The 72,089-nt window shown below is 40.1% G+C and overlaps 1 protein-coding gene, 1 non-coding gene and 1 pseudogene across 2 annotated transcripts; 2 read left to right on the top strand and 1 right to left on the bottom strand.

Moving 5' to 3' along the window:
- The first annotated feature begins 3,535 nt into the window (after positions 1 to 3,535).
- LOC148702244 (uncharacterized) lies at positions 3,536 to 12,278 on the top strand (annotated as a pseudogene).
- A 16,574-nt stretch (positions 12,279 to 28,852) lies between these two features.
- LOC149752686 (uncharacterized) lies at positions 28,853 to 34,983 on the top strand. Its single transcript, XM_089925692.1, has 4 exons — positions 28,853 to 30,953; positions 31,150 to 31,153; positions 31,324 to 31,572; positions 32,020 to 34,983. The coding sequence occupies exons 1-4, from the start codon at positions 29,389 to 29,391 to the stop codon at positions 33,640 to 33,642; spliced, it is 3,441 nt and encodes a 1,146-aa protein (XP_089781818.1). The 5' UTR covers positions 28,853 to 29,388; the 3' UTR covers positions 33,643 to 34,983.
- Positions 34,984 to 58,655: 23,672 nt separating this feature from the next.
- LOC120112970 (small nucleolar RNA R71) lies at positions 58,656 to 58,762 on the bottom strand. The gene has a single exon (XR_005514620.3). It is a non-coding gene; the product is annotated as a small nucleolar RNA R71 (small nucleolar RNA).
- Positions 58,763 to 72,089: the final 13,327 nt, after the last annotated feature.

The raw sequence follows: 72,089 nt of genomic DNA on the forward strand, positions 1-72,089 counted from the left end.
CTTTAGATTTATCTAATTTCTAGATCCTTTTGGATTCTATGGTATTCACTGTTTGCTCAGATACATTCACAGGTACATCTAAATATAAGTGATAGAAACGGTCAATCATAAAACCATATGCATCCAATTTATTTCTCAAACAATTTGAACAATAGTCTTATAAAAATCTTCCTGTGCTAAACAAGATACAGAAATCAAATTCTGCTAGCAATAGGTAACAGTCCCTAAGTGTCGTGAGCATATCTGACATACCTTCTGAAGGTGTGTCACCCTTCTTGCTCTTTATGCTTCCCATGTATATAGGACAGTTCCTCTTTTAATGATCGTCCATGATGCAATGGAAACACTTTCCCTTGCAATCGGCTTTTTTCTTGGAACTTCCTTACTTGGCCTTTTTTCGGTCTTCTGCTTCTTCGCAGGCTTCTTCTTCTTCCAGGTAGACTCTCTCTTGGAAGTAGAAACCAACTCGACAGCGAGAACGATGCCCCTTGAACTCTTCAAGGTCCCTAAGGTAGTTACCAATTTATTTAACAATTCTATTTTTGGTGCATACAATCTTGTTCATATGGTAATCTACTATAAACTATTCATATGAATCTGGAAGGGATTGCGAGATCAAATCCATTTGCAATTTCTTTGTGCATAGTCATGCCGAGCTTCTCAAGCTTCTCTAAATCCTATATCATGGTCAAACCATGATCCTGGATAGACTGCCCATCGCGCATCTTGGCCTTGAAGAGCCTCTTGGACACTTCAAACCGAGCTGCACGACTCTTAGCACTATACAACTCTTGCAGGTGATTTAACGTATCCCTGGCAGTCTTCATGTTCTCATGCTGGCACTTTAATTTATTGGACATGGATGCCATTATGTAGCACCTAACTTTATCGTCATCGTTCGTCTACTTAGCATGTGTCTCATGCTGATCAGTGATCAGACGGACTGGTAACACGAGAATTTCATGGTCTAGCACATACCCTAATTTCTCACAATTCAAAACTATTTTGTAATTGCAGAGCCAGTCGTTATAATTGGGTTTGGTCAAACGATTGTTCTATAGGATATGAGTTAAAAGTTGAGAAGCTGAATTTCTAATCCTCAGAGAGTAAAGATTCTAATTAGAATTTTGTACTGGAACTCTATTTATTTTAGCGCCTTTTAAAACAAATATACCTCACACTATTTTCTTGAATCTCGCACACTCCTCAGGTAGAGAAACAGAAACCTTGCGACTCTAGGTTTCAAGTGGGGTGCTACGGTCCCACCAATTTACATGCCACCTCACCTAACAGTTATTGGTGACACATAAACGATGAGTGTACAACTCTTGTACAATGCTTCTCAAGCAAGTTGCAGCGCTATCCGGTCTCTAAGTAATGAAGATCTCACCTAACAGTTATTGGCCCCATTCCTTAGTTAAGTCAGACCCACCGTATAACTGCAGAAGCAAAGCCGTCATTGGATCCCTCACCTAACAGTTATTGGGCCCAATCCCATCTTTACCCCTACAACATCTCATGCCTAATAGAGAGGTCCAGTCCCCCGATGCAACTTGCCCACTATATCTAGCCGAGACAAATCAACGCCGGAAAGACCTTAGCAGCTCTACTACGGTGGAAGACCGCTAGACTTAATATTTTCGAGGAGATTTAATTTAGATCTCTTTCATTTAATTATCTACATCTAATGCAAATAATTATAGACTTAGAAAGAATTGGTAAGGTGGCTTATAGACTTGCCTTGCCGCCTTCTCTGGCTGGTGTACACGATGTTTTCCATGTCTCAATGTTGAAGAAATATATACCAGACCCAAGTAGTGTCACGGAGCTTGAGCCGTTACAAGTTAGAGAAGATCTATCATATAAGGAGCATCCAGTGCGGATAGTGGACAGAAAAGATCAAGTTTTGAGACACCGTGTTATACCGTATGTCAAGGTGCAGTGGAGCCATCATACAGAAAGAGAAGCTACCTGGGAACTGGAAGATGAGATGAAGCAGAAATATCCTCAATTTTTTTGAAACTACAGGTACGGAAATTTCGGGGACGAAATTTTCTTTTTAGGAGGGTGGGATGTAAGAACCCGGAATTGGGCCCGGTCCACTCGACCGGCCCAGTCCTAAACCTTGGCCTCACGTGCAACGCATGTGAGGCAGCGGGATGGATCCTCCATCCCGAAGAAGAAGGAGGAGCCTTGTTTTAGGGCTTCCTTCCCCTTCCTCTCCTCCTTTGAGCCAACCGAAAGAGAGAGCCGCCGCACGCAGGGGGGTTCTTCTTCGTGTTGCCACCGAGAGAGAGGGAGAGAGAGAGAGAGAAAAAAACCATGGCACCGGGTGGTCTTCTTCTTCCTTGCCGCCGGAGAAGAGAGGCGCCGGATCTTCGTCGGGGCTAAGGTAAACTTCTCCTTCTCCTTGTTTGGTGATTAGCCATGGTGAGTGGTGATTTTGAGCCGGCCGATCGTCGAATTTTGGCCCAAAAAAAAAAAAGGGATGCTTTACTTCGGCTTGATGCATTAGCCGCCGGCGTGCTCGCCGCCGCTTGCCGCCGGGGGTGGTCGGGCTTGTTCCGCCGCCTCCTGCCGCCGTCGGGGTCGACCACCATGGCCGCCCCGGAGTTCGACTGAGAGGGAAAAAGAAGAAGAAGGGGGGGGGTCACGGGACCCCCTGTTTCACCGAAGGAGAAGAGGGGGAGTCGGGAGAGAAAAGAAGAAAGGAAAGAAAAAAAAAAGAAAAGAAGAAAAAAGAAAAAGAAAAGAAGAAAAAGAAAAAAAAATGAATAAGAGAGGGGGGTGGTTTACGGGTATGAACCCGCACTCGGGGTGCTAGGCACTGCTGCAGGGCCACCCATGGGAGGATATTAAAAATTTAAGTCTTTGTATATATATATTGTGATGAATTTTAAAAGAAGAAAATGGTTTTTGAATATTAGGTTCTGCGAGGGATTTGCGAAATTAATTAGATTTTTGGTGGATCGCGTTCACAAGGTAAGTGATGTAACCTCTTTACTAGAGTTATCGGCAAACTAAATATCTGTTTTACGAATCGAATTATTTATGATTTCGAATTTGATGCATAGATTATATGAATATTTTTTTAGAATATTGTATGACTCTGATTGAACGTATTTGCTTTAGATTTGAATTGTATTTACTTGCTCTGACATTGTACTCTTTGGCTTGAAACACTGAACATAATAAAGAAAAGATAATGACCTAAAATAGATTCAGACTTGCAGTCAGGCTATGTTGAGGACCCTGCCAATGGGGGCTAATACATTGGTACCGCAAGAAGAATAGTCGGTGATATGACCCTGCCATAGGGAACATGTGGTCATAGTTCCTGGTTGTTGAGTTGAATCTAATATATTGAAAGAAATTAAGATATGAACGGTATTTGATTTTGACATTGCATGTTTTCACAGCTGAAATATGAAATAGAGAACTAATTAAACTTCGGGTTGAGGACCCCGCCAATGGGGGCAGATACGTTGGCAATTGTCTGTCCTGAAGGACTCATCGCAAGAAGATTAGCCGGTGTTGATGACCTTGCCACAGGAAACATGTGGTCATAGTCCAGGATCGACAAGATGAATTGAATATGTGAAAGAATCTTGAAACCGCGAAAAGAATCTTATGAATTTAAGAAATATTTGACTTATACTTTGGAACTGCATATTTATTTATTTTCCACTTATTATTGCTTGATTTATCTAGCTAGAGTGTTCATTACTTACTGGGCTGTCTAGCTCATTATACCATCTCTTGTTGGTTTACAGATTTCGAGAACTAGTCTATTGGGGATTCAAAATGGGAGAGCGACTGGAAGGATTGTGGCACAAGTTATCTTAGATTAGGATTATTTAAGTTGATTTGTTATTATGGACATTTATTATGATTGGTGGACTTTTGTTATTTTAAGAACTAGGTTTCTGCATGTTGGTAAATGATTATTCCGCTGCATATTTAGACTTGTGAGACCTTATGACTTGAGTTAGTCAATGGAATAAGATTGCATTTATTCAGCTAAATTATTTTAGAATTTCATAATTGAGGTGTTTTAGTTTAGATGCCTTGCATGCTCGTGGGGAGAGTTTCCTACGGGTGTGCGGCGGTTTGCGCGACCCCCGGCTCGCGATCTCGGGCTAGGGGCGTGACAACTTAAGTGGTATCAGAGCGGACTTGGATAGAATCTAAGACAAAGAATCATACTCGATATGAGTATAGGTGGGTAGACACTAGGGACATTGGGACATTAGGTGTGAAGAATGTGATGATTATTCTTATATATATAAAAAAATTAATTTAATTCGGTGAGCTTTCTTTTTATGAGTCTACTGTTATTTGATGCATATAGGTCAGGATGCCTCAACGTCGGGTGAAAAAGACTACTGTTAGTGCTGCAGATGCGACACCGAACCGGCATGCTGACAGCACAACCCAACGGGTTGGGAGTATCCCTCAGCAGTAGGGAGTCATGAGCCCTCAAACGGGACAGGAATCGGGCTTAAGCCAGGTTATGCAGACCATGGTGGGCCTCATGCAAATGCAAAAGCAGGTGCAACAGCAATTGCTCCAACAACAAGCGCAGTTGCTCCAGACACAACCACAGCAAGGACGAGGGGAACAGTGTGAACATCGTAGCAGCATAGCTAAATTTAAGAGGCTGGCTCCTCCAGCTTTTCAGGGGACTACAGAATCTTTGGAAGCAGACAATTGGCTTACAGAGATGGAAAAAGCATTTGCTGTCTTAATGACACGAACGAAGGGATTACAAAGCGAATCCCAACAACGTGCGGCTCGGTCTATCAAAGATAACCGATCAGCCTTCCTGGCGTGGGTATCTAGTCTCTATGACTTAGGTCACGCCTAACAACAATAATGCAGCGAAACACAACACCAGAAAACACCACGAAGGAGAAGAAGAAATGTAGGGGAAGAGAACTTTATTGAATAACCACTCAACTGATTACAATAAGCTCTCTTGGCCTCTCCAGCTCTCCCAGATACCAATCCCTCCCCTTTGAGGGTCCTCTTATAGAGGAACAACCTCCAGTTACAAGTCCCTCACGAACTCAACTTCCCATGCACAAGATAAGGATGAATTCTAGATAAGATAGGAAAACCTCGATTCCCGCAGGATTCTGCGCAATCAGATAAAACAGCCAAGTTCGTGCCTCAAACGAACTCCGATTACCATGAAACTAGATTCGTTGGATTCAGGACGAAGAATCCTTCCAGATGGCACCTTTTCTACTTTGAACGGACTTCTGTAGAGTTCCCAAAATGCCCCTCAAAGTGAAAGCGCGTGGAAACAGCGTTTCAGCCACGTCTTCTAACCAGACACGTTTTCAGTTATAAAAACGTGTTAAAACGTGTCCCTTGCCTTCTGGAGACTTATGCCACGTTCCTCCATCAGTGGCACACATTTCCATGCATCCCAATTTTCCGAATTCAGTCCATGCTTCGAGATAAGCCCACAACGCTGAATCAGTCTCGTTGCAGCAGCTTTCCTCCTAATGATGAACCAGCATGTATTCTCAACAATACACGCCTTGGAGCACGTGCCCACGGCCCCATGCTCTTGGGTATTCCACCTACATCTTGCACACGTTTCCCTAGGTGATCCTAGGGCCCAGATTTGGTCTCCAAGTTGCCCAAATCTCTAGAGAGCACCGTCAGACCTCGAACCCGTCCAGCGACCTGATCTGGTTTATACCTTGATCCACGTCCGGTCCAGCCCCGATTCGAGGAGCCGTGACACCCTCCCCCACCTAAGCCGAAGTCGCCCCTGACGAGGCTAGGCGGTACTCGTTGATGATGTCTTCAAACTGCCATAGTTCGTCACCATATTCCCAGCTTGCTTCTGTATCTGATAATCCTTTCCATCGGACTAAGTATTGCACACGGTTACCCTTTTTCCTGTCCGCCTTGATTTCAGAAACCTTCTTGGTGTAATGAACTCGTACGGCCACTGGAGCTCGCCCGCTTCGAGCCCGAGAAGGGTCAGTTGTGTCCTCTTTGAATGGTTTCAACAAGGACACGTGGAACACCGGGTGCACTTTCAGCTTGGAAGGCAGCGACAATCGGTATGCTGTCTCTCCAATTCGATGTGTGATGATGAAGGGACCTTCATACCTCCTCACAAGTGCTTTGTGGTAGCCCGACTTCAATTTCATGTGATGATAAAGCTTCACCAATACCCGATCACCAACCTGAAATTCAGCTGCCCGCCGCTTTATGTCAGCCCACTTCTTCATTCGTTTGGTCGCCTTCCACAAGGAGACCTGAACCAAATCTGTATCCTCCTTCAGATCCCTCACGAACCTGTAGGCGGTCGGACTACGTCCCATGTAGTCTGCTGCGATACTTTCCGAAGTGTCTGGTTGCAGCCCTGTAATCACCTCGAATGGTGATTTACCTGTCGACTCCGATCGCTGTAAGTTGTAGCTGAATTGGGCTTGGTCCAAGAGTCGCACCCAATCCCGCTGGTTGGCACTCACATAGTGCCTCAAATACATCTCCAATAATGCATTGGTTCGCTCTGTTTGGCCATCGGTCTGAGGGTGGAAGGCCGTGGACATCTTCAACTCCGTTCCAAGCATCCGAAATAACTCCGTCCAGAACCTCCCCGTGAAGCGAGCATCGCGATCAGAAACGATACTCCGTGGTATTCCCCAATATTTCACCACATATGTAAAGAACAACCGCGCCACGTCCTCTGCATGGCAAGTAGTAGGTGCTGCAATGAAGACTCCGTACTTCAAGAAGCGATCCACCACTACCATGATAGAGCTGTTCCCATCCGCCAGAGGTAGTCCTATGATGAAGTCCATGGAGACACTCTCCCACGGACGCTCTGGTATAGGTAATGGCTCCAACAACCCCGCAGGCCGTCGATGTTCAATCTTGTCTTGTTGGCATAGTAGACAAGTGCGAACATACTCCTCGATATCATCCCGCATCTTCAGCCAATAGTAGTTATGTTCTATGAGAGCTTGGGTCCGATGCACCCCCTGGTGTCCCGCCCACATAGAATCATGGTGTTCTCGCAACACCTCGCGCCTCAGCCCTCCACCTGAAGGCACATAGACACGTCGCCCTCGAGTCAAAATCAGCCCTCCTTCGGTCCAGAAACGGCGCGCCTTGCCGTCTTTGATGAGTTCACCCATGGAAGTGGCCCATTGATCCTTCTCCATCTCGGTCTTGACCCTCTCCATTAGGTTACTTGCTGGTCCGGAAAAGGAAGAGACTGTAGCCAGCTGTGCCTTTCTACTCAAAGCATCAGGGACTGAATTTGTTCGGCCCGGCTTGTACTCGATGTCGAAATCAAATTCAGCCAGAAACTGCTGCCATCTCGCCTGCTTGGGGGTGAGTTTTGGTTGGGTCTGAAAGTAGCTTGTGGCCACGTTATCCGTGCGCACCACAAACTTAGATCCGAGGAGGTAATGACGCCAGGTTCGAAGACAGTGCACAATTGCAGTCATCTCCTTTTCATGAACCGTATACCTGCGCTCGGTGTCATTCAACTTCCGACTCTCGTAGGCCACTGGGTGCCCTTCCTGCATGAGCACCCCTCCAATGGCAAAATCTGATGCGTCGGTGTGGACTTCAAAAGAAATAGAAAAGTCCGGTAGCACGAGGACCGGCTCCGCCATGACCGCCTGCTTGAGACAATCAAATGCCTCCTGACATTGGTTTGACCACCGCCATGGTCGATCCTTCTTTAACAAATCCGTCAGTGGGGCGCATAACTTCGAATATCCGATGATGAACCTCCTATAGTAATTTGCCAAGCCAAGAAAAGAGCGTAAGTGTGTAACAGTGTAGGTACCTCCCACTCGGCTATGGCTGAAATTTTTGAGGGATCCATCTTGAGCCTTCCATCCCCAATGATGTGCCCGAGGAACGGCACCCTCTGCTGCGCAAACACACACTTCTCCCTCTTCACAAAGAGTTGGTGCTGCCGTAGGGTAGAGAAGACTTGCCTCAGGTGTGCCATATGCTCATCCAATGTCCGGCTGTATACAACAATGTCATCCAAGTATACTACCACGAATTTATCGATGAAGTCGTGGAGTACACGCTGCATCAAAGCACAGAAAGTTGCTGGTGCGTTGGTGAGGCCGAAAGGCATGACAAGGTACTCAAAGCTCCCGTACCTTGTCACACATGCAGTCTTCTCAATGTCCTCCTCCGCCACGCGAACCTGATAGTACCCGCTGCGAAGATCCAACTTGGAAATCCATCGTGCCTTGCCAAGTTGATCGAACAAATCATCAATCCGAGGAATGGGGTACTTGTTCTTCACCGTGAGCTTGTTGAGGGCCCTGTAGTCGATGCAGAGTCTCAACGAACCATCGTGCTTCTTCTGAAAAAGTATCGGTGCTCCATACGGACTCTTCGAAGGTCGAATGAACCCGCTGTCCACCAACTCCGTTAGCTGCCTCCTCAGCTCCTGGAGTTCAGGTGGGGCCATCCTATATGGTGCTTGAGCTGGTGGACGTGCTCCATGCACCAAATCAATCCGATGATCGATTTCTCTTTTTGGCGGCAATTGCTTGGGTAACTCGGGGGGCATCACATCCCTGAATTCAGTGAGAACACCCTCGATGGGCGCTGGAATCTCCTCTCCTTCCAGTAGTTCTTCCTCCTGAAGAGATGCAATATATGTTGGAAGTCCCCTTGTCAGCCGCTTAGCAAGTTGCATCGCCGATAGGACTCGCTGCGGAGTCCCTTTAACTCGCTTCCCTGGAACTACGCAAGCTCCACTCGGATTCAGGACCACTACCACATCTGAATCCGGCTTTATCGTGGCTTGTAGCTGGGTAAGCAAAGACATGCCGATGACCACCTCGTAGTCGTCGATCGGGGCGACCACCGCTGTCACCCGTCCGGTCCATGCGCCGAATTGGATCTCAACATCCTTCGACATTCCGCTGGTAGCCACTTCTGCGGAATTGACCGCCTTGAACGTGTGTTCATCATGTTTAATCTTCAGATTTAACCTCTTTGCCGTAGCTAGATCCACGAAGAAGTCAGTGGCACCCGTATCAATGAGTGCCTGGAAGATGTGACCACCAATGCAGATAGGTGCATAGAGCAGACCTCGTGGCCCCTTGGCCTTCAGGGCATTGAGACTGAGTGAGCCCATCCTTTGGTCGGTCTCTTGCTTCTCCTCCACCGCCATAGATGCTATCTTGCCCCTCAATGGACAGTCCTTCACCTTGTGCGGTCCATTGCAAATATAGCATGAGATGGTGCTGGTACCTTGCGCCACCCCTTTGCCCTTCGCTTGGGAAGCCCCTCCACTCGAGGAGCTCGGATTCGAGCCCTTTGTACCTCCTTTGTGACCTGATTTCGCTCCCCCACCTTTGCCCTGTTTCGATGCTTGGGCTTTGGGAGCTGTGGATTGAGTCTTGAACTCGATGAGAGCCTCCGCTTGAGCTATCGCCTCGTTCAAACTCTGGACTCCTCTTCGCTGCAACTCCATCTTTGCCCACGGTTTGAGCCCGTCAAGAAAAGTGAAGAGAGAGTCCTCGTTGCTGAGGTCTGGTACCTCCAACAACAATTCGCTGAACTCTCGCACATACTCACGCACATCGCCCTTTTGCGTGAGCCGCCGTAGTCGTGCTCGAGCATCATCCTTAGCGAACGCGGGGAAGAATTGCTTTCGAAGTTCAGTTTGGAACTGTACCCAAGTGGTGATTGGAACAGCCCCTCGCTTCACATCGTCGGCCCGACGTCGCCACCAAAGCATCGCCACATCCCTCAAGAACATGGCCGCCGTGCTCACCTTCATGGCTTCCTCCCTCACGCCGGTAACCTGCAAGTATTGCTCCACGGCGAAAAGAAAGTTATCCACCTCCTTCGCGGACCGTCGTCCGCAGAACTCTTGTGGCTTGGGAACATCAAGCTTGTGCAGGGGGCGCGTAGCCTCTCTTGCGACCTCCATTGTCAATGGAGAAGAGGATACGCCTGTGGTGGTACTCTCCTTTAAAAGGCCAACCACCTGATTTTGGAGAGCCTTCACCATGATCTCCAACTCCTCGTTACGCCGCAGCACTTCCTTATAGCGCCGCTCCATATCGAAGGAAATCTGGTTCAGCTGAGCGGCGATTTCACCTCGAAGGGTTGCGTCCCTACCCTCAAGGTCCTCCATCCGTCCTTCAACCTCAGCTATTTGGGCCTCGCACCTCCGTAATCGATTGTCGGCGAAGATAACCGAAGATGCAATACGTAACCCATACAGAGATTCATCAACTGGATGCGCTCCACCCATCGCCGTGCCTCCTCCTGAGGCTGGATTGGGATCCATGGTCGAGGATGATGCGTCCGCCATTCCCACCATGGAAGTTACCGTAGAGGTCGTCTCCTTCATTTCTGGTATGGCTCTGATACCAAGTGACACGAACGAAGGGATTACAAAGCGAATCCCAACAACGTGCGGCTCGGTCTATCAAAGATAACCGATCAGCCTTCCTGGCGTGGGTACCTAGTCTCTATGACTTAGGTCACGCCTAACAACAATAATGCAGCGAAACACAACACCAGAAAACACCACGAAGGAGAAGAAGAAATGTACGGGAAGAGAACTTTATTGAATAACCACTCAACTGATTACAATAAGCTCTCTTGGCCTCTCCAGCTCTCCCAGATATCAATCCCTCCCCTTTGAGGGTCCTCTTATAGAGGAACAACCTCCAGTTACAAGTCCCTCACGAACTCAACTTCCCATGCACAAGATAAGGATGAATTCTAGATAAGATAGGAAAACCCCGATTCCCGCAGGATTCTGCGCAATCAGATAAAACAGCCAAGTTCGTGCCTCAAACGAACTCCGATTACCATAAAACTAGATTTGTTGGATTCAGGACGAAGAATCCTTCTAGATGGCACCTTTTTCACTTTGAACGGACTTCTGTAGAGTTCCCAAAATGCCCCTTAAAGTGAAAGCGCGTGGAAACAGCGTTTCAGCCACGTCTTCTAACCATACACATTTTCAGTTATAAAAATGTGTTAAAACGTGTCCGTTGCCTTCTGGAGACTTATGCCACGTTCCTCCATCAGTGGCACACATTTTCATGCATCCCAATTTTCCGGATTCAGTCCATGCTTCGAGATAAGCCCACAACGCTGAATCAGTCTCGTTGCAGCAGCTTTCCTCCCAATGATGAACCAGCATGTATTCTCAACAATACACGCCTTGGAGCACGTGCCCACGGCCCCATGCTCTTGGGTATTCCACCTACATCTTGCACACGTTTCCCTAGGTGATCCTAGGGCCCAGATATGGTCTCCAAGTTGCCCAAATCTCTAGAGAGCACCGTCAGACCTCGAACCCGTCCAGCGACCTGATCTGGTTTATACCTTGATCCACGTCCGGTCCAGCCCCGATTCGAGGAGCTGTGACATTAAGATGCCGGAACGATGAAAAACTTCTGTTTGCATCATACATGTTGCAAGGAGAAGCATTTAATTGGTGGCAGATGTTGGAGCATAAATTTGAGCATGATGGGGAACCTCTCACTTGGGATAAATTTTGAAAAGCATTCTATGATAAATATTTTTCTCGGAGTGTAAGGACACAGAAGGAACAAGAATTTATCCATTTGAAGCAAAGGGGCATGACAGTGGCCAAATATGAAGCCAAATTTACAGAACTAGCCAAATTTATTCCAAAATTGGTAGAGGATGAGCAAGGCCGAGTGCACAAGTTTGAGATGGGATTGAAGACTGAAATTAGGAAGCAAGTGGTAACCTATGAGTTGACTACCTATGCAGCTGTGGTCAATAAAGCTTTAATCATTGAAAGGGAAGTCAACGAAGCTTTTGCTGAAAGGAAAAGAAACCAAAAGAAAAGAAACAGACCTGCTGAATTTAAAGGGGGAAACAAGAATTTCAAGAATCCAGCTCAGAAGCCAAATCAAGATAGAAATCTCAAAAATGAGAGTGGGAAGTGTTCAAGATGTGGTGGTAATCATGAATTTGCAAATTGTCCTTGGGTTACAGGTTCTTGTTTTCATTGCGGACAGAAAGGTCATAAAATTGCAGACTGCCCACAAAGAAACGAGAATAAATCTATGCAGGCAATGGAAGGAAGCCAGAGGCCAAAGACTCAAGGAAGGGTATTTGCACTTACACAGCAAGATGTACAAGCTTTTAATGCAGTGGTGACAGGTACTATTCCTGTATCTGATATTTATGCTTATGTCTTATTTGATCCTGGTGCCACACATTCATTCATATCCTCAAACTTTGTCAAAACACGACATATTGTGTGAATCCATGACCACTAAGTTCTATGTGGAGACACCAGTAGGCGGTATGTTGAGCACTGATGTTATATGCAAGTCATGTAAAATTGAAATAATAGCTAGGGAGTTACCTGTGGATCTGATTGTACTTGATATGCAGGATTTTGATGTCATTCTGGGGATGAATTGGCTTGCTACTTATCATGCCTCAGTAGACTGTCATAGCAAGAGGGTAAACTTCCAAATTCCGGAGGAACCGGCATTCAGTTTCTGTGGGAACCAGGAAACTGCTTTTCCTCATATTATCTCGGCTTTGCAAGCTGGACGAATGTTAAGGAAAGGATGCACAGGTTATCTGGCCTCAGTAATTGATATACAATAAGATGAAATAAAGATAAAGGATATTCCTATAGTGAATGAATTTTCGGACGTCTTTTCCGAGGAGTTATCAGGATTGCCACCGGACAGAGAAATTGAAGTCACTATTGATCTTGTACCTGGTTCAGGTCCGATTTCTAAAGCTCCTTATCGAATGGCCCCAGCTGAATTAAAAGAATTGAAAGATCAGTTGCAAGATTTACTGGACAAAGGTTTTATACGACCTAGTGTGTCACCTTGGGGAGCTCCAGTGTTCTTTGTGAAAAAGAAAGATGGAAGCATGAGACTCTGCATTGACTATAGAGAATTGAATAAAGTCACTATAAAGAACAAGTACCCTTTGCCTCGAATAGATGATTTATTTGACCAGTTGCAAGGTGCACATGCTTTCTCTAAGATTGATCTCCGCACAGGATATCATCAGCTAAAGATCAAAGTGGAAGATGTACCCAAGACTGCATTCAGAACTCGTTATGGACATTATGAATTCTTGGTGATGCCTTTTGGATTGACGAATGCCCCAGCAGCTTTTATGGACTTAATGAACAGAATATTTAAATCCTTTCTAGATCGATTTATGGTGGTGTTCATTGATGACATTTTAATTTATTCAAAAGGGAAAGAAGAACATGAGGAACATCTATGAAGTGTACTTCAACTCTTAAGGAGGGAGAAGCTCTATGCTAAATTTAAGAAATGTGAGTTTTAGTTGAATGAGATATCGTTTTTGGGGCATATCATATCCGAAAATGGGATTTCTGTGGATCCAGCAAAAGTGGAAGCTATAGTGCAATGGAACAGGCCAACTAATGTTTCTGAGATTCGCAGCTTTCTAGGAATGGCAGGCTATTACAGATGATTTATGGAAGGATTTTCCTCTATAGCTATACCTTTGACTCGCTTAACTCAAAAAGGAGTTAAGTTTGAATGGACTGAAGATTGTGAACCAGGCTTTCAGGAATTAAAGAGGCGATTGGTTACAGCACCTATTCTTACTATACCTACAGGTGATGATGGATTCACAATTTATAGTGATGCTTCAAGGAAGGGACTTGGCTGTGTTTTGATGCAGCACGGTAAAGTAGTAGCCTATGCCTCTAGACAATTAAAATCTTATGAGCAAAATTATCCTACTCATGATTTGGAGTTAGCAGCTGTGATTTTTGCTCTCAAGATTTGGAGACATCATCTTTACGGAGTATGATGCGAGGTGTTTACAGATCACCAGAGTTTGAAATATATATTTACCCAGAAGGAACTGAATTTGAGACAAAGAAGATGGCTGGAATTGTTGAAGGACAATGATCTAACGATTAATTATCACCCTGGAAAAGCTAATGTTGTTGCAGATGCTTTAAGCAGAAAGTCAATAGTAAATATGGCCACTTTGATTTCTAGCCAACGACATATTTTGGAAGATGTGAGGAAACTTGAATTAGAGATTTGAGTACTTGGCTCGGGGACTCAATTGGCTTATATGCAGGTTCAGCCGACACTCATAGAGAGGATCAAGACAGCTCAGCGTAATGACCAGCAGTTATTGAAGATTCGGGAGTCAGTAGAAGTAGGAGATATATCTGAATTCGGGATACATGAGGATGGATCTTTGAGGTATCGGAATAGAATTTGTGTACCTATGGATTTGAAAATTAAACAGGAAATTCTTAAAGAAGCTCATCAGTCTGGATATACAGTGCACCCGGGAGGAACTAAGATGTATAGAGATTTAAAGGAATTGTATTGGTGGAACAACATGAAAAGGGAAATTGCTCAATTCGTGGCACAATGTCTAGTATGTTAGTAGGTTAAGGCCGAACACCAAAGACCAGCAGGGCTGCTTCAACCTCTTGACATTCCACTATGGAAGTGGGAACAAAATTCCATGGACTTTGTAATAGGACTGCCAAAGACTCCTAGTTCTAACGATGCCATGTGGGTGATAGTGGATAGGCTAACCAAATCGGCACACTTTTTACCTATCAAAGTTGGGTTCGGTCTGGAAAGGCTAGCTAAATTATACATTAAAGAGATTGTGAGACTGCACGGTATTCCAGTATCCATTGTGTCTGATCGAGATACTAGATTTGTATCACAATTTTGGAAAAGCTTGCATAAGACTTTGGGAACAAAGTTATGTTTTAGTACTGCCTTTCACCCTCAGACCGATGGCCAGTCTGAGAGGACCATTCAGATACTCGAGGATATGTTGAGAGCTTGCGTCATAGATATGAAGGGTTCTTGGGATGAGCATCTATCTCTGATAGAATTTGCATATAATAACAGTTATCAGAGTAGCATACAGATGTCGCCTTATGAAGCTTTATACGGAAGAAAATGTCGTTCGCCAATTTGTTGGGATGATATTGGTGAACGAAGATTGTTGTGCCCTGAACTTGTACAACAGACAGTTAAGAAAATTCAGCTAATCAGAGATCGCCTTCGGACTGCACAAAGTAGACAGAAGAGTTATGCGGATAATAGAAGACGAGAATTAGAATTTCAAGTTGGTGACCATGTATTTCTTAAAATATCACCTACAAAGGGAGTTGCAAGATTCGATATTCGAAAAAAATTGAATCCCAGATTTGTTGGTCCGTTCGAGATCTTAGAAAGAATTGGTAAGGTGGCTTATAGACTTGCCTTGCCGCCTTCTCTGGCTGGTGTATACGATGTTTTCCATGTCTCAATGTTGAAGAAATATATACCAGATGATATGATCCAGCTCAAGGACTTTGACAAGGACAAAGAAGATGCTCAAGATGATGTGGAGATTCCAATTGGGCCAATCACAAGAGCTCGGGCCAAGAAACTTCAAGAAGCTGTCCAAAGTTTATTAACTCAAGCCCAAGGAGAAGGTTCTAGTCCACATGAAGATTTGGACTTGAAGATGGTTAATATGTGGCAAGTCCATTTCGACAATATCCAGCGCAATTAATTATTTAAACATGGAAAAGAAGAGTCTAATCCTTTCAAATTTGGACTCCTCTTTATGGTGCATTTATCATAGGCTTTTGGAAGGCTGAAGGACATTTTTGAGGCTTGCAAATGAAGGATGAACCTAGTCAAAATGGTTGGGAGTTTTGCTGCAACTTTCCAAGCTTAATTAATTGCTGCCAAGACTTTAAGTAGTATTCCTTTCATCTTCACCAACTTTCATTTAATGTTTTTTCTAGTTGGTTCAATGCACCCAAGGCTTGTTTTGCCTATAAATACTTGGTGTTTTCACTTGTAATCAAGCAATTCCGAAATATAATCTTTTTGTGAGAATTTTCTCTCTATTGTTCTTGTGTAGAACTTACGGTAGTTTCAAGTACAACCACTTGAACCTCCAACCCTTGATAATATTGGTTTCTGACTCTCTATAGTCACGGGGTCAATATTCCTAATCCTTTGATAATATAGGTTTCTTGCTCTTTATAGCAACGGGGTCTATATTCCTTTCCTTTTAACCTTTTTGGACGATCTGGGAATTGATTTTCCAAACTTTTGTTGTTGGGTCTCACGGCAGGTTTGTTGAGGTTTGCATCATTTGGTATCAGAGCCAAGGTTTCCAATCAGGTTACCTATCCCTTATTTGCTTTTATATTCTCTCATTTATATTTTTTTCATCCTTTTGCATCGTTTGATATCATTTCATCCATAACCATTTCATTTCTATTCTCTACCATTTCTTTTCGTGCTTCATCTTTGTTGATATTGCTGTTGGTTCTATTATTGAAAGGAAAACATAAAAAGAGGAGACTGAAGTTGTAAAAAAAAAAAAGAAGAAAAGAAAAAAAAAGACAAAAAAAAGGGAGATCAAAAGGAGTTAGAAGGTTAAATGTTTTGAAAGAAAAAAGAAGAAGGAGAAGTTTGCCTTTTATTATCATCTATTTCTCATATTTCATCTCTATATATCCATCATTCAACTTTTCATGTCCATTTGCTTTCTTTTCATATTCTTTGCTTTTCTTTTCATATCCATTTCTTCCCATCATTTATGTTCCTAAACTCTTCACACTTGTTGCTTCCATATTGACTCCCCTCAAAAATCTGTATTTTTAAGTGTGTTGGTTTTTCATTTGCTTTGCTTTGAAATTTACCTTAGTTTTCTCAAGAACTTTTAAGAGAAAATTGAGTGGTAAAAGGCAAGAGTGTGTGAGATCATCAGAGGGAAAAAGCCAAATCATTGTGTGCAAAGACGAGTGATTGAGTGAAATATATTTGAGTGAAACACGTGAGGGAGTGGTGAGGTTCTTTCCATTTTTACAACATGTCTCAAGGCGGAAGTGAGGAAGCACCAATAGACACCAAATTGAACATTCAAGCTCTGCAACAACAATTCCAGCGGATGAATGCCCAACTTGAAGAAATCCGAGAACGATTAGATCATAATGACCAACAAGTGAATCAAATACAGCAAGGCACTATGCCACGAGGGAGAAGGCAAAACAGACGTCCCTCCATTCCTCCAGCTGATCATGTTGATACTTATGAAGGTGAAAATGAAGAATTTGATGATGAAACCTCCCTAGCTTCCATATGAAGACAAAGAGATCATAGACCAAGACGACATCGCCAGCACATGCATCAAAATAGAGATGTTGTCGATCGCAACACAGGTTCGATTAAACTTTCTCTCCCACCTTTTCAAGGTAAAAATGATCCTGATGCTTACATTGAATGGGAAGAAAAGTGGAACTTGTTTTCGATTGTCATAACTATTCGGAGGAAAAGAAAGTTAAGCTTGCAGCTGTTTCTTTTACTGACTATGCAATTGTTTGGTGGGACCAATTGGTTCTAAGTCGAAAAAGAAACCGAGAGAGTCCAATTGATAATTGGGATGACATGAAAGCTACCATGAGGAGAAGGTTTGTTCCTTCACACTATTATAGAGACTTACATTTGAAGTTGCAAAGTCTTAAACAGGGAACAAAATCTATTGAAGAATACCATAAGGAGATGGAAATAACCATGATTCGTGCCAATGTTGAAGAAGATAGAGAGGCAACAATGGCTAGATTCATTTGTGGTCTCAACCATGAGATTGCGAATGTTGTGGAACTACAACATTATGTGGAAATTGAAGATGTGGTCCACATGGCTATGAAAGTTGAGAGGCAACTTAAAAGAGGAGGAAGATCATCATCCAAGCATGAAGCTGCTGGTTCATCTAATTGGAAGTCCAAATGGAGTCCAAATGGAGTCAATATGGGGAGTCCATTTGCTTTCTTTTCATATTCTTTGCTTTTCTTTTCATATCCATTTCTTCCCATCATTTATGTTCCTAAACTCTTCACACTTGTTGCTTCCATATTGACTCCCCTCAAAAATCTGTATTTTTAAGTGTGTTGGTTTTTCATTTGCTTTGCTTTGAAATTTACCTTAGTTTTCTCAAGAACTTTTAAGAGAAAATTGAGTGGTAAAAGGCAAGAGTGTGTGAGATCATCAGAGGGAAAAAGCCAAATCATTGTGTGCAAAGACGAGTGATTGAGTGAAATATATTTGAGTGAAACACGTGAGGGAGTGGTGAGGTTCTTTCCATTTTTACAACATGTCTCAAGGCGGAAGTGAGGAAGCACCAATAGACACCAAATTGAACATTCAAGCTCTGCAACAACAATTCCAGCGGATGAATGCCCAACTTGAAGAAATCCGAGAACGATTAGATCATAATGACCAACAAGTGAATCAAATACAGCAAGGCACTATGCCACGAGGGAGTAGGCAAAACAGACGTCCCTCCATTCCTCCAGCTGATCATGTTGATACTTATGAAGGTGAAAATGAAGAATTTGATGATGAAACCTCCCTAGCTTCCATACGAAGACAAAGAGATCATAGACCAAGACGACATCGCCAGCACATGCATCAAAATAGAGATGTTGTCGATCGCAACACAGGTTCGATTAAACTTTCTCTCCCACCTTTTCAAGGTAAAAATGATCCTGATGCTTACATTGAATGGGAAAGAAAAGTGGAACTTGTTTTCGATTGTCATAACTATTCGGAGGAAAAGAAAGTTAAGCTTGCAGCTGTTTCTTTTACTGACTATGCAATTGTTTGGTGGGACCAATTGGTTCTAAGTCGAAAAAGAAACCGAGAGAGTCCAATTGATAATTGGGATGACATGAAAGCTACCATGAGGAGAAGGTTTGTTCCTTCACACTATTATAGAGACTTACATTTGAAGTTGCAAAGTCTTAAACAGGGAACAAAATCTATTGAAGAATACCATAAGGAGATGGAAATAACCATGATTCGTGCCAATGTTGAAGAAGATAGAGAGGCAACAATTGTTGGTAACCCGCCCACGCCGCTGATATTTCAAAAATTTTTCAGATGGCAGCGGAATCGGCATGCACGGGATCTACGTTCATCGCATGAACGTTGTTTCGAGACCTTTCGTAATTAGGTAAGAATTAAAACTTTTAAAACTATTAGGAAGATCAGATCTTCACCTTGCGCGGGTAGATGATCACCGCAAATCTGAATTCGTGGTTTTTGGAAGAGGGTTCGCTTGAAGCCGTTCAAACGTCCGGCCTCTACGGGTATCCACACGAAGCAGGATCCGATCCAAGCTTTCTATCTCACCGGGGTGCTAGCTCCCTTGCAGAGATAACTTTTGATGGCTGATCTCCTCTCTTTCTTTCAACTCATGAATGTACTTGAGAGGAGGAAGAAGAAGGAAGAAGAAGAGGAAGAAGCAAGGCCCCTGCAGCCTACTTTCTTTTTCCTGCGTTGGAAGGAGGAAAGGAGGAAGAGGAAGGCGCCATGGCTTCTTTTTCCCTTCTTCTTGCTGGCGGCTGAACCAAGGGAGGGAGAGGGTGGCCACGTGATGGAGAGGAGGGGGATTCCTATATCTATTAGGTCAGCCCCCAAGAGTCCTCCTTTTATAACATCTAGGGCTCCTACAAGTTAGGAGCCCTTGATGTATTACCAAGAGGGGCGCCGGCCCCTCTTGTTGCCGCACCAAGAGATCCAAGGAGGAGGGGCGTGAGCCCCTCCCTCTCATGTTGCCCTAATCCTCATCTAATGAGGATTGGGAGGCCCTAATGTGGTTTAGCCTTAATCCAATTAGGCTTAGCCCAAGGGTGAACCAATTTGGATCCAATCTAGGCTAGTCCTAATCCAATTAGGACTTGAATGAACCATGACTCAATTGAACTCTTCAATCCTAATCCAATTAGGAGTCATGTTGATTCATTAGATTAATAATTAATTTAGACTTAAGGAATCCTAATCCAATTAGGATGTATTTAATTTTAGTCCTAATCCAATTAGGACTCTATTTGAATCCGAAGTCCTAATCCAATTAGGATTTCTAGGAATCCTACTCCAAGTAGGAATCCAATTTTAATTCAAAATTCCTAATCTCATTAGGATTATAGGAATCCTATTCCAAGTAGGAATTCCAGTCCTACTCCAACTAGGATTCCCAGTCCTAATCCAATTAGGACTCTAGGTATCCTACTCGAAGTAGGACTCTTGTTTCAAGTCCAATTAATTAATTCCCTTTGTTCCTTCTTCAACTTCTTATCAATCAAATTGATTACTTGTGATTCCTAATCACGATTTCAACCATCGGATCGGTCAATACTTCTAGTGTGTGTGACCCCATAGGTTCTATTCTGACTGGTAGTGAGATATATTGTGATCTCTATCTCAATATCATTGAAAACTCCTTTCAATGGGTTGGAACGATTCCAACTCAACTCATTAGGGTTTATCGATCATCAAGATAATCCCTATGAGTCCCACCATCCACCAGTGACACCTAGCAGCATGTAGTGGCTACCCAGCAGAATGGAATGATGAACCTCTAGGTGCAGTTAACGTGTGATACAGTCCTACTATCGTGGATCCCTACAGGGCGGAGGTCATGGACAACTCGTCAAACCCCATCGTCTGTCATATGTCAAGATTTATTCGACTTGAGTTCGCTAATGGAAAACTCTTTTTCCACTTTATATTACTGCCCTGGCCAAGGTCTTAGAACTCAGTCTAACAAATCACATAGGATCACTCCTCTTCTATCAAGGTCAATAGATTCCTTATAGGTGCATACCCTACTCCTACAGTGAACTTACTGCAGCCAATCTACACTGCATGGACCCATATGGCTAGAGACCATGTATGTGTGCAGTCAAACTACAATAACCTCACTGTGAGTAGCCGAAGCACCGCAGGTCAAAGGACCAGTCACACTACTGCAACATCAAGCAAGTCACTGACGAGTGGATAGACATCCAAGTGACTTCTTGTCTTGGTCACGCTCAGTACCCTTGTTCTCTAACAAGCACCTACACTATCACTTCAGTGTCCCTACACTGTGGACTCAAGTCTCGTCCATCCAGAAGGAAAGAGATCTGTGCACTGATCGGATCGATCACCGTCCTCGTGATGATCCATTGATCAGGAGCATTTAGAAATTAATCACCAATGATACATGCCTTAAATTCTCAACTCTTGAGAATATGTATCATCATCTTATTAATTCCTTGGACGATTCATAGACACATAAATAATATGAATGAAAAGATGCTTTTTATTTATTCAATAATAAATAGTCAAGTACAAAATTATGTCCCTAGAATCAACAATGTGTCAGCCAAATTGGCTTCTAGGGCATACATCTAACAATCTCCCACTTGCACTAAAGCCAATTGGTCATATATCTTAGGCCCATCTTCTCAAGGTGGGCTTCAGTCTTTTGCTGACTCAGCTGCTTAGTGAACGGGTCTGCCACGTTATCCGCGGAGTCTACTCTCTGCACCTCTACATCATAGTCGCGTATGAAATGGAAGCGCCGCTCTATGTGCTTGGACTTCTGATGAGACCATGGCTCCATAGCTAGTGCTATGGTGCCAATGTTATCGCAGTATAGTGTTATGGCATCTAATGACATTACACCTAACTCTGCAATTAACTTTTAATCAGAAGGTTTCCACTGCACCCTTAGATACGGCTTAACATTCAGCTTCTAAGGTAGAATCTATAATGATCGGTTGTTTGGAACTCTTCCAATTTACTGAACCACAATTGCACATATTCTGATGTAGACTTTCTATCATCAATATGTGTGCATCCTTCTACCTTCAACTCTGATCTTCTCCCAAAGACCAAGAACATATCCTTAGTTCTTCTCAAGTACTTAAGACTGTTCTTCACAGCTATCCAGTGCTTCTTGCCTGGATCCGACTGATATTTGCTTGTGACACTCACAGTAAGAGCTATATCAGGTCGTGTACACAGCATGGCATACATGAGGCTTCCTATTGCCGATGCATAGGGAATCTTGCTCATGCGTTGAATCTCTTCAGATGTGTTGGGGCACATCTTCTTGGAGAGATGAATTCCATGTCTTAGGGGTAAGAGACCCCTCTTGGAGTTTTCCATGCTGAACCTCTTCAGCACCTCCTCTATGTACATTTTCTGTGAAAGGCCAAGCATCCTTTTAGATCTATCTCTATAGACCTTTATTCCCAAAATATAGGATGCTTCCCCAAGGTCTTTCATGAAGAATTCTTTTGACAACCAGACCTTGACCGAGGTTAGCATGGAAATATCATTCCCAATCAGGAGAATGTCATCTACGTACAACACGAGAAAAACGACAGAACTCCCACTAACCTTTTTGTAAACACACGGTTCCTCTTCGTTTTCGATGAAATCAAACGTTTTGATTGCGTCATCGAACCGAGTGTTCCAACTCCGAGATGCTTGTTTTAGTCCATAGATGGACCTTTGCAGCTTGCAGACCTTGTGATCTCCATCACTGGAAGTGAAACCCAAAGGCTGTTCCATATAGATATCTTCATCAAGATATCCATTCAGGAAAGCAGTTTTCACATCCATCTGCCAGATTTCATAATCATGAAATGCTGCAATGGCAAGCAATGTTCAGATGGATTTTAGCATGGCTACAGGTGAAAAGGTCTCCTGATAGTCAATGCCTTCGCGCTGACTATACCCTTTCGCCACAAGCCTTGCCTTATAGGTCTCTACCTCTCCATCCGAACCTATCTTCCTTTTGTAGATCCATTTGCATCCAATAGGTACAATACCTTCTGGTGGGTCTACTAAGGTCCAGACTTGGTTGGAATGCATGGAGTCTAACTCTGACTTCATAGCTTCCAGACATTTCTCGGAATCGATATCAGATATCGCCTCGTTGTAGGTTTTGGGATCCTGTATGTGATCCCTATCTCCCACTAGGAACATTTCCTCGGTATCCTCTTCTAGTATACCTAAGTATCTATCGGGAGGATGGGAGACCCTACTTGATCTGCGAGGTGGTTGAGGGACATCGTGTACTGGCTCTGTATTAATGGGTTCGATAGGATCCATGACTCGTTGCTTTTCAGAGACTTTCTCTTCAAGCTCAATTTTCCTCCCACTGCCTCTATCAAGGATAAACTGTTTTTCCAAGAAGATGGCATGACGGGTCACAAACACATTGCGATCCTCTGAGACGTAAAAATTGTATCCTAATGACTCTTTAGGATATCATATAAAACGAGCACTTATGATCCTAGCCTCTAGCTTGTCCGCCTGTAGTCTCTTGACGTGGGCCGGACATCCCCAAATCTTGAGATGACCCAGACTTGGTTTCTTACCATGCCATATCTCATACGGTGTGGTAGGAATGGATTTAGAGGGAACTCTATTCAATAAATAAATCGCTGAAAATAGGGCATCTATCTAAAGAGAGAAGGGTAAATCAGTGAAGCTCATCATGGATCGGACCATATCCAATAGAGTCCGATTCCTCCTCTCCGACACTCCGTTGAACTGAGGTGTACCAGGAGGAGTCCATTATAAAACTATACCATTCTCCTTGAGATAATCATGGAACTCTCAACTAAGGTATTTACCTCTTCGATCTGATCGAAGAACCTTAGTGAGTTTTTCTATATGTTTTTCTACTTCATATTTAAACTCTTTGAACCTTTCAAAAGTTTCATATTTGTGTCTCATACACATATCCATACCGTGAATAATCATCGGTAAAATGAAGTAAAAAATTACAACCCCTAGCCTGCACATCGAATGGGCCACACACATCAGTGTGTACTAGGGTAAGTATTTCAGTGGACCTCCCTGTGTCCTACAAAGGATAATTTGGCCATCTTTCCTTGAAGGCAAAATTCACAAATCAAATATGACTCGAAAGTCAATGAGCCCAAAAGCTCATGTTTCTCCAATTTGTTTATTCTGTCTTCTCCTATATGGCCAAGCCTGAGGTACCTTAAATACTTTAGATTTATCTCATTTTTGGATCTATTAGATCCTATGGTATTCACTGTTTGCTCAGATATATTCACAGATACATCCATATGTATGTGATAGAGACTGTCAATCTTAAAACCATGTTAAATCTATTTAATTTTTCAAATAAATAAAAATCTTTCTATGCTAAATAAAATACAGAAATCAAATTTCTGCTAGCAATAGGTCACAGTCCCTAAGTATCCTGAGCATATCTGAAAAACCTTCTGAAGGTCTGTCACCCTTCATGTACTTTATGCTTCCCATGTATGTAGGACAGTTCCTCTTCCAATGGCCGTCCATGATGCAATGGAAACACTTTTCCTTGCAATTGGCTTTTTTTTTGGAACTTCCTTACTTGGTGTTTTCTTAGTCTTCTGCTTCTTCGCAGGCTTCTTCTTCTTCCAAATAGACTCTCTCTTGAAAGTAGAAACCAACTTGACAGCGAAAACGATGCCCCTTGAACTTCTTCAAGGTTCCTAAGGTAGTTACCAATTTATTTAACAATTCTATTTTAGTGCATACAACCTTGTTCATATGGTAGTTTACTATAAACTATTCATATGAAGCTGGAAGGGATTGCGAGATCAAATCCGTTTGCAATTCCTTGTGCATGGTCATGCCAAGCTTCTCAAGCTTCTCTAAGTCCTTTATCATGGTCAAACCATGATCATGGACAGACTGCCCATCGTTCATCTTGGCTTTGAAGAGCCTCTTGGATACTTCAAACCGAGCTGCGTGACTCTGATCACCATACAACTTTTGCAGGTGATTTAATATGTCCCTGGCAATCTTTATGTTCTCATGCTGGCATTGTAATGCATTGGACATGGATGCCTTTGTGCAGCACCTAACTTTATTGTTATTGTTCGTCCACTTAACAAGCGTCTTATGCTAATCAGTGATCGGACGGATTGGTAACATGGGGATTCCATGGTCTAGCATATACCCAAATTTCTCACAATTCAAAACTATTTTTGAAATTTGCTGAGCCAATCTTTATAATTGGGTTTGGTCAAACGGTTGTTCTATAGGATATGAGTTAAGAGTCTAGAAGCTGACTTTATAATCCTCAGAGAGTAAAGATTCTAGTTAGACTTTTGTACTTGATCCTAATCTGTTCTAAGGTCTTTTAGAACAAATGTAACTCCCACTATTTTCTCGAATCTCTCACACTCCCCTGGTAGGGAAACGGAAATCCCACACGACTAGGATTTCTAGTGGGTACTGCGGTCCCACCGATTTACATGCCACCTCACCTAACAGTTATTGGTGACACATAGATGGATGAGTGTACAACTCTTGTACAATGCTTCTCAAGCATGTAGCAGTGTAACTTGGTCTCTAAGCCATGAAAACCTCACCTAACAGTTATTGGTCCCATTTCTTAGTTAAGTCAGACCCACCGTATAACCGTAGGAATAAAGTCGTCATTGGGTCCTCACCTAACAGTTATTGGTGCCCAACCCCACCTTTATCCTACAACATCTCATGTCTATAGAGAGGTCCAGCCCCCCGATGCAACTTGACCACTGTGTCCAGCCGAGACAAATCAACATCAGAAAGGCCTTAGCAGCTCTACTACAGTGGAAGACCTATTGACTTAATATTGGTTAATCAGGTCTTAGTGTTTGCAACTTGAGCCCTTCATAAGAGGTAATCGAACAATTGGCCAGGTAAGCAGGTGGGAGGCTCCCCTTACTCAAAGAGTAAGGTCCTAATTAAGTAACCACCTTTCATGCTTTCCTAGACACCAATTAGATCAATTAATCTAATATGACTTGCTCATGTCGGTTCACTCTCGACTTGATTGAGGAGGTTTTGATTTAGGTCTCAATTGGGTTTGCTACATCATATGTAAACCTATCTACCCGACTCGCATTCACATCACATGTAAACGGCACATCACAGGCAGTTATAATCGCAGCATCAAATTAAAGCTAAACTTTAAATAGGTGATGATCATGGATTCTAATTAGGTCGTATTACAAGCACATGCACATCAATCGATCAAGTGGTCTTCAACTCTTGAATTGGTTCCAAGCCTCCTTGATTCGATCCTTGATCAACTCTTGATCCCATCGCCATCAACCGCTTAGATCACCTTTCATCTCATGCCTTTGCTTCAGCTTGATCGTTGATGTACATCACATTACAGAAATACAACCAGATGTAAAATAAAAATAAAAATAAATTACATCCCCTTTCAGGAGGCACGCAGGCCTCTCAAAACATCAAATAAGATGCATGCAAGCATCTAAAAAATTACATGACATCACAGATCACATCGCAGGTCATTACATTTGATACCAAAAGGGTTTGAATCCTATGATCATCACCGTATGCAACAATTATAATTTTCAGATCTGAAAACTAACTGATTATATCATGACATAGGTCGCTGATCATGCTAATCATGATTCTAAACTTTGTAATCCCATTAACAATGTAATTAGAATCATCTTTTTATCACATAAAAATCAGCATGCAAAAATCAGCACCCCTGAAAAATCTGCATGCAGAATTTTTCAGCATGCATGATCATTCAATTTTCAGATCTAATAAGCCTTTAGATATTTAATTCTTACCTTAATCTACGAAGCCTAGGCTCTGATACCACTGTTGGTAACCCGCCCACGCCGCTGATATTTCAAAAATTTTTCAGATGGCAGCGGAATCGGCATGCACGGGATCTACGTTCATCGCATGAACATTGTTTCGAGACCTTTCGTAATTAGGTAAGAATTAAAACTTTTAAAACTATTAGGAAGATCAGATCTTCACCTTGCGCGGGTAGATGATCACCGCAAATCTGAATTCGTGGTTTTTGGAAGAGGGTTCGCTTGAAGCCGTTCAAACGTCCGGCCTCTACGGGTATCCACACGAAGCAGGATCCGATCCAAGCTTTCTATCTCACCGGGGTGCTAGCTCCCTTGCAGAGATAACTTTTGATGGCTGATCTCCTCTCTTTCTTTCAACTCATGAATGTACTTGAGAGGAGGAAGAAGAAGGAAGAAGAAGAGGAAGAAGCAAGGCCCCTGCAGCCTACTTTCTTTTTCCTGCGTTGGAAGGAGGAAAGGAGGAAGAGGAAGGCGCCATGGCTTCTTTTTCCCTTCTTCTTGCTGGCGGCTGAACCAAGGGAGGGAGAGGGTGGCCACGTGATGGAGAGGAGGGGGATTCCTATATCTATTAGGTCAGCCCCCAAGAGTCCTCCTTTTATAACATCTAGGGCTCCTACAAGTTAGGAGCCCTTGATGTATTACCAAGAGGGGCGCCGGCCCCTCTTGTTGCCGCACCAAGAGATCCAAGGAGGAGGGGCGTGAGCCCCTCCCTCTCATGTTGCCCTAATCCTCATCTAATGAGGATTGGGAGGCCCTAATGTGGTTTAGCCTTAATCCAATTAGGCTTAGCCCAAGGGTGAACCAATTTGGATCCAATCTAGGCTAGTCCTAATCCAATTAGGACTTGAATGAACCATGACTCAATTGAACTCTTCAATCCTAATCCAATTAGGAGTCATGTTGATTCATTAGATTAATAATTAATTTAGACTTAAGGAATCCTAATCCAATTAGGATGTATTTAATTTTAGTCCTAATCCAATTAGGACTCTATTTGAATCCGAAGTCCTAATCCAATTAGGATTTCTAGGAATCCTACTCCAAGTAGGAATCCAATTTTAATTCAAAATTCCTAATCTCATTAGGATTATAGGAATCCTATTCCAAGTAGGAATTCCAGTCCTACTCCAACTAGGATTCCCAGTCCTAATCCAATTAGGACTCTAGGTATCCTACTCGAAGTAGGACTCTTGTTTCAAGTCCAATTAATTAATTCCCTTTGTTCCTTCTTCAACTTCTTATCAATCAAATTGATTACTTGTGATTCCTAATCACGATTTCAACCATCGGATCGGTCAATACTTCTAGTGTGTGTGACCCCATAGGTTCTATTCTGACTGGTAGTGAGATATATTGTGATCTCTATCTCAATATCATTGAAAACTCCTTTCAATGGGTTGGAACGATTCCAACTCAACTCATTAGGGTTTATCGATCATCAAGATAATCCCTATGAGTCCCACCATCCACCAGTGACACCTAGCAGCATGTAGTGGCTACCCAGCAGAATGGAATGATGAACCTCTAGGTGCAGTTAACGTGTGATACAGTCCTACTATCGTGGATCCCTACAGGGCGGAGGTCATGGACAACTCGTCAAACCCCATCGTCTGTCATATGTCAAGATTTATTCGACTTGAGTTCGCTAATGGAAAACTCTTTTTCCACTTTATATTACTGCCCTGGCCAAGGTCTTAGAACTCAGTCTAACAAATCACATAGGATCACTCCTCTTCTATCAAGGTCAATAGATTCCTTATAGGTGCATACCCTACTCCTACAGTGAACTTACTGCAGCCAATCTACACTGCATGGACCCATATGGCTAGAGACCATGTATGTGTGCAGTCAAACTACAATAACCTCACTGTGAGTAGCCGAAGCACCGCAGGTCAAAGGACCAGTCACACTACTGCAACATCAAGCAAGTCACTGACGAGTGGATAGACATCCAAGTGACTTCTTGTCTTGGTCACGCTCAGTACCCTTGTTCTCTAACAAGCACCTACACTATCACTTCAGTGTCCCTACACTGTGGACTCAAGTCTCGTCCATCCAGAAGGAAAGTGATCTGTGCACTGATCGGATCGATCACCGTCCTCGTGATGATCCATTGATCAGGAGCATTTAGAAATTAATCACCAATGATACATGCCTTAAATTCTCAACTCTTGAGAATATGTATCATCATCTTATTAATTCCTTGGACGATTCATAGACACATAAATAATATGAATGAAAAGATGCTTTTTATTTATTCAATAATAAATAGTCAAGTACAAAATTATGTCCCTAGAATCAACAATGTGTCAGCCAAATTGGCTTCTAGGGCATACATCTAACAACAATGGCTAGATTCATTTGTGGTCTCAACCGTGAGATTGCGAATGTTGTGGAACTACAACATTATGTGGAAATTGAAGATGTGGTCCACATGGCTATGAAAGTTGAGAGGCAACTTAAAAGAGGAGGAAGATCATCATCCAAGCATGAAGCTGCTGGTTCATCTAATTGGAAGTCCAAATGGAGTCCAAATGGAGTCAATATGGGGAGTCCATTTGCTTTCTTTTCATATTCTTTGCTTTTCTTTTCATATCCATTTCTTCCCATCATTTATGTTCCTAAACTCTTCACACTTGTTGCTTCCATATTGACTCCCCTCAAAAATCTGTATTTTTAAGTGTGTTGGTTTTTCATTTGCTTTGCTTTGAAATTTACCTTAGTTTTCTCAAGAACTTTTAAGAGAAAATTGAGTGGTAAAAGGCAAGAGTGTGTGAGATCATCAGAGGGAAAAAGCCAAATCATTGTGTGCAAAGACGAGTGATTGAGTGAAATATATTTGAGTGAAACACGTGAGGGAGTGGTGAGGTTCTTTCCATTTTTACAACATGTCTCAAGGCGGAAGTGAGGAAGCACCAATAGACACCAAATTGAACATTCAAGCTCTGCAACAACAATTCCAGCGGATGAATGCCCAACTTGAAGAAATCCGAGAACGATTAGATCATAATGACCAACAAGTGAATCAAATACAGCAAGGCACTATGCCACGAGGGAGAAGGCAAAACAGACGTCCCTCCATTCCTCCAGCTGATCATGTTGATACTTATGAAGGTGAAAATGAAGAATTTGATGATGAAACCTCCCTAGCTTCCATACGAAGACAAAGAGATCATAGACCAAGACGACATCGCCAGCACATGCATCAAAATAGAGATGTTGTCGATCGCAACACAGGTTCGATTAAACTTTCTCTCCCACCTTTTCAAGGTAAAAATGATCCTGATGCTTACATTGAATGGGAAAGAAAAGTGGAACTTGTTTTCGATTGTCATAACTATTCGGAGGAAAAGAAAGTTAAGCTTGCAGCTGTTTCTTTTACTGACTATGCAATTGTTTGGTGGGACCAATTGGTTCTAAGTCGAAAAAGAAACCGAGAGAGTCCAATTGATAATTGGGATGACATGAAAGCTACCATGAGGAGAAGGTTTGTTCCTTCACACTATTATAGAGACTTACATTTGAAGTTGCAAAGTCTTAAACAGGGAACAAAATCTATTGAAGAATACCATAAGGAGATGGAAATAACCATGATTCGTGCCAATGTTGAAGAAGATAGAGAGGCAACAATGGCTAGATTCATTTGTGGTCTCAACCGTGAGATTGCGAATGTTGTGGAACTACAACATTATGTGGAAATTGAAGATATGGTCCATATGGCTATGAAAGTTGAGAGGCAACTTAAAAGAGGAGGAAGATCATCATCCAAGCATGAAGCTGCTGGTTCATCTAATTGGAAGTCCAAATGGAGTCCTACTCCAAAACAAGAAGAAAAGCCTACTTCTAGGCCTAAAGAAGAAAAAACTATGACCAAACAATCTGAAAAAGGTACTTCTTCCAACCAAACTCAAAAAAATCGTGATATTAAATGCTTTCGATGTCAAGGCTTTGGTCATATTTCTTCTCAATGCCCAAACAAGAGAACCATGATCTTGCTAGATAATGGGGATATTGTTTCTGAAGAAGAAAATGATAAAGAGTCTATGCCACAACTTGAAGATGCTAGTGATATAGAGCAGGCTGTTGTTGGTCAAGCCTTAGTTGTTCTTAGAGCCCTCCATGTTCAAGCTCAAACAGACAATGATGAACAACAACGTGAGAATATCTTTTACACTCGCTGCCATGTCAAAGAAAGAGTTTGTGGTTTGATAATTGATGGTGGAAGTTGTGTGAATGTGGCAAGCAAGCTGATGGTGGACAAGCTAGGGTTGAAGACTCAAAAGCACCCTCATCCATATCGACTTCAATGGCTTAATGATAGTGGAGAATTAAAAGTCACAAAACAGGTACTTCTATCTTTTTCCATTGGAAGATATTCTGATGAAGTCCTCTGTGATGTGGTTCCAATGCAAGCAAGTCACATATTGCTTGGAAGACCTTGGCAATTTGATAGGCGTACCCTCCATGATGGTTACAAAAATAAGTACAGCTTTACCAAGAATGGCAGAAACATCACTTTGGCTCCTTTACCCCCTCGTCAAGTTCTTGAAGAGCAAAATCAAATCAAGAAATCTGTAGCAACCAGTGCTAAACAAAGTAAGGATGAAAATGAGAGTTCAAAAGAAATTGTGAGTAAAGAATCTGATAAGAAAAGTGAGAAAAAGAAAGAGAAAAAAAAAGTGAATTTCTATACAAAATAAAGAGAGATTAAGAGAGCTATGGTTTCACAGAAGCCAATGATGTTGATCTTGTATAAGAAAGCTTATCTCTCAACAACTAACCTTGATGATTCTTTGCCTAGTACTGCCATATCTCTTTTACAGGAATTTCAAGATGTTTTTCCAGAAGAGATGCCACCAGGATTGCCACCAATTAGAGGCATTGAACATCAAATTGACCTAGTTCTGGGTGCCCAAATTCCAAATAGACCAGCTTATAGATGCAGCCCCGAAGAAGCAAAAGAATTGCGAAGACAAGTTGAAGAGTTGATGAACAAAGGTCGTGTTAGAGAGAGCATGAGCCCATGTGCTGTTCCAGTTTTGCTAGTTCCCAAGAAAGATGGAACTTGGAGGATGTGCATTGACTGCCGTACTATCAACAAAATAACGGTAAAGTATCGTTATCCTATTCTCCGTCTTGATGACATGCTTGATGAACTCCATGGTTCCACTATCTTTTCTAAAATTGATTTGAAATCTGGATATCATCAAATTCGAATGAAAGAGGGAGATGAGTGGAAAACTGCTTTTAAAACAAAACATGGACTTTATGAGTGGTTAGTTATGCCCTTTGGATTAACTAATGCACCCAGCACTTTTATGCGCTCAATGAATCATGTCTTGCGTAAGTTTATTGGAAAATTTGTGGTTGTCTACTTTGATGACATATTGATTTACAGCAAGAACTTGCATGAACACTTAGGGCATTTAAAGAATGTTTTATTTGAGCTAAGAAAAGAGCAATTGTATGCTAACCTTAAGAAGTGTACATTTTGTTTGGACAAAGTTGTATTTCTTGGCTTTGTTGTAAGTACTAGAGGTGTAGAAGTTGATGAAGAGAAGGTAAAGACAATCAAAGACTGGCCTACACCAACTACCATCACCGAAGTTAGGAGCTTCCATGGCTTGGCGAGATTCTACCGAAGGTTTGTTCCAAACTTTAGCACTATAGCTGCTCCATTGACAGAAATCATCAAGAAAAGTGTTGAATTCAAATGGGGTGAAGCACAAGAGAAAGTATTCAACACCTTGAAAGAAAAGCTAAGTTCTGCCCCTTTATTACTTTTACCAAATTTCTCTAAAACTTTTGAAATCGAATGTGATGCTTCTGGTATTGGTATAGGTGCTGTCCTAATACAAGATAAGAGACCCTTGGCTTACTTTAGTGAGAAGTTGAGCGGAGCTGCCTTGAACTACTCCACCTATGACAAAGAACTCTATGCATTGGTGAGAGCATTAGAGACGTGGCAACACTACCTATGGTCAAAGGAGTTTGTTATTCACACCGATCATGAATCTTTGAAGCATTTGAAGAGCCAAGGTAAGCTTAATCGAAGGCATGCTCGTTGGGTTGAGTTTATTGAGATGTTCCCATATGTTGTCCAATACAAGCAAGGTAAAAATAATATTGTTGCTGATGCGTTATCAAGAAGGTATATTCTTCTATCTACTCTTTCAGCAAAGTTTTTGGGGTTTGAACATATCAAGGAGTTGTACCCACAAGATTCTGAGTTTTCAACAGTTTTTGAAGCTTGTGAAACAAAACCTTTTGAAAAATTTTACAAGCAAGATGGGTACTTATTTCGGGAAAATAAGCTTTGCGTTCCGAAGTGTTCTTTACGTGAGCTTCTTGTCAGGGAGTCTCATGAGGGAGGATTAATGGGACATTTTGGTATTTTTAAAACTCTGGAAATTTTGAAAGAACATTTCTTTTGGCCTCACATGAAAAGAGATGTTGACAGAATTTGCAACAGATGTGTCACTTGCAAAAAGGCCAAATCAAGAGTGAAGCCTCATGGATTATATAAAGCTTTACCTATTCCTAGTCACCCTTGGACTGATGTTTCTATGGATTTTGTTTTAGGTTTACCTAGAACTAGAAGGGGAAAAGATTCAATTTTTGTTGTTGTAGACCGATTTTCTAAAATGGCGCATTTTATCCCTTGTCATAAAACTGATGATGCCGTTCATATTGCTGAATTGTTTTTTAGGAAAGTTGTTCGTCTTCATGGTCTCCCTAAGACAATTGTTAGTGATAGGGATGTTAAGTTCCTTAGTCATTTCTGGCGAGTTTTGTGGGGTAAATTGGGAACAACTTTGTTATTTTCTACTACTTGTCACCCTCAAACAGATGGTCAAACAGAGGTTGTGAATCGGACTTTAGGTACTTTGTTGCGTGCTATAATTAAAAAGAATTTGAAGACTTGGGAAGATTGCATTCCTTTTATTGAATTTGCTTATAATAGAACTGTGCATTCTTCTACTTCTTATTCACCATTTGAAGTTGTTTATGGTTTTAACCCATTAACTCCATTGGATTTACTTCCTTTACCTGTTAACAAGATTACCAGTTTAGATGGGAAGAAGAAAGCTGAAAAGGTGAAGAAAATCCATGAAGAAGCACGCCAACATATCCTTAAATGAAATGAGCAAGCTGCTGCCCATGCCAATAAAGGGAGAAAGGAAGTCATTTTCCAACCAGGAGACTTGGTTTGGGTACATTTTCGCAAAGAGAGATTCCCTAGCCAACGAAAATCAAAGCTCAATCCACGTGGGAATGGTCCTTATGAAGTACTGGAAAAGATCAATGACAATGCTTACAAGATTGATCTTAAAGGTGAGTTTGATATTAGTTCTACCTTTAATGTTTCTGATCTTTCTCCCTTTTATGCAGATCTTGATTCGAGGACGAATCCTTTTCAAGAAGGAGGGAATGATATGATCCAGCTCAGGGACTTTGACAAGGACAAAGAAGATGCTCAAGATGATGTGGAGATTCCAATTGGGCCAATCACAAGAGCTCGGGCCAAGAAACTTCAAGAAGCTGTCCAAAGTTTATTAACTCAAGCCCAAGGAGAAGGTTCTAGTCCACATGAAGATTTGGACTTGAAGATGGTTAATATGTGGCAAGTCCATTTCGACAATATCCAGCGCAATTAATTATTTAAACATGAAAAAGAAGAGTCTAATCCTTTCAAATTCGGACTCCTCTTTATGGTGCATTTATCATAGGCTTTTGGAAGGCTGAAGGACATTTTTGAGGCTTGCAAATGAAGGATGAACCTAGTCAAAATGGTTGGGAGTTTTGCTGCAACTTCCCAAGGTTAATTAATTGCTGCCAAGACTTTAAGTAGTATTCCTTTCATCTTCACCAACTTTCATTTAATGTTTTTTCTAGTTGGTTCAATGCACCCAAGGCTTGTTTTGCCTATAAATACTTGGTGTTTTCACTTGTAATCAAGCAATTCCGAAATATAATCTTTTTGTGAGAATTTTCTCTCTATTGTTCTTGTGTAGAACTTACGGTAGTTTCAAGTACAACCACTTGAACCTCCAACCCTTGATAATATTGGTTTCTGACTCTCTATAGTCACGGGGTCAATATTCCTAATCCTTTGATAATATAGGTTTCTTGCTCTTTATAGCAACGGGGTCTATATTCCTTTCCTTTTAACCTTTTTGGACGATCTGGGAATTGATTTTCCAAACTTTTGTTGTTGGGTCTCACGACAGGTTTGTTGAGGTTTGCATCACCAGACCCAAGTAGTGTCACGGAGCTTGAGCCGTTACAAGTTAGAGAAGATCTATCATATAAGGAGCATCCAGTGCGGATAGTGGACAGAAAAGATCAAGTTTTGAGACACCGTGTTATACCTTATGTCAAGTTGCAGTGGAGCCATCATAGAGAAAGAGAAGCTACCTAGGAATTGGAAGATGAGATGAAGCAGAAATACCCTCAACTTTTTTGAAACTGCAGGTATGGAAATTTTGGGGACGAAATTTTCTTTTTAGGAGGGTGGGATGTAAGAACCCGGAACTGGGCCCAGTCCACTCGACCGGCCCAGTCCTAAACCGTTGCACGTGAGGCAGCGGGATGGATCCTCCATCCCGAAGAAGGAGGAGCCCTGTTTTAGGGCTTCCTTCCCCTTCCTCTCCTCCTTTAAGCCAACCGAAAGAGAGAGCCGCCGCACGCAGGGGGGGTTCTTCTTCGTGTTGCCACCGAGAGAGAGGGAGAGAGAGAGAGAGAGAAAAGCCACGGCACCGGGTGGTCTTCTTCTTCCTTGCCGCCGGAGAAGAGAGGCGCCGGATCTTCGTCGGGGCTAAGGTAAACTTCTCCTTCTCCTTGTTTGGTGATTAGCCATGGTGAGTGGTGATTTTGAGCCGGCCGATCGTCGGATTTTGGCCCAAAAAAAAAAAAGGGGATGCTTTACTTCGGCTTGATGCGTTAGCCGCCGGCGTGCTCGCCGCCGCTTGCCGCCGGGGGTGGTCGGGCTTGTTCCGCCGCCTCCTGCCGCCGTCGGGGCCGACCACCATGGCCGCCCCGGAGTCCGATCAAGAGGGAAGAAGAAGAAGAGGGGGGGGTCACGGGACCCCCTGTTTCACCGAAGGAGAAGAGGGGGAGTCGGGAGAGAAAAGAAGAAAGGAAAGAAAAAAAAAGAAAAGAAGGAAAAAGAAAAAGAAAAGAAGAAAAAGAAAAAAAAATGAATAAGAGAGGGGGGTGGTTTACGGGTATGAACCCGCACTCGGGGTGCTAGGCACTCCTGCAGGGCCACCCATGGGAGGATATTAAAAATTTAAGTCTTTGTATATATATATTGTGATGAATTTTAAAAGAAAAAAATGGTTTTTGAATATTAGGTTCTGCGAGGGATTTGCGGAATTAATTAGATTTTTTGTGGATCGCGTTCACAAGGTAAGTGATGTAACCTCTTTACTAGAGTTATCGACAAACTAAATATCTGTTTTACGAATCGAATTATTTGTGATTTCGAATTTGATGCATAGATTATATGAATATTTTTTTTAGAATATTATATGACTCTGATTGAACGTATTTGCTTTAGATTTGAATTGTATTTACTTGCTCTGACATTGTACTCTTCGGCTTGAAACACTGAACATAATGAAGAAAAGATAATGACCTGAAATAGATTCAGACTTGCAGTCGGGCTATGTTGAGGACCCTGCCAATGGGGGCTAATACATTGGTACCGCAAGAAGAATAGTCGGTGATATGACCCTGCCATAGGGAACATATGGTCATAGTTTCTGGTTGTTGAGTTGAATCTAATATATTGAAAGAAATTAAGATATGAACGGTATTTGATTTTGACATTGTATGTTTTCACAGCTGAAATATGAAATAGAGAACTAATTGAACTTCGACCTGGCTATGTTGAGGACCCCGCCAATGGGGGCAGATACATTGGCAATTGTCTGTCCTGAAGGACTCACCGCAAGAAGATTAGCCGGTGTTGATGACCCTGCCATAGGGAACATGTGGTCATAGTCCAGGATCGACAAGATGAATTGAATATGTGAAAGAATCTTGAAACCGCGAAAAGAATCTTATGAATTTAAGAAATATTTGACTTATACTTTGGAACTGTATATTTATTTATTTTTCACTTATTATTGCTTGATTTATCTAGCTAGAGTGTTCATTACTTACTGGGCTGTCTAGCTCATTATACCATCTCTTGTTGTTTTACAGATTTCGAGAACTAGTCTATTGGAGATTCAAAATGGAAGAGCGACTAAAAGGATTGTGGCACAAGTTATCTTAGATTAGGGTTATTTAAGTTGATTTGTTATTATGGACATTTATTATGATTGGTGGACTTTTGTTATTTTAAGAACTAGGTTTCTGCATGTTGGTAAATGATTATTCCGCTGCATATTTAGACTTGTGAGACCTTATGACTTGAGTTAGTCAATGGAATAAGATCGCATTTATTCAGCTAAATTATTTTAGAATTTCATAATTGAGGTGTTTTGGTTTAGATGCCTTGCATGCTCGTGGGAAGAGTTTCCTACAGGTGTGCGGCGGTTGGCGCGACCCCCGGCTCGCGATCTCGGGCCGGGGGCGTGACAGATTACATCCCAGATAACTTTAAAAATAAATAAAATTAAATAATAGTTACAATCCCTTTTCATGGGACACGCAGGTCTCTAATACATCAATATAAGATGCACGCAAGCATCTGAAAATCTGATTTACATGCCATCACATAACATCACAGAAGATCTCAGACATTGCAGAACATTTAAGCATAATTAAAGGGTCCATCCATGATCATCACCAAATACATCTCATGCATTGATTATAATTTATAGATCTGAATATTTAACAGATTATGTCATCCCATGAGTTGTTGATCATGCAAGATATGATTCTAAATATTTGTAATCTCATTAACAAATCAATAGAATCATTAATCTAATTGCATAGAAAATCAGCATGCAGAAAAATTAGCAAGCTGAAAATTCTGCATGCAGAAAAATTCAGCATGCATAATCTTTAAATTTTCTGATCTATTATGCCTTAATCTTTTAATCCTCATCTTAATCTACGAAATCTGGCTCTGATACCACTGTTGGGATCCCTCGCACGCCGCAGAAAATTCTAGAAAAATTCTACGTGCAGCGGAAGACATGCACGAGATCCCGTTCATTACGCATGAACGTATTTTAAAACCATCGTTCATAGATAGATTAGGATTAAATACTTTTACATAATATTAGGAAGATCAGATCTTCATCTTGTGCGGGTAGATGATCACCGCAAATCTGATGATCGTGGAGTTGTTGGAAGGTTCGTTTGAAGCCGCACATGCGTCCGGCCTCTACGGGTATCCACACGAGGCAGAGGACCGTTTGAAGCCTTTGAATCTCCCCGGGGTGCTAGCTCCCTTGCAAAGAAGACTTTGGATGGATGAATCTCTTTCTTCTTGCAGCAAACAACTCCTTGATTGCTCTCCCTTGAACAAGAAGGATTGGAGAAAGAAGAATAAAAAGGAAGCAACAAGTTGCAGCCTTTTTATTTTGGTGGAAGAAGGAAGGGAGAAAGGAGAGCCAACGCCTCCTTTTTTTTTTTTTTTTTTTGTTGGCTGCTGCTAACAGGGATTAGAGAGGGTCTTTTCACGGCTGAAAGGGGGTTGAAAATCCCTCCTTTGGCGTGGGCCCCTTTCCCTCTTTTAATTAGCCGTGTGGAGATCCTAAAAAATAGGAGCTCCATGTTTATCTTTTAGAAAAGAGGAGGGGCGGTACACCCCTCTCTCTTTTCTTCACGTAAAAGGCATGGGAGGGGTGTGGGCCCCTCCCTCTTAGTCCCTCTTTAATCACACCCCACTTAATCATATTAAGTGGGGTGGTGTAGCCACATAGATAGGGTCTAATTCTCTTCTAAAGAGGATTAGGTGAACCCAATTCCTTCTTTCATTCAAATCCTAATCTAATTAGGATTCAATTGAACCATGACTCAATTGAACTCTTTAATCCTAATCCAATTAGGAGCCATCTTAATTTATTAGATTAAAATTAATTAGGACTTAAGAACTCTTAATCCAATTAGGACTTATTCAATTTTTGTCCTAATCCAATTAGGACTTTAGAAATCCTACTTCAAGTAGGACTCTAATTTAATTTGAAATCCTAATCCAAGTAGGACTCACGATCAAGTCTAATTAATTAAATCCAATTAATTAAATTAAATTGCAATTCGATTGCAATTATTCTTCTTCAACTCATTAACTCTTAGCGGGTTAACCAATTATCAATCAAATTGATTATTTGTGATTTCTAATCACAATTCAACCATTGGATCGGTCAGTACCTCTAATGTGTGTGACCCCATAGGTTCTATTCTGTCTGGTAGTGAGATATATTGCGATCTCTATTACAATATCATTGAAAACTTCTTTCATTGGGTTGGAACAATTCCAACTCAACTCACCAGAGATCATCGACCATCAAGATGGTCCCTGTGAGTCTCACCATCCACTAGTGACACCTAGCAGCATGTAGTGGCTACCCAGCAGAATCGAATGATGAACCTCTAGGTGCAGTTATCGTATGATACAGTCCTTCTATCGTGGATCCCTACAGAATTGAGGTCATGGATAACACGTCAAACCCCGTCGTCTGTCATATATCTAGATTTATTCGACTTAAGTTCGAGAGTGGAAAAACTCTTTCTCCACTGTATATACTGCCCCGGCCGAGGTCTTACGAACTCAGTCTAATAAATCACATAGGATCACTTTTTATCTACCAAGATCGATAGATTCCATTGTTGACCCCCTAATGGATTTTGATGAATTGGGGGATTGTAGGGTTCGTTGTTAGCCCGGGGTAAAACAACGAGTTGGGTAGTGTACTCGCAAAACTACCGGACTGTAATCACTGATTATAGTGAAAATTCCCAAAGGTGTTTGGGGAGTGGATGTAGGAGCAGTGGAAGCTCCGAACCACTATAAATCTTTGTGTTTGCTATTGACTGTGCTTATAACTCTATCTTTACTTTAGCACATACACTTGTGTGTTTTCTTTTAATTAGACAAAAGTTTTAAAACACCCAATTCACCCCCCTCTTGGGTGACCATCTCTGGGCAACAAGTGGTATCAGAGCAGGTGCTCTGTGTATTCTTGAGGACTTAACCGTCTTTGCCAAAGATCAAGATGGCAACACCCTTCAACAATGTTCCTGCTGAGGGGCAGGCAACCAATAGACCTCCACTCTTCAATGGGACAAATTATTCCTATTGGAAGACTAGAATGAGAATTTTTATTCAAGCACAAGATTATGCCTTGTGGAGGGTCATAATCAAAGGACCACACGAACCATATCACATAGTTAATGGCGTTCAAGTTCCCAAACCTGAAGAGGATTGGGATGAGAATGATAGTAGGATGGTTCAACTCAATGCTAGAGCCATGAATTCATTGTTTTGTGCTCTAGATGTAAACGAGTTTAATAGAGTTTCCACCTGTAGTTCTGCCAAGGAAATATGGGATAGGCTTGAAGTTACCCACGAGGGTACTAATCAAGTCAAAGAGTCTAAAATGAACATGTTAGTCCACAAATATGAGTTATTTAAAATGGAACCTAACGAAACTATCTCATGCATGTTCACACGCTTCACGGATATAATAAATGGTCTAAAAAATTTGGATAAATCTTATACTAACTCAGAACTTGTGAGAAAAATTCTCAGGTCCTTGCCAAAAGTTTGGGAAGCGAAGGTCACGGCGATCGTAGAAGCTAAAGACCTCAACACTTTGGCACTTGAAGAATTGTTGGGCTCATTGATGACGTATGAGCTCACAATGAAGCAACATGAAGAAGATGTGCCAAAGAAGAAGACAATCGCCCTCAAGGCTACTTCAAGTGCTTGTGAAGAAGAAAGCAGTGAGAGTGAAGAAGAAAGTGAAGATGAAGACTTGGGCTTAATAGTAAGAAAGTTCAAAAAATTCATGAGAAGAAAGAAACCCTTCCCAAGAAAGAAGTTTGGAGGGAGAAATGATTGGAAAAAGGAAAAAGAAAAAGAAAGAGACCCAATCATATGTATGATTGCAAGAGACCGGGACACATCCGCTCCGAATGCCCTCAACAGAAGAAGCACTATGGAAAAAAGAAGAAGAAGGCGTTGAAAGCAACTTGGGATGATAGTGACACATCCTCCTCCGAGAAAGAGAAGGAAGAGACCGCCAACTTGTGTTTCATGGCATTCAACGACAATGAGGTATGTCAAAGCTCAACTACAGATTTTACTTTAGAAGAATTATATGAAGCTTTCCAAGAGCTCATGAGTGATTGTAGTGTGTTAGGAGCAAAAAATAAAGAATTAAAGGCCTCCAATCAAAAACTAAAGGATGACATTAAAAACCTATTGATTGAGAAGGAGAGCTATAAGAATGATAACACCATTGACCTAAAGAATGAAAATTCAAAACTTAGCATTGAAAATGAAGCGGCAAAAACACTCATTAAAGAATTAAATCTAAAAGTCAAATTCCTACTCAATAGTAATACCTCACTTGCACAAAATGTTGAATCCCTTAAAAATGATAAGGAGGAATTGGCTAAAGAAAATTTGAACCTTAAAGATGAGGTACACAAGTACAAACCAATTGTGCAGAAATTTACACATAGCTCTGAAAAATTAAATCTTATTCTATCCAATCAAAGAGCTGTTTTTAATAAAGCCGGATTAGGATACAAAACTAGCAAACAACAAAAATATCTAAAGAACTTTTTTGTTAAAGCTAGAGATGTCAAAACTGAAAAACCTACATGCTTTTGTTGTGGGAAAAGTGGACATAAAGCCTATTCTTGCATTCAAAGAAAGATTCAAACTAATAAGAATACATTTGTAAGAGGTAAAAACACAACCAAAATGTGGGTGCCTAAGGGAACCAACTACACTAACCAAGAAGGACCCAAGAAAACTTGGGTACCTAAGAGCTTCACGTGATTATTTTACAGGTATGCCTTGCAGCCGGGAGTAAAAAGAGAATGTGGTATCTTGATAGTGATTGCTCAAGGCATATGACCGGTGACGAGAGCCTTTTCGTCACCTTGAAATCAAAAGAAGGAGGAGTAGTCACATTTGGAGACAATGCTAAAGGTCAAATCATTGGCGTTGGTAAAATCTCCATATCACCCTCCTCATTTATTGACAATGTATTATTAGTTAATGGATTAAAGCATAATTTATTAAGTATAAGTCAATTTTGTGACAAGGGCTTTAAAGTGTCTTTTGAATCTTCCCTATGCATAATTAGTAGTCCAATTGACCATGAGATCATACTTATGGGACATAGACTTGGAAATGTTTACATGGTAGACCTTGATGATCTCACCATGAAGGATGGCCAATGTCTTGTAGCCACGGATGCCAAGGTCAATGAGACTAGCTGGTTATGGCATCGTAGGTTAGGGCATGCTAGCATGGATTTAATTTCTAAGTTGATTACAAAAGATCTAGTCAAAGGACTACCAAAAATAAACTTTGAAAAGAATAAAATTTGTGCTGCATGTCAACTAGGGAAACAAACTAGAAGCTCTTTCAAATCTAAGAACATAGTCTCAACATCAAAACCTTTAGAACTAATTCACATGGATTTATTTGGACCCACTAGAACTGCTAGTCTAGGGGGTAAGAAGTTTGGTCTTGTAATTGTTGATGATTTTTCACGTTTTACATGGGTTTCATTTCTTGCCCACAAAGATGAGTCCTTTTCCGCTTTTATCAAGTTTCATAATAGAATTTCGAATGAACTTAATCTTAAACTAAAAGTAATTAGGAGTGATCCTGGTACCGAGTTTGAAAACCAGCATTTTGAAAAATTTTGTGAAGAAAACGGTATCAATCACAATTTTTCGGCGCCTAGGACACCCCAACAAAATGGGGTGGTAGAAAGGAAGAATCGCACACTAGCAGATATGGCTCGTACCATGTTGTGCGAATCGGATCTACCAAAGTATTTTTGGACTGAAGCAATAAATACTGCCTGTCATATTTTAAACCGTGCATTAGTTAGATCTATCTTAAAGAAAACACCTTATGAGTTGTTGAAAAATAAGAAGCCCAATATAAGTTATTTTCATGTTTTCGGTTGTCGTTGCTTTATTTTAAACAATGGAAAGGACAATCTAAATAAATTTAGTGCTAAATCAGATGAGGGGATCTTCTTAGGTTATTCCTCATCTAGTAGAGCATACAGGCTCTTCAACAAGAGAACTCTCGTTGTTGAAGAATCCATTCATGTTGTTTTTGATGAAGCTAATGGAGATTCTTCTAGAAAAGAAGAAGATGGTGATGCAGGTATACTTGAAGACAGAATGAAGGAGTTCTCCATACAAGACAAACAACTTGAGGATGAAGTCAAGAAAGATACAATTCAGCAAGATGAAGAAGATCAATCCCAAGCAAGAAATCAAGATCTTCCGAGGGAATGGAGGTATGCACATGGTCATCCAAGGGATCTAATCCTTGGTGACCCTTCACAAGGGGTAAGGACAAGATCCTCTCTAAGAAATACTAGTAATTATCTTGCATTCATTTCACAAATAGAGCCTATATCACTAGAGGAAGCCGAAAAGGATGAAAATTGGATAAATGCTATGCAAGAGGAATTAAATCAGTTTGAAAGAAATCAAGTTTGGACTCTAATGAAAAGACCCCCTAATGTCTCGATTATAGGCACCAAGTGGGTATATAGAATAAACTAGATGAAGATGGAATAGTAATAAGAAACAAAGCTAGATTAGTTGCCAAAGGCTACAATCAGGAAGAAGGTATAGATTTTGATGAAACCTTCGCTCCTGTTGCTAGGTTAGAGGCTATTAGACTACTTTTAGCATATGCATGCTTTATGGATTTCAAACTCTATCAAATGGATGTAAAAAGTGCATTTTTAAATGGCTATATAATGGAGGAAGTTTATGTAGAACAACCTCCAGGTTTTGAAAACTACTTACATCCAGATTATGTTTTTAAATTGCATAAAGCATTGTATGGACTTAAGCAAGCCCCTAGGGCATGGTATGAAAGATTAAGTAATTTTCTAATTGAAAATAAGTTTAAGAGAGGAAATGTAGACAAAACCCTCTTCATTAAAAGAAAAGGGAATGACTTATTGCTTGTGCAAATTTATGTGGATGATATAATTTTTGGTGCTACTAATGATAGTCTTTGTCAAGAATTTGCTAAGCTTATGCAGGGAGAATTTGAAATGAGCATGATGGGTGAGCTAAACTTCTTCCTTGGGCTACAAATAAAACAATTAGAGGAAGGCATCTTCATCAGTCAGTCCAAATACATCAAGGAAATGTTGGAGAAGTTCAAGATGAAGGATGCAAAGGAAATCAGCACACCCATGGGCTCAAGTTGCAAGCTTGACAAAGATGAAAAAGGTAAAAGTATAGACTGCAAATTGTACAGAGGGTGATAGGGTCTTTACTTTACCTTACTGCTAGTAGACCAGACATATTATTCAGTGTTTGCATGTGTGCTAGATACCAAGCATGTCCTAAGGAATCACACTTGCAAGCTGTTAAAAGAATATTCAGATATCTAGTAGGGACATCTAATGCAGACTTATGGTATTCTAAACAATCTGATTTGAACTTAATTGCTTATTCCGATGCTGATTTTGCCGGGTGCAAACTCGACAGAAAAAGCATAAGTGGTACTTGTCAATTCTTGGGTGCTAACTTGGTTTCTTGGTTTAGCAAGAAACAAAATTCAGTTGCATTGTCCACAGCTGAGGCTGAGTACATTGCAGCCGGAAGCTGTTGTGCCCAAGTTCTTTGGATTAAGCAACAACTTGAAGATTTCGGTATCAAAATGGACAACATACCAATTAGATGTGATAATACAAGCGCAATTAATTTAACAAAAAATCCTGTCCAACACTCCAAATCAAAACACATAGAGATTAGACATCACTTTATAAGGGATCATGTGCTGAAAAATGATGTATTGATTGAGTATGTATGCACTGAAAATTAATTGGCCGATATCTTTACAAAGCCCCTTTGTAAAGATAGGTTCAACTTTTTAAGGAATGCTTTGTGCTTGTATGATCCTAGCAAGTAGATTGAATTTGTAATGCAAGCATGTTTTGACTTCAACTCTATAGCTTAAATGACTTAATTTGTCAAGCATATGCAATGCTTTGTAAGCTCTAGAGATACATGTGAATGCTACTCAAACTAATTATACACTTCAAGGTCACATATAGCAAACCTAGTGCCTAATAAGTGAAAACATGAATCTATCAAAGTTAGATGACGAATTGTTTGACTTTCTGGAGGATGGTTACCCTCCCTTGGACTCTTCATGGAGATATTTTCAGAGCCTATTTCATAGGCATTCGGAACTTGGTCAAACATTCCTCATTTCAATATTGATAATTCAAAAATCATTATCAAACTTTTATAGGATGTATTATTGAGGGGAAGGATCACAAGCAAGCTCACTCTATATTCACCAAAAGAAATCACGCTGATTATTGTGGTTAATTAAAACAAATTGGAAAAAGATAGAAATCATTATGAAATTTTTTCAGTGCTGGAGACGTCTCTGACAAATCACAGAGACGTCCCCCAGGCGAGACGTCTCGCATTAGTCGCAGAGACGTCTCGGGGACCGAATGAAATTTTTTTTTTAACAGGTCGAAACAGCTCGAGCCGTTCCGAACTACCCTCTTTCGTCCCCAACGAAAACCTAAACCCTAGCCTCCATCTTCTCTCCACCACAAACCGAACCAAAATCTCTCCCCATTTCCCTAGATTTCCAATCCATGGCCCCTAAGAAAGCTAGGCGAACAGGTGGGAGGCGTCCTAGGGTAGCAAACGACGACGAGGAACGGAGGGAAGAGCCCTCTGCGTCGTCTCCTCCGGTTGCTCCGCCAACCGTGACCCCCTCCTGTGCGAATCGCACAATAACCACAGGTAGATACATAGATTTTAATTTTCTAGCTAGTGAGGGGTTCTCTATTGGAGAGAGACTCCGTGCCCAAGGTTGGGAACACCTATGTTCCCTAAATATGTCAACCTATCCCGGCCTAGTGAGAGAAATGTTTAGCAATATGGCCTTAGGGGACTCGGGGTACACCGGATATGTCCGAGGCACATTGATAGAAATCAATGAGGACAACCTATCTACCTTGTTACAAATCTCCAAATACGGTGAGGCTCCGACCTCACATCCCCAAAGGGAGATTGCCCTAAATCTAATTTTAGGTAGAGAGGACTGCGGCCCTCTTGACATAGTTAAGTCCCAAGACCTCAATGCCGAAATGAGATTGCTTTTGAGCATAGTTAACCGGGTCTTATTTCCAAAAACCGGTCGCTTCGATTTCGTCTCGGAGCGAGACTTAGCCATCATGCACCACATCTTGCTAGGGATTCCCCTAAACCTCCCTAGGCTCATGTTGAACTACATCTCCATATGTCATAGGTATTCCAGATTTAGCATACCATATGGGATGGTCTTCACCCTACTGTTCAAACACTTTAAGGTTCCAATTCCTGAAAATGAGCCAGAAAAAATCTTTGAGAAACACTGACTACTACAATGAGAGCACATTACATAGGATGGAATTTCACAAGAAAGACGGGTCTTGGGTTAATGTCTCTAAAAGAAAATCCCAAACCATAGAGCCTGAGATCCAACATCAGGAGCCTGACCACCTCTCTCCTCCAGATAGTCCTATGGCCTTTCCTGATGTACCTTCCAGCTCGGCTGGACCATCCACTTCAGTGCCTCCTCCTCCAGTCAGTGGATCATTGTCCCTATCAGATGAGCAGATGCACACCCTAGCATCTATGATGTGCCAGCAGATGAAGGAAGAAATGAGATCAATAATTTCTGCTGAGTTAGCTCCCATCCGCACCTCACATGAAGCACTCCTAGAACAATTGAAGAAAATCAAAATTCATATGGAAGCTATAGGGTCAGAATTGGTTCATGTGGCAACAAGCCAAACTTTAAGATCAATTGAGGTACAGGCTGAATTGAAGATCATATCGGATGGTCTTCAAGAGTTGACGAGCCCTGGAGGCAATGTGGGCAGTGTGGCTGCCCAACTTAGAGGAAGAATTGAAAGGGCAAGTCATGAGTTTGAAGCACTAGTGACAGCCTTCAATCAATCTCAGGGAGATCACTTTAGAACTCTACTGGATGCAATAAATGGATTTATAGAGGCTGCTGCTAGGGCTATTGAGCGTGGTCGCCGGTGAGGGACATTTTGTAGACATCTAGGGTTCATCTTTTTGTAAAACCCTAGGCTTATTTGAAACTTCTTTTGTATTAGCAATCAATACTTGTAATGACTTTTTACACTAGTAATAGCTTTTTTATCCTTGTAATGACTTCAATGATTGTAATACAATTTGAAGGTCATACCCTTCTTTTTGAAACTTTGTGAATGTTTCTAATTCTGATGTGCCATGGCAATGTTATAACATGCTTTGAATGATCAAACTTAACAATGTGCAATCATATTACTCCTTTCCCAACTTGACAATGCATATGAAAAAGGGGGAGCACAACCTGTAATAACTGCATTTGAAAGGTCTGAAATGAATTCCAAAACAAAGGGGGAGTGAAATGAATGCTGAATTCTAATAGGAATTGCGTTTTAGGTACCTAAGAAAAATTTGTCCCCTTCATTGTTGATGACAAAAAGGGAAAGTAGAACCAATATATGGAATAGAACCAATATATGGAGAAGAACCAATATTTGGAGTAGAACCAATATATGGAATGCAAAATACAAAATTGAAGAATATTGGCTTTAAGACAATTGCACTTCTGGAAAAGAAAGGGGGAGTCAAAAGTATTTAGCTTTCAATTGTCTTTAGCATCAATATTTCATTAATTTACACTTTAACTTGATTCAAATCTAGTTGATATGCCAAAATTGCTCAAAGAGCCACTAAGATCAATGCTTATGCATAAGGACAGAACTGACTGTTGATTATATTGAATTATGCATACTGTAACTAGCTCTAACCAAAGTACAATACTTGTACATCTGATCAAATACTGTGTATATGTTTAAATTTCGAATTTTGCATATACTCAGTGTTTTGTTATCATCAAAAAGGGGGAGATTGTTGACCCCCTAATGGATTTTGATGAATACAAAATACAATAGTATAATTTTCTTTATATTAACAATTTATTTAAAGATTTCAAGTGTTTAACTAAGAATATTGTTAAGAATTGTCAAGGCATGTTCCCATAATTTTTAAAGATTTTTTGAAGATTTTTTGAGATGAAGAAAACAGATCAGGGGCAGCCGAGACGTCTCCGGTGTGTTCCAGAGACGTCTCTGGCACGTAGAGGAAGAACTGGCACGTCTGGAGACGTCCCCGGCACCTGCCGAGGCATCTCGCAGGGTCGGAGTCGACTCCCGACTCTGCGGAGTCGACTCTCTCAGAGACGGCAGAAAGGCCGATTTCAAAGGATACGCGCGAGTCGTCTCCGAAGGATGTGGAGTCGTCCCCACGCATAAAGGACAAACATCCGGAGACGTCCAGAGTAAGCACGGAGTCGACTCTCTTAGGGATTCCAGAGGACTTGTCTTTCGGTGATAACACGTCGGAGTCGTCCCCAACATCGCGGAGTCGTCCCCATGCAAAAAGCGCAAACATCCCGAGACGTCCCCGTAAAGTGGCGAGCCGACTCTCTCAGAAAAATAGAAAAATAAGAAGTCAAGCAGTTCTTCTTCGGAGTCGTCCCCAGAAAGCGCCGAGTCGATTCCAACATCGTCAAAAGAATTTTTATACAGCCGAGACGTCTCGCGTTGAAGCGGAGACGTCTCCGGAGCGCCTGGGACGCGACTGACACACTTTTTCAGGTTTGTTTGAATTTCAAACGGTCATATTTTTGTGTCTAACGGATCTATTGCTTTTTGGGCTATAAAAAGGAGCTTTTAAGTGCCTTAAAACAACTTCTTACCAATCAAAAAAATCAAGATCATTCAAGAGAGAAGAAAGAAAAAGAGGTTCAAGGGAGTTGGTGCTTTCAAGAGGAGAAATCAAGTGCATTCAAGTCTTCTTCATCTGATTTCGTGCTCAACTACTCACTCCTACTCGGCATTCAAAGCTCGCATTCAAGCCAACGTGATCGACATCGGAAGAACCACCATCACCCACGCTTCCAACGGCAAAAAGGGTTCTTCCGGTTTTGATATTTCTCATTGTTATATTTGCTTTCTTAAGAGCTTTTAAATCCTTGTAAAACATTTGATTATTGTGCTTGTTCCAGTTAAGAGACTTGGAACAAGGGATAGGCGTCCCAAGCCTAGGTTAAATTGGGGGATTGTAGGGTTCGTTGTTAGCCCGGGGTAAAACAACGAGTTGGGTAGTGCACTCGCAAAACTACCGGACTGTAATCGCTGATTATAGTGGAAATTCCCAAAGGTGTTTGGGGAGTGGATGTAGGAGCAGTGGAAGCTCCGAACCACTATAAATCTTTGTGTTTGCGATTGACTGTGCTTATAACTCTATCTTTACTTTAGCACATACACTTGTGTGTTTTCTTTTAATTAGACAAAAGTTTTAAAACACCCAATTCACCCCCCTCTTGGGTGACCATCTCTGGGCAACATCCATGTAGGTGCATATCCTACTCCTACAGTGAACCTAGTGCAGCCAATCTACACTACAAGGACCCATATGGCTAGAGACCATGTATACGTGCAGTCAAACTACGGCAACCTCACTATGAATAGCCGAAGCACCGCAGGTTTAAGGACTAGTCATACTACTGCAACATCAAGCAAGTCACTGATGAGTAGATAGACATCCAAGTGACTTCTTGTCTTGGTCACGCTCAGTACCGTTGTTCTCTAACAAGCACCTGCACTATCACTTCAGTGTCCCTACACTGTGGACTCGAGTCTCGTCCATCAATAAGAAAAGCGATTTGTGCACTAATCTCATCGGATCGATCACCGTCCTCGTGATGATCCATTGATCAGGAGCATTTAGAAATTAATCACTAATGACACATAACTCAAATTCTCAACTCTTGAGAATATGCGTCATCATCTTATTAATTCCTTGGACGATTCATGGACACATAAGAACATGGATGAAAAGAATGCCCAATTTAATAAATTCATATTTAGGTCAAGTACAAATTTATGTCCCAGAATAAAAAAATGCGTCAGCCAAATTGGCTTCTAGGGCATACTTCTAACAGTACCCTCCACCTTGTGGAAATCCATTCAGTGGAGAGTTCCCTCACCCATATGGTCTGTGTATCTAAGTGAGCGAGAGGATTCCCCCTCAGGGATAGGAACCTCTAACTCCCTAAAGATCAGGGTGAAGAGCATACCATAAGGGAGACTCAATCTAGGCTTATCTAGGGGTTAACAAATGTAACTGTAGATGAGTTTTGGGAAGTTGAAAGGAATGTCATGTAAGATATAGAACATTAAGGCTAGGTCTTTTTCTGAGATAAAGTCAAACCTACCAGTTTTGGAAAAAAGAGTCTGAGAAATGATACTAAGGAGGAGGTGCAAATTTGCAAACACCTCCTCTATGGGTGATTGAGGTGGTCTCCCTAGGATGGCCGTAAGGGCCTCAGTCCTATCGGTGGGGTGTGTGGGAGCAATCCCCTCTCAGAAGAGGTGGAGGACTCAAGCAATGAGATCCTCCGAGATTGAAACAGGGACATTTGCTACATTCCTTTGAATACCACTGCCACCCCGTGTGACGGTGCTATAGAATTCCTAGACTAACCCGGGATAGGTAGGAAGGTTTAGAAAATAGAAATATTCTAAACCTTGGGCCCTAAGGTGATGCCCTAATGTGAACCCTTCCTGGGAGAGGAAGTCGAAATTGACCTTCCTTCCGGTGGAGACAACCCTCCCGGCGCACGGATGCGAGAAAATCGACCTAGGCGGAGAAGGAACCGGAGGTGGTGGCCTCACGGGTTCATTCCGCGCCTTAGACCGTCTCTCGGCGCCGCTCGCTGTGAGAGGTCTCTTCTGGCTAGGGACGACAGTTTTCCTAGGCATGTTGACCTACCCAAGGATGAAGAGGCGTGAAAAAGGAGGAAAAACCGGAGAAACAATGAAGAAGGGAGTCGGAGACGACCGTGGGAGATGACTCTAGGGTTTTTAGAACAGTGACGGCCGAAAATAGGTTTTGGGAAACATCGGTTTGTTTAGGGTTAAAAGACGGATTCCCGACCTTGAGTCAACTCCAGTAAAGCACGTCGACTCGACCTCGAGTTGACTCCTGAACATGCACGAGTCGACTCGCCCACAAGTCGATTCTTAGATTCATTCGAGTCGACTCGAACTCTGGCACATATCCAAAATCTCAGTTAATTCTGTTCCAAAAGAGAGAGATATGAAAATCTTTAGAACTTAAGGAATGATTTGATGATCACAGACGTAAAATCCTATATCCAACATAAGCTAATCATAAAAAATAATGAATTAGAGAAGAGTATCACAGGAATGGATCAATCACTCCTAACTCTCTTCTAAGAATATAAAATCGATCTTCACTCAAGAATTTTGTGAAGATATCAGCAAGTTGATCATCAGTACATACAAATTCAAGCATCACATCACCATTTAAAATATGATCTCTTATGAAGTGATGTCTTATCTCAATGTGTTTAGTTCTTGAGTGTTGAATTAGATTTTTAGTTAGATTTATAGCACTTGTGTTATCACAGTTTATGGAAATCTTATCTTGCTTAATGCCATAATCTTCAAGTTGTTGCTTGATCCACAAAATTTGAGCACAACAACTTCCGGCAGCAACATATTCGGCTTCCACCGTAGATAGTGCAACCGATTTTTGTTTCTTGCTAAACCATGAGATTAAGTTCTCTCCTAAAAATTGGCATGACCCGCTGGTGCTTTTTCTATTTAGTTTACAACCAGCGAAGTCGGAATCAGTGTACCCTATTAAGTTTATGCTTGATTCTTTAGAGTACCATAAACCTATGTCTTTTATTCCTATTAGATATTTAAAAATTCTCTTAACTGCAATTAGGTGTGATTCCTTAGGATTAGATTGATACCTTGCACACATGCATACACTAAACATGATATCAGGTCTACTTGCTGTAAGATATAATAATGATCCGATCATACCTCTATACAACTTTTGATCTACTGACTTATTTGATTCATCTTTGTCTAGTTTGCATGATGAGCTCATGGGAGTGCCAATTGACTTGTTTCCATCCATATCAAATTTCTTTAGCATTTTCTTGATGTACTTAGCTTGATTGATGAAAATTCCCTTCTTAGATTGTTTGATTTGAAGTCTGAGGATGTAGTTCAATTCTTCCATCATGCTCATCTCAAATTCACTCTGCATTAATTCAGTAAATTTTTCGCAAAGACGATTGTTAGTAGCACCAAAAATAATATCATCTACATAAATCTGCACTACTAACATATCTTTATTTTTTTTTTTCAAAAACAAGGTTGTGTCTACATTCCCTCTAGAAAATTCATAGTCTAATAGAAATTTGCTAAGTCTTTCATACCATGCTCTAGGAGCTTGTTTTAGACCATAAAGTGCTTTATTTAATTTGTAAACATGCTTGGAATATTCATGATTTTCAAAACCTGGAGGTTGTTCTACATAAACCTCCTCATTAATATACCCATTCAAGAAGGCACTTTTTACATCCATTTGAAATAATTTAAAATCTTTAAAACATGCAAATGCTAGTAACAATCTAATTGCCTCAAGTCTAGCCACAGGAGCAAAGGTCTCATTAAAGTCTATACCTTCTTCTTGATTATAGCCCTTTGCTACTAGTCTAGCCTTGTTCCTAACCACAACTCCATTTTCATCAAATTTATTTTTGTACACCCATTTAGTTTCAATTATTGAGTATTCAAAGGGTCTTTCAACTAACTTCCATACTTTGTTTCTTGTAAATTGGTTAAGTTTCTCTTGCATAGCATTTATCCAATTTACATCACTTTCAGCTTCTTCAATATTTTTAGGTTCCAGATGTGAAACAAATGCAAGATGATTATTTAAGTTTCTAAGAGAGGCTCTAGTTCTAACAGGTTAAAATAGATCATCTAAGATTAACTTTTTAGGGTGACCGTGAGCATACCTCCAAGCTTTTGTAAGCCCATGTTCAGCAATTACCTCTTGGCTTATTGAAGTCTCTTCAATTTGCTTCGGTTCATCCTCTTGTAAGGTCATGTTATCCATCTTTTCTTCAATTATTCCTGCATCATCATCAAAAGCTACTCTCTTGCTAAAGGAAGCATCATTAGACTCATCAAAAATAACATGAATAGATTCTTCAATAATAAGGGTTCTTTTGTTGAAGACTCTATATGCCTTACTTGATGTAGAATACCCCAAAAAGATATATTCATCATATTTGGAATCAAATTTACCTAAGTTATCTTTGCCATTATTATGAATGAAACACCTACAACCAAAAATATAAAAGTAGTTTACTTTGGGCTTTCTATCTCTCCAAAGTTCGTAAGGTATTTTCTTTATAATTGGTCTCAATATAACTCTATTTAGAATATAACATGATGTGTTAATAGCTTCACCCCAAAAATACTTTGGAAGATCACTTTCACACAACATGGTCCTAGCTATTTTCTCTAGGGTTCTATTCTTTCTTTCCACAACTCCATTTTGTTGTGGAGTCCTAAGTGCAGAAAAATTATGAGTTATTCCCTTTTTACTACAAAATTTTTTAAATAGATGATTTTCAAATTCCGTTCCATGGTCACTCCTAATAGCTATAACTGAAGTATTTTTTGCGTTTGTTACTTTCTTATGGAATTTCTTAAATACTGAAAATGCTTCATCTTTATGAGCTAAAAATATGATCCATGTGTATCTAAAAAATTCATCTACTATGACAAGACCATACTTGTTTCCACCAAGGCTTGTGGTCCTAGTTGGTCCAAAAATATCCATATGAAGTAGCTCAAGAGGTCTAGTAGCAGAGACACAATTTATGGACTTAAAAAAGCTTTTAGATTGTTTGCCAAATTGACATGCTCTACAAATTTTATTTTTCTCAAATTTCAGCTTTGGCAAACCAATCACAGAATCTCTTTTAATTAATTTAGATAATGTGTCCATGCTTGCGTGACCTAATTTACGATGCCATAACCAACTTGCCTCACTGAGCTTAGTATCATTAGCTACTAAGCAGTGGCTGTTTTTAGCAAGATCATCAAGATCTACTACATAAACATTGCCACGTTTTAGTCCTTTGAAAACTAAGCTATTGTCAATTGAATTGGTTATAATGCACATAGATGGCTTAAACAAAACATCAAAACCATTATCGCATAATTGACTAATGCTAAGTAAGTTATACTTGAGATCATCTACAAACCGAACATTATCAACAAAGGTTGAAGGTGTGATTTGTATTTTACCGATACCCATGATGTGATCTTGGTTATTGCCTCCAAAAGTCACCGCACCTCCTTTCTTAGACTCTAGGGTGAAGAATTGCTCCTTGTCATCCGTCATGTATCTTGAGCAGCCACTATTCAAGTACCAACAGTGTTTATTGAGCTTGGCTACAAGACACTCCTACACAAAGAAATCATATAGTCTTAGGTACCCAAGTTTTCTTGGGTCCTTCAAGGTTAGTTATGTAGGTTCCTTTTGGAACCCAAACCTTTTTAATCTTTCTTTTAAGTTTTGTTTTTCTATGGTCACACATATTAGCTTTATGTCCTACTTTTTCACAATAGAAACAGGTTACATCTTTAGCTTTACTTTCACCGGCTTTTACAAAGAAATTTTTAAGAAATTTTTGTTTGTTCTTAGGCTTATACCCTAAACCGGCTCTATTAAATACAGCTCTTTGACTATTAAGAATCATTTCTAGTTTTTCAGAGCTATAAATAAACTTCTCAACAACAGGTTTATATTTTTCAAGTTCTTTTGTTAAGTTCAGTTTTTCAGTTTTTAGTAAGTTTAAATCTTTTGTAAAGTTATCTTTTAGAGCTTGATTATTATTTTTAAGTTCTGAAATTTTCTTAGTTAGTCTTTATTTATCTTTAATTAAGGTACCAATTTTTTGAGTTAGCAATTGGTTACTTGTTTTAAGTTCTAAATTTTCTTTGACAATAGAGTTCTTATCCTTAATCAATTTATCATTTTTATGAATGTAGGATTGATTAGTTAGCTTCAATTCTTTGTTTTTAAGGTTTATTAACCTATATTCATCCATTAGTTCATTAAAGGCATCATACAATTCTTCAAAGGTAAAATCTAAATGTATTTCAGATATTACCTCATTTTCATTTGCCATAAAGCAGAAATTGGCCTTTTCCTCTTGTTCCTCTTCCGATGATGATGATAATTTATCGGAGTTAGTCCAGGTGGTGATAAGAGCTTTCTTCTTTTTGTACTTGTTGCTCTTCTTCAGCAAGGGACAGTCGGCTCTGAAATGACCCGACTTCTTGCATTCATAGCATCCGATTTTCTCACTTTTCCTTTTCTTATCTTTGTCCTTGTTGAAGGAACTCGAGGAAACTCTCTTCTTATGGAAGGGCTTCTTTCGATTGATGAATCTACTGAATTTTCGCACAAGAAGAGCTTCTTCTTCATCTTCCTCATTGTCTTCTTCTTCACTGCTGTTACTGCAAGAAAGATCCTTGTTAGAAGAAGTAGATTTGAGGGGAATTACCTTTTTCTTATGGGAGGATTCTTCTTCGCTGTGTTGTTTCATTGTGAGCTCATGCGTCATTAGAGATCCAAGAAGCTCCTCGAGTGGCAGCTTGTTCAAGTCTTTTGCTTCTTGGATTGTTATGACCTTGGCTTCCCATGATCTTGGTAAAGAGCGAAGAATTTTTCTGACAAGATCACTGTTAGTATAACTTTTGCCAAGGCTTTTTAAGCCGTTGACAATATCAATAAATCTTGTAAACATGCAAGAAATGGTTTCATTAGACTTCATTTTAAATAGTTCATATTTGTGAACTAGCATGTTAATTTTAGATTCTTTGACTTGATTTGTGCCCTCGTGGGTCACTTCAAGTCTATTGATGAGAGCACAAAAAGTACAATTTTCATACCATTTTAATTAGCATTATAGCTAATCATTATTGATAAAATTGATTAATTAATATTTTATTTATGTTTGAATGCAAGTAATCCAAGAAACCCAATAACATTGGGTTTGAGCCCAATGACCAGTAGCCCAAGCTCAACAAATTCACAGCCATCTGAGTCAATTCAAGCATCTCTGAGCAGGCATCTCAACTCCCCAAGCTCTTTGACTCAAAGCAAAACTTCCCAAAAGCAATCCATCCGAGTCGCCTCCGCATGCCATGCTCCCATCCATTCTCAGCAAATTAGCAACGTTCGACCTCCCAGCAGCATTCCAGCTTCTGCGATCTCAACACCCCAACGGTCATCCATGTTTCCTTCATCCCATCCACCTGTGGCTTCCAACGAACAGAGCAAGCGTCCGTGAGGAGCTTCCCAGCATTTATCTCCATCCGAGTCTTCCTGTATTCCCAACCAGATCATTCCACCCCGTGTCTTATCCATTCTCAAAATTCTGCAACGTTCCCAGCCGAAGAGTCCAAGCGATTCGACTTCATCCCGCATCTCAAGCAACCGGATCATCCCCAAACCTCCACGCATCTCACCAGCCACGCCTTCAACATGCTATAAAAGGAAGGAGGAGGACGGGAGCAAGAGCGAGGAAGAGAGAGGATCTTACCAACCGGGCTTGGGAGGAGGGAGGGCATCCGGTGGACCATCGGGTGGAGGCAGAAGCAGCTGACGGAAGGGAAAGGGCGGCCAGCAGGATCCATCCGGGAGCATCTCCTCTTCCGATTTTCCCAGCCGGGCAAGAGAAGGAGGAGGCCTTCCATTTTTGGGGATCATCCGGTGGAGGAAAAGGAGAAGGACACGGAGCAAGGGGGAGCCAACATCCACACCTTTCCCAGCCGAGCAAGAGAGGAGAAGAGGCCACGGAGAGAAAACAGAGTGCCCTGTTTTCTGAACCAAAGAAAGAAAAAAAAAGGGATTTATGCTTTATTCTATTTATTCTATGCTAATCCCTTTTATAAAAATACTTGCATCTCATATGGATAGCTAAATCTCTCTTAGCTAAGGCTAGGGAATAGCCTAGTATTTTTTCATGTATTCTTTTAATCATCAATTAAAATTTTAATATCATTTATGTGAGTGAATGTTTAGGAATTACTTTAAACTTATACATTTGTTTGATCTATTATTTCCCCCAGGGTATAACAGATGCTTAGAAATCCATGTAGTCTAAAGTAAAATTAATGCAATACTGTCCATAAAGATCCATTTATTTATGATTTTCACCGCTTTATTCTTCAGTTAGGTCTTCACTCAGATCTAACTGAGGTAATAGGTGATTAAAAGAAATGCATGAAGAAGTACTAAGTTGAATCCCGATGCCTTAGTTATCCCAAGCTGAATATAAATTAGCCTTTAGTTTTTGTTCATAGTCAAATCCCTGTGGATACGATCTCGGACTCACCGAGAATATTACTTCGCTACACCCTATACTTGGGGTATCCTACTTTTAATTTCTCTTTTAAAAAGAACAAGATAAAAATAGTAGCATGTTTTTGGCGCCGTTGCCGGAGATTTACAACGTGCGAATGAGAAAAAGGCTGCAAATTTCAATTTTTAATTTCTAGTTCTTCAATTTTTCTTTATTTTTAACAAGGTTGAAATTTCAAATCTTTTCAGATTCAAGGACGACACAAAGCGGGACCAGTAGCAAGGAAGATCAAGATCACATTTTTGGATTTCCGGAGTGAACGAACTCCGGCCGTGAGTATTTAAATTAATTTTCCTGTTTTGTTCATACTAGTCCTATTTTTCCTAGATTAGAATTTTACTCTTGTTTAAAAAAAATAAAAAAAATTAATAATTAAAATAATAATAAAATAAATAAAAATGAAAATTAAAAATTAAAAAAAAAAATTAGCTAGTTTGCTTGATCAACTATTCAAATGCAATTTAATGTCATGACATAAAATGTTAAAAAATTTTCTTGATTGTTGCATATAGTATAAAGCATTTGCATAAAATAATCTAAGGGCTGAACCCATTAAAAAGATAAGGTCGGAATTTCATCACTCGTCCTTAGCCCAAAAATCATCCCAGTGCATAAATATCCTAAGCCTAATTAAAATCAACTAGACATTGGCCCCTAAGGATATTCGAGCTCAATAGGACGAAGACCACTGAAAGTTGCACCAATTTCGCTCTATGGCCCTAGTCGATGTCTAGGCAAGCTTTGTCCCTCTAAGTGATTGAAGGAAGACAGTTTCTGTTCGAGGAAAGTGGGTTTTAAGTGGGACCTTTGCTACACGCATCGTGACTCCTCCACTTACCTGGGAGCTTACCTGGTCGACTAAGGTTACTAGACCGGATTGGAGGCTTAGGTCTCCTCTTCAAACCAGTTAGGAGCTATCTAGAATATTTAAGAAAACATTAGAAATTGTTGGGTAATGTTTTAATGCATAATTTTAATTAAATTTTTGTTCGTGTGTTTGTTTAGATCTCTTTAGGTGGTGCTTGTACCAACCCCAAATAAAAAATAATAATAAATAAAAAAATAATAAAATATATAAATAAAATAAAATTTCAGTATATGCTGTTGTGGGAGAGGGATAAAACGAATAGATTATTTCGAGTTGAATCAAGAGATAAAAATTTAATTGTTCAAAATTCAAATAATCAAATGGAAGATAATGGTAGTAATCAGGGAGATAATGAATTTCAAGATGACTTACCTATTAGAACGCTTCGTGATTATCAACAACCCACTAGGACCAGTACCCCATCCTGTATGGTTATTCCTACTGCTACGGAAGCTTTTGATATAAAACCAGAAATAATCCAATTACTCCCAAAGTTTCACGGACTTGATTATGAAAGTCCCTATTTGCATCTCAAAGAATTTGATGAAGTGTGTTCAACACTTCATTTCAATGATGTCACTGAAGAGGTAGTTAAACTTAAGTTATTTCCTTTTTCTTTAAAAGAAAAAGCTAAGTCATGGTTACACTCCTTAAGGCCTAGGACCATAGCTACCTGGCAAGAAATGACAAGAGAATTTTTAAAGAAATTCTTCCCAACACATAAAACAAACACACTTAGAAGAAATATCATGAACTTTGCACAAAAGAATGGAGAGACATTTTTTCAGTGTTGGGAAAGATTTAAGGACCTTCTGCTTGCTTGCCCACATCATGGATATGAAATTTGGAGGGTCATTAGTTTCTTTTATGATGGTTTGTCCTCCAATATGAGACAATTTGTAGAAATGATGTGTAATGGTGAATTCATGAGTAAGGAACCAAATGAAGCCTGAGATTATTTTGATCTTTTAGCAGAAAATGCACAAGCTTGGGATACAACAGATAAAAATGAAAAATCTAAAATAGCACCTAATGCAAAAGGAGGAATATATCTTATTAAAGATGATAATGATGTCAATGTAAAAATTGCTAATCTGACTAGGAAGGTTGAAGCCATGGAATTAAGCAAGGCCAATTTAGGAAAAGCACAAACTTTTGTTGAAAGTATATGTGAAATTTGTGAAAGTAATGCACATGTGACCAAGGATTGTCCTACAATCCCTGCTTTTCAAGAAGTGTTGCATGATCAAGCAAATTTCACCAATACTTATAAAAGACCATTTCCAGAAACATATAATCCTAATTGGCGAAACCATCCTAACTTTAGTTGGAAACATGGACCCACTGCCAATGAATCTCAAGGAAATTCTGTTCCTACTCCTTATGTGCCACCACATAGGAAATCCCTTGAAGATACTTTGCAAACCTTCATGCAAGGGCAGACTCAAATAAATCAGAATACAATGCAATCACTCCAAGAACTTAAAAATTCTGTAGGTAGAATTGATGCTCAACTCAATGTTAGAAAAAAAGGGACATTTCCAGCCCAACCTCAATCTAACCCAAAGGGTCAACATGAGGTCCATGAAGCAAGTTCATCCCAACCAAAATTTGAACAAGTTAAGTCTATCACAACCCTTTGTAGTGGAAAAATAATTAACAAAGAAATTCCAATGAAGGATGACAAACCTGAAAAATCCATTGAGAAGAAGGATGAAGATGATAATGAACAAGATGATCCAATACCTCATCATAAAATAGTTGCTCCATTCCCTCAGCGCTTGCTTGCGGCTAAAAAAGGAGTACCTGATCAAGAAATTTTGGATATCTTTAAACAAGTAAAGATTAACATTCCTCTATTAGATGCCATTAAGCAGATCCCATCTTATGCCAAATTTTTAAAAGATCTTTGTACCATAAAGCGAAAGCTTTACGTACAAAAGAAAGCTTTTCTAACTGAACAGGTGAGTGCTATTCTCAAACACAACACCCCACCTAAATATAAAGATCCTGGTTGTCCTACCATATCTTGCATCATAGGAAACTTCAGGATACAACGAGCCCTTCTGGATTTAGGTGCAAGTGTTAACTTACTGCCCTATTCAGTTTATGAACAATTAGGACTTGGTGAACTAAAACCCACCAAGGTTACTCTCCAACTTGTCGATCGATCTATAAAGATACCAAGAGGAGTAGTCGAGGATGTACTTGTCCAAATTGATAAATTCTATTTTTCAGTCGACTTCATAGTATTAAATACCCAGCCTATCATGAACTGTACCACTCCAATACCTGCCATTCTAGGCCGCCCATTTCTAGCTACTTCCAATGCTTTGATCAACTGTCGAAATGGAATAATGAAAATGTCATTCGAGAATATGACTATAGATTTTAATATATTTAACATATGCAAACAACCCGATAATGACAATGAAAATGATGAAATTCATGGAGTTAATCTGATCGACTCCATTGTAGAAGATGCTCTTGTCCCATCTCTTTCTTCTGATCCTTTAGAAACATGCCTAACTCATTTTGGATATACAGAGATAAACCAAAACTTTAGAGAAATCAGTGTCATTTTAGATTCAGCTCCTTTGTTGGATACGGATAGGTGGAAATCTCGTTTTGAAGAATTGCCCACACGCAACAATAGTCCTCTACCATCTAGTGTTCAAGCACCTAAACTTGAGCTAAAACCTTTGCCATCTAAGCTCAAGTACGCATACCTTGGTCAAGAAGAGACTTTTCCTGTGATCATATCATCCCAACTCGAACAAAGTCAAGAACTAAAATTATTAAAAATTCTCAAAGAGCATAAGGGAGCAATAGGGTGGACAATTGCTGATATCAAGGGAATTAGTCCCTCAATTTGCACTCATAGAATCCACCTAGAAGCTTATGCCAAACCTTCTCGTCAACCTCAACGTCGATTAAACCCAAACATAAAGGATGTGGTTAGGGCAGAAGTTCTGAAACTTTTGGATGCGGGTATGATTTACCCAATTTCAGATAGTAAATGGGTAAGTCCAACCCAAGTGGTCCCGAAAAAATGCCAACAATGAATTAGTTCCAACTAGGGTCCCCACTAGTTGGCGTGTATGCATTGACTATAGAAAACTTAATTCTGTCACTAGGAAGGATCACTTTCCTCTACCTTTTATTGATCAAATCTTAGAAAGGTTGGCATGTCATAAATTTTATTGCTTCCTAGATGGCTATTCCGGTTATAACCAAATTGCAATTGATCCTGAAGATCAGGAAAAGACCACTTTTACATGTCCTTTTGGCACATTTGCTTACAAGAGAATGCCTTTTGGATTATGTAATGCTCCTGCAACCTTCCAAAGATGCATGCTCAGTATTTTCTCTGACATGGTTGAGCGTTTTTTGGAAGTCTTCATGGATGATTTTTTGGTTTTCGGCTCCTCTTTTGAAAACTGTGTGGACCATTTAAGGCTAGTCTTAATTCGGTGTGAGGAGAAGAATCTAATCTTAAACTAGAAAAAGTGTCATTTCATGGTAACTAGAAAAATTGTTCTCGGGCATGTCATTTCATCTGAAGGGATTGAAGTAGACAAGGCTAAAATTGACTTAATTGCTAACTTACCCAACCCAAAAACTATCAAAGATATACACTCATTTTTGGGTCATGCAGGATTTTATAGGAGATTCATTAAAGATTTTAGCTCAATATCTAAACCCTTATGTAATCTCCTTCAAAAGGAAACCCAATTTGTGTGGTCTGAAGAATGTCAAAGAACTTTTGATAAACTTAAAAGCTTGCTGACCTCAGCTCCCATCATGCAACCACCTGACTGGTCGCTTCCTTTTGAAATTATGTGTGATGCTAGTGAATATGCAGTTGGGGTAGTTCTAGGGCAAAGAAAAGAAAGGAAGCCCTATGTTATCTACTATGCAAGTAAGACTTTAAATAGTGCACAAATGAATTACACCACTACGGAAAAGGAACTACTCGCCGTAGTATTTGTATTAGACAAATTTAGGTCTTACTTGATTGGATCCAAAATCATTATCTACACTGACCACGCTGCCCTTAAGTACCTTCTTTCAAAAAAGGATGCTAAGGCGCGTTTGCTTAGGTGGATCCTTCTACTCCAAAATTTTTTTCTAGAAATAAGAGATAAAAAGGGGGTAGAGAATGTAGTGGCTGATCACTTGTCCCGTCTCATTCTTCCAGATTCCATAGACAATTCACCCATAAGAGACACTTTTCCTGATGAACAACTCTTTGGGATCACGTCGTCACCCTGGTTTGCAGACATTGCAAATTTTCTTGTCACGGGTGAACTCCCGATTCATTGGAATGAACAGGACAAAAGAAAATTTCTGACCGAAATAAAAAATTTCTTCTGGGATGATCCTTATCTTTTCAAATACTGCCCAGACCAAATTATTAGGAGATGTGTACCTAATGATGAATTTATTAGTGTCATTTCCTTTTGTCATTCTGAAGCTTGCGGTGGTCATTTCTCTGCTTAGAAAACAGCTGCAAAAATTTTACAATGCGGTTTCTATTGGCCCACCTTGTTCAAAGATTCCCATAACTTTTGCAAAGCTTGTGAGCGTTGTCAAAAGTTAGGTAGGGTAACTCGTAGGAATATGATACCCCTCAATCCAATTTTAATTATCGAAATATTTGATTGTTGGGGAATAGATTTTATGGGTCCATTTCCTCCTTCATTCGGAAATTTGTACATTTTAGTAGCTGTAGATTATGTCTCCAAATGGATTGAGGCAATTCCTTGTAAGCATAATGACCATAAAACTGTTTTAAAATTTTTAAAAGAAAACATTCTCTCTAGATTTGGAACGCCTCGAGCCATCATCAGTGATGGGGGTTCACACTTCTGTAATAAGCCTTTTGAGGTTTTAATGCGAAAATATGGGATCACCCATAAAATCGCCACCCCTTATCCTCCACAAACAAGTGGACAAGTTGAAGTATCCAATCGATCAATTAAGAATATTCTGGAAAAAACGGTTAATCCAAATCGCAAAGACTGGTCTTTGTGTTTAACTGATGCACTTTGGGCTTATCGTACTGCTTTTAAAGGCCCGATTGGTATGTCTCTGTACCGTCTTATTTTTGGTAAACCGTGTCACTTGCTTGTGGAATTGGAGCATAAAGCCTACTGGGCTATTAAGAGATTTAATTTTGATATGGATAAGGCTAGTTCACTACGCAAACTTCAACTTAACGAACTAGAGGAAATCAGAAATGAAGCATATGAGAATGCTCGAATTTATAAGGACAAAATGAAAGTCTTTCATGATAGAAATATTGTAAGGAAAATGTTTGAGCCTTCCCAGAAAGTTCTATTGTATAATTCAAGACTTCATTTATTTCAAAGAAAATTGAGATCTAGGTGGACCGGCCCATTAGTTAAAACTGTTTATCCGTATGGAACCGTTGAGATAGAGAATCCAAACACCGGTAATATTTTGAAAGTAAATGGCCAACGTTTGAAGTTATTTTTGGACAACTTTACTCCAGAGGTTGAATCGACCAATCTGGGAGATCCTGTTTATCAGGATTGATCTCTATATCTGCTAGAGATCCTCTGTTTGTACATAATTTGTATCTCTTTCATTTTCTATTGATATGACAATTTGTGAGCAACAACAGTGTGCAGTCATTCTATCAGGTAAATTCTAACCTTCAGCCTTATTATCCTTCATATAATTATTAATGCCATATTTCACGCATTCATGTTGAAACATTGGGGACAATGTTGAAATTAAGTTGGGGGGAGAGATTACTATATTTTTCTATATATTATACCAATTGTCATATCTTTCAAAAAAAAATAAAAAAATAAAAATAAAAAAATAAAAAAATAAAAAATAAAAAATAATATATATATATATAATAATAATCATAGTAATAATAATAACAAACATATATTTTGTTGCATTTAATTACCACTTTAGTTTTTTCAAAGAAATAAACATGTGCAACTATTAAGGCAAGAAGCATATTATGACTTATTAGAGACCTATTATTAGATCCCCACACAAGTATTCAATGATAATAGGAAGACCTCAGGAGTTCACTTGTGTTACCTATTTGTTTGTTGACCTTATTCGCAAGAGAAGTACGAGTGTCCTTGTCCTAAAGTTTATTATTTGGTTTTCACATAAAAATAGAGTTTGAATTCCCGGCTAGATTATCTGGTGCCTTATGTTCTGACCTTGGTTGACCTATAGTCACAATACAGTCACGTTACATATGTATATAAAAAAAAATAAAAAAAAAAAGAAAAAAAAGAGAGAGAAATAATACAGTTTGTCTTCACTGAGTAACCGGGCCTCTTACCTACAAAGCAGCGAGTGTTCGCGTAAAAAGGTGAAAATGACTGAAATAAGTGATTAGTCTGGCCTTATGGCGTAGTCTGGTTCGAGTAATTAAGTCTGAGGGGTGTTTCACCTAATGCCTTGAGCCAACTGGATCAAGAGTCATTGACCCAAAGCTCGTTACATGGACCTTACTAGAGCCTAATTGAGTTGGACTGTTGTAGTCACTGTGCGAAAAAAAAGAAAAAAAATATTAAAATAAACATGAGTGGGTTAGTTAAATTAAAACCAAGTGACTTGTGGATGACTGGTTTGACTTCATTGTTTTAGAACTCTGTGTACCTGGGATGTCTAGTTGGGATTGATAGCTTCATTTTTATATGCAAACCATTCTGGACAAATAACATGTGATATTCGGAAAATTTAGTGGGTCGGGAGCTAACAAATGGTAGTTAACACTTGTGAATTTGAGTAGTGCACCTAGAACTCAAGGGGTACCCAATTGTGGTGGAGGTATAGGTATTCTGAAACGTGACATTCACATATGCCTTAAGGGTTGCTATGTCTTAGAGTATCTTTTAAAATGATGTTTGTGGATATCATCACTGCAAACCCTCACGAGACAATACTCGTCCACTAGGGTAACCTAGGGGTTTAACGGCTTGTTGCACGTGCTAAGTGCAATCGTAATGCTCTACGAAAGTGAGTATTTATTTTAATTCATGCATATTGATATATATTAATAAAAATGAACAATACTTTTGCACTCTCATTTTATCATTTTCACACTAAATTGCTAGAGACTAGCAATAAGCTAGTTGGGGGGTGTGATGAGAGCACAAAAAGTACAATTTTCATACCATTTTAATTAGCATTATAGCTAATCATTATTGATAAAATTGATTAATTAATATTTTATTTATGTTTGAATGCAAGTAATCCAAGAAACCCAATAACATTGGGTTTGAGCCCAATGACCAGTAGCCCAAGCTCAACAAATTCACAGCCATCCGAGTCAATTCAAGCATCTCTGAGCAGGCATCTCAACTCCCCAAGCTCTTTGACTCAAAGCAAAACTTCCCAAAAGCCATCCATCCGAGTCGCCTCCGCATGCCATGCTCCCCATCCATTCTCAGCAAATTAGCAACGTTCGACCTCCCAACAGCGTTCCAGCTTCTGCGATCTCAACACCCTAATGGTCATCCATGTTTCCTTCATCCCATCCACCTGTGGCTTCCAACGAACAGAGCAAGCATCGGTGAGGAGCTTCCCAGCATTTATCTCCATCCAAGTCTTCCCGTATTCCCAACCGGATCATTCCACCCCGTGTCTTATCCGTTCTCAAAATTCTGCAATGTTCCCAGCCGAAGAGTCCAAGCGATTCGACTTCATCCCGCATCTCAAGCAACTGGATCATCCCCAAACCTCCACGCATCTCACCAGCCACGCCTTCAACATGCTATAAAAGGAAGGAGGAGGACGGGAGCAAGAGCGAGGAAGAGAGAGGATCTTACCAGCCGGGCTTGGGAGGAGGGAGGGCATCCGGTGGACCATCGGGTGGAGGCAGAAGCAGCTGACGGAAGGGAGAGGGCGGCCAGCAGGATCCATCCGGGAGCATCTCCTCTTCCGATTTTCCCAGCCGGGCAAGAGAAGGAGGAGGCCTTCCATTTTTGGGGATCATCCAGTGGAGGAAAAGGAGAAGGACATGGAGCAAGGGGGAGCCAACATCCACACCTTTCCCAGCCGAGCGAGAGAGGAGAAGAGGCCACGGAGAGAAAACAGAGTGCCCTGTTTTCTGAACCAAAGAAAGAAAAAAAAAGGATTTATGCTTTATTCTATTTATTCTATGCTAATCCCTTTTATAAAAATGCTTGCATCTCATATGGATAGCTAAATCTCTCTTAGCTAAGGCTAGGGAATAGCCTAGTATTTTTTCATGTATTCTTTTAATCATCAATTAAAATTTTAATATCATTTATGTGAGTGAATGTTTAGGAATTACTTTAAACTTATATATTTGTTTGATCTATTATTTTCCCCCAGGGTATAACAGATGCTTAGAAATCACTGTAGTCTAAAGTAAAATTAATGCAATACTGTCCATAAAGATCCATTTATTTATGATTTTCACCGCTTTATTCTTCAGTTAGGTCTTCACTCAGATCTAACTGAGGTAATAGGTGATTAAAAGAAATGCATGAAGAAGTACTAAGTTGAATCCCGATGCCTTAGTTATCCCAAGTTGAATATAAATTAGCCTTTAGTTTTTGTTCATAGTCAAATTCCTGTGGATACGATCTCGGACTCACCGAGAATATTACTTCGCTACACCCTATACTTGGGGTATCCTACTTTTAATTTCTCTTTTAAAAAGAACAAGATAAAAATAGTAGCATCTATCCCATATCTCTTTTGCATAATTACAAGTAGAGATTCTATTGAATTCATTAGGATCCAAGGCACAATAAAGAACATCATTGCTTTGGCATTTAGTTGTGCCTTCCTTCTATCATTATTATCCCAATCTTTTTCAAGCTTGGGTATAGCAATGTTATCAACATAGATGGAAGGAATATGTGGTCTATTAATTATGATGCTCCAAACATCATAATCTTGGGCTTGGATAAATATCCTCATTCTAGTCTTCCAATAGGGATAGTTAGCTCCATTGAACAATGGAGGCCTATTGGTGGATTGCCCCTCACTAAGGAAAGATCCAAAAGGGGTTGTCATCTTAATCTTTTACTCTTTTAAGGATTGGAACACCAATCGATATGAGAGCACCTGCTTTGATACCACTTGTTGCCCAAGGAGACAACTCAAGAGGGGGGGTGAATTAGGTTTTAATTAAATATTGATCAATTAAAAATATGATGAGTAATTAGCTAAATCTATTGCCAGCGAATTAGTTAGATTACTAGATGCAGTGAGTGAAGAGAGTGAAAGAGACACGAAGCAATACAAACATAAAAGATTTATAGTGGTTCGGAGCCAACTCTTGCTCCTACGTCCACTCCCCAAGCCACATTTAAGAGTTCACTATAATTCCTCGAATTACAGCCGGTTGTTTTACAAGCTCACAACCCAACTTGTTGTTTTCATGAGGTTACAACGAACTCGATCGGTTTTCACAGGCTCACTGACTAAAACCAACCGATTGTTTTTTCGGGTTACAATCAAACCCAGTTGGATTTCTCCGGTTCACCAACCACAACCTTACACCGTTGGTTTTATCTTTAGCTTACTAACAAACCCTACAACCCTTGATTCAATCTTCTGATTGAATCAAGTAAGAAAAACAAAGTTTAAGAATTCACAAAGAAAGCTTCTAAAAAGCAAGTGTGAGAACAATATAAGCAAAGTAGAGTTAGAAGTCCTCAAACAGATTTTAGATGAGAAAATGGGAGCTTCTCGATTTCTAAGTCTCCTCTTGAATGTGCCAAATGATGGAGGACAGTAGTAGAGCCTTGAATGCAAAGGAAGCACTTTCAGATTTGAGTTGAATGCACTTCTTCCTTCTTTTCCTTGGATTTACTCAACAGAAGCTCTTGGTGGTTGAAATGCTTTAATGCTTAGATGGAATAGCTCTCTTGCTATCTACTACTGTTCACTCTGGCTATTTAAGTAGTTCCATTCGAAAACTAGCCGTTAGAGAGTGATTTGAAGCCGTTATGTCCCGTCTGCACATCCTGACAATGTATCCGTTGGGATCGGAGTCGACTCATGCGATCTGAAGTCGACTCGGCTGTTACTGGAGTTGACTCGCGCTTTACTGGAGACGATTCGCTCGCTGTTCCAGATTTAAATTAAAGTGCATGCCTCGTCTTGGAGTTGACTCGGACCAAACTGGAGTTGACTCCCCAACAGCTGGAGACGACTCGGGCACTTAGGGGTCGACTCGTTCTCAGGGTTCCAGAAACTCAATTTTCTATTTTTCTTCCTCGAGTCGACTCGGGTTTACTTGGAGTCGACTCGGCTGACTTGAGAGACGACTCAATATTCTTGGGAGACGACTCTTTCTTAGAGACTGAAAAATCGATTCTCTGTCTTTTGAACATTTCTGCCTTGGAGTCGACTCGGACCTTACTGAAGTCAACTCGACTATCTTGGGGGTCGACTCTGCGACACTTGGAGTCGACTCGTTCACAGGATCTCCAAAAGTGAGTCTCTGCCTTTTCAGACTGCTTTCCTCTGGGAGTCAACTCGGACATACTGGAAGTCGACTCGCCAAGAATCGGAGTCGACTCGCAACCTTTGGGAGTCGACTTGGTAACAGGATTTAAAATCCATCGTTCTGTCTTTCTGTCTGTTACCCTTTGGGAGTCGACTCGGGACCATCGGGAGTCGACTCGGGATCATCGGGAGTCGACTCGAAACCTTTTGGAGTCGACTCGCTGACAGGGTCTGAAACTCTTATTTCTGTCTTTCTGTTTGTTCTCAGTCGGAGTCGACTCGTAGAGTACCGGAGTCGACTCGAGCTTGTGCCAGAGCCTTTAAACCACTCGGAATCGACTCGCAAAGTTCCGAAGTCGACTCGTGATGCAGATTTTGGTTCAAAATGAGTCCAATACTTATCCAAATTACTTTGAACCAAAGCTTGAGGCACTTAAACAGAAATTCACACATCTTTGCCTGAAACACTAGATTGAATTCATTAGTACAACATAAAATATACTCAAATGCTTTGAGCTCATCAAAATCAATTAGGGGTTTACTCAATCACTCCACAGTGCCTTATGCGAGTGGCCGGCAGTAGGGCTTGCGGGAGCCATTATTTTCAATATTTAAGCTATGTATACATATGACTGAGCAACAAATGTATTATTTTTAAGCATAATAATTTCAGAACCTATGTGAATGTTCTATGTATCAAATTCCTCAGCGAAGGAAAGTGGACTCTACGGTCCAGGAAAAAAAATAACTTGAGCAAGGCGATTTTATTAATGCTTTATTTTAAAGCAACAGCTTTATTTCTTGCTAGTTGTAGTACTATTGGCAAATAGCAGATTACTTATGTGGTTGAAATCTAAGTGCTTTAAAATCAAATGCAAATGTTTCATATGTGGCATAAACACATTATATTTAAGGTATGTAAATAAGTATCACAGCTGAAACCTCTTATTTCCTCATGGTTAACAGATTATCCACTCACTGGGACTTAGGTCTCATCCCTCTCTTTTTCTGTAAATTTTTGCAGATCGGCAGAGTCATAACATTATAAAAGTACCGCATCAGCATCATCCTAGAAGTTTGTCATAGAAGGTTGGCCATGCCCCTCTGAGTGAAAGGAAAAACCTTTGTATTATGCATGTAGGTGGGGTGTGAATGTAACTTGAATCAAATGTAAAGTTTGTTATATTTTGAGCTATGTATAGTAGACTTTAAGTTATAAATGAAAGCTTGGGTTGCTTTTAGTTATGATTAAAGTGAGTTAAATAAATTAAACTGACAGGTTTAGGATGTGTTAATTTTTATTGGTTGGTTGGATATAGTAATTGACAATTTTTTAATAGTAACTTGTGAACCGTGGCACAAGCTTCTAATAGAAACTCTGCTCGGTACTATACCCGACTAACCTACTGTGGGAGGGGATACTACAGAGTCGATCTTGACTCCCCTTGATTTTATAGCTTTGGATGGTGTGGGAACAAAGATCTAGCCATTAGAGACAAAAATAGAGCCGTTGGAGTTGAGAAAAAACTAGCCATTATGCCTCCCAGCGTGCTCGAGTCGACTCGGCTGAAGTAGGAGTCGACTCGTGAATAGGAGTCTGCCGGCACTGTAGCTGGGAGTCGACTCGGCTGTAGCTGGAGTCGACTCGAGCACTGTAGCGCTAAAAATCAACTCTCTATCTTTTTGTCTGTTCTCAGTCGAAGTCGACTCGTAGAGTTCCGGAGTCGACTCGAGCATAGTTCCTTAAAACTCCAGGACTCTGAACTTCTAGGAGTCGACTCGAGGACTATTCTTTTGAATCTTTCTTTGAATTTGCTCCTCCAACTTGAATCCTTTGAACTTGAAACTTGGGCCAATGAAGTATAGCTTTCTTTCAACTTTTTGAGAGCTTTTGAGGTTTTCCTCTATTCTTCCAACTTGTTATGTTCCTTGCAAAATAAATATCTTTCTTCTTGCAACACAAATATTAGTAATTATACTTCAAGATTTTGTGATTATCAAAATCAATCTTTGGGTCAGCAATCTTCCCCTTTTTGATGATGACAAAACTTGGAGTATAAGCAATATAAAATAGATTGTGTTCTAGAACTAATGCATAACTAAGTTGCATGAAGTAGAAAACATGCATATTTAAAACATACTTCATGATAATGCTTTAGATTTAATCAGCTTAACAAAATCAACATATTTCAATCTAAGCTGATTTGTATTCAATTCAAAACATAAAGCATTATGAGCATATACTCATACTCAAATATTTCTCCCCCTTTTTGATAACATCAAAAAGGTTGCAAAGTAATGAAACATTAAGCACAAAGCAGCAAATGATACCACAAAGATAGTTTTCAAATCAAGTGTAGGTGGAACCTTTTTCAAGTTAATTCAAGGAGTATCAAGACTGATATTCAAAGAAGGCACTAATGAAATCTAACCTCTTTTTTGAAAGATCTTTAATAACAAGTATGAAAGCTTGTTCATTTAAGATCTTTTGCCCAATATATTAAGTATTTAGCAACATGAGAGCAAATTAATTAATTTTCAGAGTATAAGATCAAAACTTAAAAAAAAAAATATAACATCATGTTGGATCATTAATTCTTAATGACTTCAAAGTTCTTATATGATAATAAAAGCATTTGGGCACAAATACCAAAACATGAATTCATGCAATTTATGATATATCTTAGAGCATACATAAAATTCAAAGCTTTGAAAGTTCTTTTAAAGCTCTTTTAAAGACTTTCTTTTATTCCTTTAAAAAAGCACATTTTGATACATATAAAAATGAATTGGCACAAAATTGAAGTTCTAAAGAGCAAGCCAATAAGAACTCATTAGTGAATTCCAAAATAGATTTTCTAATAAAGACAAATGGAATTCGTATTCAAATAATTTTCAGAACAGCTGATTTGCCGATTATGTGCGTTTTAAAATCTATAGATCTATCATATGTAGCAGCTATTTTTAAATTTGTGTTCACAAGAGATACTCAAGGAAACTCAACACATTATTCTCCCCCTTTTTCATTAAACTAGAGACTCTTAAGATCAACTGTTTGAATTGCAATTTGGTTCATGATTGATGCATAAAATATATTAACCAAATAGTAAGTCTCAAGGTGTATCATAAAGATTTTCAGATTTAAATTTCAGATGATACATATTAAAGAGTATTAGGATCACTTCTCATTTAGTATTCTTTCTCTTTCCTTTAGTTATGGATTTATGCGATTAAGTTCCATATGATCTCTCCCCCTGAAATTTTCTTTCTCCTCCTTAATTGAGCATTCTATTTAAGAGTTTAGAATTTGAAGATAATTTTCAATAAAACATTCAAATTGTTAATCTTGAAAATATGTTTTCTATAAATTTCAGCATATTTTCAACTTAATCCATTGAGAGCATATTTGTAAGTATCAAATCATATTCATTTGAGATAATGAACACTCTAGAGAATTAAACTCAAAGTATAGGCTATATATAACTAAGACAAGTAATGGCAACACAAGGAGGTTCATCAAAATTAATTCATAAAATATTCAAGGTATGCATGATATGATGGTGACTTTTGAATAAGATGCAAAATCTAGAGAGATTGATATGTCTAAAGCTCCTCCTCAAAAGATGCATCCTTCTTTAATCATTCTTTTCTTTTTGTTGAATTTCAGATTTTAA

The sequence above is a fragment of the Phoenix dactylifera genome, chromosome 10 (genome assembly GCF_051530095.1).
Source record: "Phoenix dactylifera cultivar Ajwa chromosome 10, Ajwa_hap1_PhDact_Kaust_v1.1, whole genome shotgun sequence".
NCBI lineage: Eukaryota > Viridiplantae > Streptophyta > Magnoliopsida > Arecales > Arecaceae > Phoenix > Phoenix dactylifera.

Bases quoted from the DNA above. Each gene is read 5' to 3' on its own strand.
- LOC149752686 (XM_089925692.1), top strand. From the start codon at position 29,389: ATGTCTCAAGGCGGAAGTGAGGAAGCACCAATAGACACCAAATTGAAC. The intron at 31,573-32,019 runs ATGTGCATTGAC...GTATTTCTTGGC, and splicing joins AGAAAGATGGAACTTGGAGG to TTTGTTGTAAGTACTAGAGG.